Source organism: Crassostrea angulata, chromosome 5 (genome assembly GCF_025612915.1).
Source record: "Crassostrea angulata isolate pt1a10 chromosome 5, ASM2561291v2, whole genome shotgun sequence".
Lineage (NCBI taxonomy): Eukaryota > Metazoa > Mollusca > Bivalvia > Ostreida > Ostreidae > Magallana > Magallana angulata.
In genome coordinates this window covers 27,735,269-27,789,038 of record NC_069115.1, presented here as the reverse complement: position 1 = coordinate 27,789,038, position 53,770 = coordinate 27,735,269, and the positions used below count along the sequence as shown (strand labels likewise).

The following is a 53,770-nucleotide window of genomic DNA, read 5'->3' as shown; positions in this document are numbered from 1 at the left end:
CCGCACGCAGGTGAAATACCTGTAGATCTAATATTTTGATAACATTTTTATATTTGTTTGCTTTTGATTGTTTGTGTCAAATGAGGAGTCAATTTACAAGAGGCTATATCTTGATGTAGTAAAGTTATTCGGATTTGATTACGTTGTTTCTTTATCCATTGTACAAAGTTTCAGTTCGCTTCGTTAAGACGAACACAATTAATGTTTATATATTATAAGAGAGACAGATTTTTAAATCTTTAAAAAAAAAAATGAAAGAACGAATGTTTCATGAAGAAGAATTTTAAAGGGGGGAAAAATCAAAAATGTAAAAACCTTCGTAATCTTTAGAAGAGATGAAAGCCACATCGCTTTGATCCGAACATATTCATATGGTATTTTAACAGAGATTTTTTTTTACAAGTGTTAGCGTGGAATGCATGTGTGATTATTTTTTTTTTTAGGTGTCATACTTACTGTACGGTATGCATGTATTATACCAACCTTCCGAGCACTGCGGAATAAATTATCGTAAAGTGCCGCGTCCAATTTCTGATTTTACACGGCAAGGATTACAGTGTATCCAGACGATAGAAATCGACACCTTCGGAGTCTGGCGACAAGAGACTAGCATTGAAATTTCAGTGAAAAGTGAAGAACTCTGAGAAATACACGTGTATATATATATATTTAGTACTTTAAACCAGACATCCAGCATCTTCAAAATTGTCATGCATTCAAGGTGAGTTTTTTTTTTTAATTTGGTTTTTGTCGCATTTTCTCACAATTTTTGTTTTAATCCATGAGTATGCTCACTCGCGTTTTACAAATGCATACAGATATTTCGGATCAAAATATGCTTTCCTTAATGTTTAGCATCTTACAATTAATCCACAATTAATTTGATAAAAAAAGATTATAAAAACTCGAGGAAGCTTAAACAGGAAAACATAAAATCGATGTTGATGTACTTTTAAGATATCATTTATCTAATATTCATAAGCATAAATGCCCTATTTGATTTTTCAAATTTAATTGATCGGTTTACATATCAACCGTGAAAGTCATTCAACCACGACTCAGATGATGAATGAAATAAGGGGACAAACGCAGCTTGTGTATAAACGGTTTTGTTTTAAGAGAGACCAAATTCTAAAAGCATTATTAATGGTGTTTTTAAGTTATAAAAGAAAATCCCACTCGACCATAGAGAAGTATAAGTCGGCAGTCTTATAGTAAATCGGTGCATGCTAGCCAATTCTCAAGTGATTTCCGACAATCAAATTATAATCTTATTTTATTTTTGCATTTGTATACCTAATGAATTAATTGGTTTATGGACAATGCTTTGTGGTCAAGCTCGGGTATCGTCAGGTATCGAATTCTCTCTCTCTCTCTCTCTCTCTCTCTGTATTCACTCATCTTTTTTTATATTATTAATAGTTTAACAAGGAAATGCAAATTCTAATGTCTTCTACGCTGCATTGAAATTCAGGAATGTACACGTGACTGAAAATAGAACAACAGATATTTAATCACTGACGTTGCGTTGTAAAGTTGAATCTGTCTTTAGAAAAAAAGGGACTGTTTGATTCTTAAAGTAAAACCTTCAATGTGAAGGCTTTTATTCATTTTTTTCTTGGGTTGGTCAACGAATGGAAACAAAATTAACAAGTTCTCCTACTGACGATAATAGTTGTTGTATGTAAAAACTCGTTTCCTTGGGACGGTGTGGCCTCACCCCTCATCTAAATGTCATTCCCATTTTTGGTGTTTTTAACGATAGAGAAATTTAACACTTTTCGTCCTCTAAATCGCGGTGTGAAGTTTTTTTTATTATTAACAGTTTCACATTACGGTTAAATTTCACATATTATGCAACATACTTATCAGCCTATCAGTTAGAACCTAGCCTATTAGCATGATATGAAAACCACGGAGAGAAAATTAAGCGAGGCCGGAGAAAAAAAAAGGATTGAGGAAAGAAATAAAATGACTTCATGCACATATAACAGTGACTAACTATATAATCATTCCATTTTTTTTTTTGGTTAAATCTCTAGTATTTGCCATTTTTCCACATAGTGTCACCTGACCATGCAAATTAAATTCAAATTTGCGACCAAAAATACCAAAATTTCGTGCTTATTAACTTTTAATAGAATCGTTGGTTTGACATCACAACGATTTGTCAAATAAAAGGGCTTTTAGTACAGATCTGAAGTGTTTTTATGCAAAAATTCTTACTATATAGTTTCAGTTCAAAGAAGATAAGAACTGCATGAAAAATCCCATTTACTGTAAGTTACAATTGTTAAAATGCAGGTAACCTTGTTTATTAAAACACTATCATAATAGTAATTAATTAAGAAATTTCTATAGAATGTATATTCTATTTCTCTACTTAACGCAATATATATTCTTCATTTAGAAAATGAGTCAGTCTGGAACAAGCTTAAAACTTAAATCAAATTGAATTTTCGTTAAAAAATTTTTTTTCATTTCAAAACCAATTTGATTCCATGGCAATACCTTAAAAAAATAAAGATAAAATCACAAACATGAGATTACGATGCAAATAATCTTTGAGTGCGTGACCTCAAATATTCCGTCCATTTAATTAGCCCACGAGTGCTTATGATCAAGCATTTCATGGCTGATAATTGTGGCTGTTACTAACACCCAAGCTCTGCCATTAATAGGCGCGTTTTTGTTCTTCCTCGGCGAACATTTTCAGGTTACCTATGATCAGGGTCGGTCCTTGGTTTCGCACGGCCGCGCGTTGGTGGCGATTTTTTATTCTCTTCACATCATATTTCACATTAAGGAAGACTTTATTGGTCCACCGTTTTCGTCTTTACGCCGTAAATAAGGTCTCTTCCAGGCAGAGATGACATTGGGGCAATGTTATAGTTCAGGGGAGTTTCAAGGAAAAAACTTTTGAAAAAAAAAACAGAACTCGTGTCCTCTTCTAATTTGGACGTCTGTATGTCTGTATCTTTTTATCCACAAATTTCATTGAAACATTGGCCTTACAATGACCAGGTGTTTCTCCAAGTCACGAATAATCCCCCCCCCCCCATTTACGGTAACCAGCCATTAATCTGATTAAGTTTCGTGTCGTCTGCTACGTAACAGAACTTCATGTAATTTGTATTCTAGAGGTTTTCAGTTTTTCTGTTCCATGGACACACTGTTACAACCTGTGCAAGAAGTTGTCTCTTTGTCAAGATATGAATGGGTTTTTCGTAAAACATGAATTACAAATGAAAATTGAAAAAATGGAAAAAGAGTGTTTTCATATTGTGGAATTTTTGGGAAACTTGACAGTTTAAACGTGTTGCAAGACCCGTATATAAGTGTACATCTGAAGTTTTGTAAAAGTATACATGAAACACTTTACTGTAAATTGAATGTATATCAGGGTATATATTATGGTTGTTGGCATAATGCAGAATGTTATTAAGATTGAAAAAAAACCCACCCATGACTTAAGTTTGATAAAACCCCACAGAATTACATCTTTGTATTACCAAAAGCTGTATATATAGTTGAGTATATTAATTAGTATGCAAAACCAAAAGGGAAGCAATATCTTGCGCATGTGTTATGCAAAGATATCGAAGGTTATGCAAAATTACATCGTTATGGTGTAAGTTTTGGTTTGACAGCCACCCATATTGATTTGGTAAAATTCACAAGCAAATATTGAAACATAGGCAGAGAATAAAAAAAAATAATTATATAGGTATATACATAAATTCATACCAATCTTTAATATATGATATTCATCTCATTCTTATCCACACTTTGTACTCTCTCTTGATATTTGAAATATATTTCAACTAACATCATTTCTCGGTTGTTTCATATACAGTACACATAATTACATAGACTAAGAGAGATAACATTCGTGCTCCTTAAAATTAACTTTTTTTTTTTTTGCTCCGCTGGTTGTAAGCGTTTAATGATATACATATAAAACAACTACGATAGCTTTTTAGTTATTGCTGAAATTAAAGCTTGCGTTCTAAAACAGAAAGAATGTTTAACATGATTGTACATCATTTAACATTGATTGTACAAGAAAAACCTTGGATTGAACTTTAGACAAAAACTGCAATGTTTTGCAATTAATTTATCAAAGAGTACAATTTTTAAAACGAGTATACGAATTTTCGTCTTTTTTTAAATCTTATAAATTCGTCGTCTCACTAGCCCAATCCATTATTTTGTAAAGCATAGTTTTCGAAACATACTATATATTGTATTAAAAAGCCGAACACCATTTTGTTGAACCATGCAGTAAAAAGACCCCAAATCCCACCCGGTATCAAGTTCTGTTGTGTATTGTTTGACATCAGTCTTTATTTAAGAAAATCATGACAGGGTTCAACCGTGTCATATACAGTGACAAAGTTCTGGAATTTCGGGTTTTTCTATGAAATGTATTATTTAGAGCATACGTAAAAACGAATATAGAAACCATGTATCATGATTGTCGTAAAAGTAGAAAAGATAAGTTCAACGAATGGAATGATTCTCTGCTCTTATTTTTTTTAATTTGATTTGATTTGCACTGGTATATATGGTGTATATATATGGATGCGAATAAAGCTATTTCTAAAAATCAAGATTTTCATTCTCTATGTACACGTGCCAGAACGATGCCTTGAGGGTGAATATTTTTTTGGACAGGTAACCACTTTAAGATTTTTATCATCTATCACATTTTGAAAATTCTACTGTATCTACTTGAAACAATCACCTTTCAAATATAATTTCGATCAAAGAAATTGTTCGCCCCCGCAGGTTTTAAAATTTTTTTGGTGGGGTGGGGGGTGGGTGGGTTGTGCTTTTCAATAACTATATGCATATGTGACCGCTTTCGATGTTACGTGTTCGGAGTACACACTTTACACAGGTACATAAACACGGGCTGTCCATCAATAAGACTGTCAATACCGCCATATTAACCTGTCAATTAGGTCACATGATGACGCCAAATCGAGTGTCCGAATTTTTTTCTCGTTTGCTTTGCTGAGGTCCCCGCGTTTTGATGCAATTTGTGGAATGCGGTATTGAGGCAGAATTGTAAGTCTCTTAATTTCTCTCTTTTCTTCACGTTTTTGAAAAATTGGAAACTTTTTTGATTTTACTAAGACATTCTGAAAAATTTGGCTTTAAAATTGAAAACAAATATGACAACTTCTCAGCTTCTATAAGGCCCTTCTTATAATTTGACCATTTTTGTTTGATCTCAGCGGGTATCTGCATGTAATTATTATGACAAATTATTTTAGGAGACTTTTTAAATAATTGTTTATAAGTTTACATGAATGACATTTTACCACTATTCGGTGATCTAAGAAAATCTTTGAACATCAAAACAATTGATGGTAAATATGATAATGTAATGAACAAAAAAATTCTGTTTGATTGAACATCATTTCTAAATCATAAATTATTCTTCAAAATGTTGGGGTTCATTCCAGTTTATTTTCCATTTGTATATTCATTCTCATAGCGAACGTTTTTTTTAATTGAAAGAAAAAATTAGTATTCAAAATCAGATCAAAAGAAATATGAATTAATTAATGCTCATTAGAATACGGCATCGTAAATAAATAGAGATATCGCTTAAAAAGACCTCAAAAGTAAAAAAAAAAAAAGGTATATTCTTCAATGAGTTGTCACTGTTAAAAAAGACATATGATTGCCATTTTTTTCTTTTCTCTCCCTCTTTCTGAATGTTCAGGTGAACTTTAATTTTGATTTATGAAGTATAGTTTTCGATTTGCATAATAAATCTAACCACAGCGGACCTCTCTCATTCTTGAAGGGAAAACTATTTCTGAACGTCATTCTGGCACTTGTCTCTTCTGTGGGTTGCCTCGGTATTCGGCGGCAAGGCCCCGGGATCTTTATATAAATCTACTTGCACATTGTGGTGCGGATTGTGGGACGTAATTTTTTTCAGGTGTGTATTTCTTGGGTGGGATGGACAGTTTTACATGACATTATTGGTGTTCCGCAGGTGAAAATAGCGTCATATTTCTTGTAGAACATGACTGAATACAAAATGTGACAATTTTTACGACCCGTGAAGTCATATTGCACCATTCTTGATGGGGTTCATAGTGTATTGTTGGCTCCAAGAGGAATATCGTTATCATCCTCGGAAAATAATTGCAGCCTTAAAATAAAATACTGATTCCATTTGGTACCGGTATACGCTCTGTGCGCATGCGAGTTGTTTTCCTTTTATGGTCAATTGCAAACTTTAAATTGGCTGCAACAAGGATGTCCATTGTCTCCTCTTCTTTTGATTGTGATATTGAACTGTTATATTTTTCAGTGGATTTCCTATTTTGGACAAATATTCCGATGTCGTTTTGCTGAAGGACAATTTCTGGCAACTTCATAATGGGAAATGGTAAGATCAATAGACTTATTTCTGTGTAAAATTATTTCATGACTGGTCAGTACTCAATTTTTTTTCCAAACCATTTGATTTTTTTTATCAGAGTAAAACACATTTTAAATCACATTTTTTAATTATATGAAAAAAAAACCTCATTGAATTTAATTAAAGTATAAAATCAAAATTTTTATGAAACAACAACAGGAATGCAATGATATAAAGGTAAAAATTATATTTTAATTACGTTAAAAAACGAAAAACAAAAACATGTTTTGCATCTGTGATGTCAAATTCTTTATTCAGATAAATATACACACACAATGCTCTGGAATGCGAAAACAGTGGTCCTATTTGGGGCGAAATGACATTAAAAAATTCTGTGTTTAAAAATTAAGACGAATGCACATGAATATGAAATAGACACTACAGACGGATAAGACTAATAGACAGGTGAGCTGCCAAACAATGACACAAGACAGTAGCATTGCTATTTAGGTCAACGTGACCGCAATACCGCAAAGTTATCTTGCACGTGTGACATATAGTGCATCAATTGACTATTGTCTGTTGTGTACCGGTATATGGGTTATTTTATGAGAAAAAGAAACCAGAAAATATATCATATATGATAATTTACTTCTTATGGTGTATTTTTGTAGATAATGTGTTTTTTTCCCCACATATTTGTCGTTTTTTTGTTGGTATGTTTAATGAGTAATGTTGGTGTGTGTGTGTGTGTGTGTGTGTGTGTGTGTGTGAGAGAGAGAGAGAGAGAGAGAGAGAGAGAGAGAGAGAAGTACATTACAGCAGCTGGGTGGGTAATTTGTACTTTGTTTTCAAAAATAACACAGGAGGTCAATACAAAAAAAATGACGAATTCCGACGTGTGGACTTTTTCTTGGTCACTACGTAGTTAATTTGTCCACATCAGGTACTTTCTATTAAACGATCGACTGAAACCAATGACGGTAATCTCGCCAAACTGACCATAATGTCACACAGGTAGAGGCTCCCCCTACCTGCCCCCAGGCTCCCAATGATGGAAGATAAACAGACGTGATAACATTTGATGGATTAATCCTGGAATGCCGATATATGTGTGTAATATATAGCAGGTGAACCAAGCTCCCCAATAAAACTCGCGTGTTTATTTTTCTTCTTTATTCAATATTTTGACCAGATGTGTATCATTTCTGAAACTTAATACTTTATCTGCCCTTCCTTGTAAAAAAGTATTATTACCTTGATTCAGGGAATGTGGTTTTTTTCTTCTCCGAAACAAACATTTTTGAATAGTTGATAAGATATATTATACACCAGAAAGGAAGTCTCTTTTTTACTCTTAAATCATTTAGGTTCTGTAATTAAAAAATGCAGATGTTAATTAACGCAAATCAAAAGTACTGTAGCTATACAGTCGACAGATCGAACCACCAGGCAATACCTGATTAGGATGTCGAGTTGATTAAATAAATGATCCAAAAAAAAAGAAGAATCAACCCCCGGACCATCTGTGGATCAGCCGAATCAATTGCTTTCCAGCGACCCTGTTTTATTCCTCAGTCTAACCGCTAAACAGCGCAACACGGTGGAAATAAGATCCCCCATTAACCCCGTGTCGAAGAATGCAAATGTACTTCATTTTGTATGTAAATTGAAACCCCGGGCCCACAGCTAAACGTAGGTATTCGAGAGTGACACGACACAATAAAAGTAACAAAAGCGCACCGAAAAATCTACTCTATTCTTCTGTTTATCTCTCCTATGTTACAACAACCCGAAGCCCTACCCGTGGCTGGGTTAGGATACTTTCAATGTTTTTAAGATGAGGAACGATATGTATGCTGTAACAATATTCATTTAAGGATTTTTTTCTTTCTGTTATCTATACAGAAACTTCGTCGCCTGAGAGGACCAAGAAGAACGCTGTTTTTGAGAGCCCTGTGATTATTCCCCACCCCGACAAGGAACTGGATGACGGGGGCGTGTATAAAGGGGATCACAGTGACCGCATTCTCAAAGGTACGTAACGACCTTTACCCTGTACGAAAAAAAAATTCATTGCCAAAGAGTTATTGCATTTTTTCTCATCTGTTATGAAAAGATAAAAAATTGGTTGAAGTTCTTTTAAGAAATTATTTTAAATGTTTTGAAGATTTATTTTTAAATAAAAGTCTCATAAATCAAAGTTATTGAATAATATATCCATAAAAGAATGTTATAATATTTGTAAAGTTTAAATTCCGAGCCACTCAAACATGTCATAACCTTCAAGTTTTATGAGCATAAAATTACATGCATTAGTTTCACTTTTGTATAGAACTATTTGCAAAACTGAAGCCCTTGTGCAATGCTAGAAGTAATTTTTTTTCCATTTTACGGAAATCTGTTCATTAAAACCACCCGCATCATATGATCTAGCATGCTTAAAGAGAAAATTTTTAAAAGCATTACCCATGTGTCACAATGTGCATTAGAAATTACATGATATTTCTCATTATTTAATCTATACAGTTTCGGAAATACTGCGGAGAAGTCTTGAGATGGACATAACAGAAAATGACGAATCTAGCGGTGACGTAATTTTACGGAATGTGACGGAAAATGACGGAGAAGTCTCCGAGGAACCCCAATCCCCGACATTCCGAAGTTCGGTCACAATTCATTTAACTCCATGTATAAAAACACTCGAACCAACTGACCACGAAAGTACATCTAAAGAAAACACAGAAAGCATAAAAACAAGTGGCCAACCATCTCCGAGCGTAGACCGACCGGTCGGTGAAAATGATCAAGTGATCGAGGAAAATATTGACAACACTATCAGTAATGTGTGTATGAGTCGCGCGGCGGCGGAGCCCTCTTTATGTAACGGCGACACATCAGGTATGTCGGAGAATTCATCAACGGGTGTTACATCGGAGCTAGAGGAGGATGAGATCGTTGCTGTGACGAGAGTTCCTTACCACAGGGGAAACAGCAACATCGACGACTACATTGAAAGGGCGAAAAAATTGGCCCTCAAATCTAACGGATGTCCGGCAGGTGCCCCGGATAGTGAAGATAATGTAGTTCCTTGCAATGGAAGTGATAATGTTGACAATGGAGTTATAGATGTGATTGAAAGCAATGAAGTTATAAATAATCACTCTGAACCAGTGTTAGATATTGAAGTTATTCAGAAAGGTATTAATGGAGAATTACTAGAGGAAAATTCAAAAGTGACCACTGAGGAACAGGTCCAAGAGGTTTTGCCAGAAAAGCAGCTTGATATTACTATAGATAAAGAGAGAGAACCCGATAATTTAGAGACCAAAGTTCTCAGTGAAATCATCCAAAAGGAGGAGATTCAACGGCAAACCTCATCAGAGGAACACAGGGAAAAATCTAAGAAGAAACAATCACCGCTATCAAAGATCGGATCAAAGTTTAACGATGCGCTAAAGACAATCAAAACAAAACGGAGGGAAAGCATGGAGAAATCGAAGCACCGAGCCTCCGGGGCCTACGCGGCGGAACACGATTTTACCGTGAAACATGCGTCCCCAACGCAGGAGAAATCTGCAATCCAATGGGACGATGCCGAAAGGAACAAACTGAATGCCCTTCACCCCAATGGAATTTCATATGAGGGAGCAACACAGAAAGCCTATGCTATATGCAGTGAGTACGCATGCGTTGTTCGTAAGCCCGGTTCCTCCGGCATGATTGAGTTATCTCCCGAGATAGTTGAGCACAAGGAATCCGAGTCTGAGTATGATACTGATTCTGAAATCGACACCGACCTGATCATGAAAGCCTCGGCCCCTCAGACGGAAGCCGAGAGACAGGGGCCGTTGTATGTGGGACTTATAGTGAGGGATGTCAAAGAGGACGAGAAAGCTAAACTATGTGAGGAAAATATTGAAGTATGCGTACAGAATGCGCCTAATGAGTCATTTGACGAAAACGTTATAAATTTGGTAAACGGTGAGAACAAAGATACCTTAAGTCAAAACGAGACCAAACCGGATATAGAGTCTGAAGATACAACTGTAATTCAGGATACAGAATCTGAAGATAAACCAGTTAATCGGGATGTAGAGTCTGTGAAAACAACAGATATTGCGAATGAAGAATCTGTAAAAGCAACAGTTATTGCAAATGAAGAATCTGTAAAAACAACAGCTATTCCGAATGAAGAATCTAAAAATGCAGCAGCTATTCTGAATGAAGAAACTGAGAATTCAGCAGTTATTTCGAATAAAGAATCTGAAGATGCAACAGTTATTCCGAACAAAGAATCTGAAGATGCAACAGTTATTCCGAACAAAGAATCTGAAGATGCAACAGTTATTCCGAATAGAGAATCTGAAGATGCAACAGCTATTCCGAATGAAGAATCTGAAAATGCAGCATTTATTCCGAAAGAAGAATCCGTTACTTCAACAGTCATTCCGAATGTTGAAACCGAAATTACAACAGTTATTCAAACGCAAAAGGATGTCATTGCTGAGGAAGAAACTATCAAGAGACTTGAAACAGAGACAATGACAGAAGAGAAAACTACAGAGGCCACCCAGAATACTCCTTCACCAACAAAGGTCAAGAAGAAGAATAGTATACTTAAATACCTCCTTCACAGAGAAAGTCCCAAAAAGGGCAAGAAAAAGGATAAGTCGGCAAAGACACCAACGAGTGAAACTAAGGCATCTTCAGGTCAAAAGGAGAAACCAGAGCCAGAATCTGCAGACAAACAGGAAGTGGAAGCAGGTGAGCCTACCCTGATGTACGTTGAATGCCGGGAGAAAGAAATAGTTGCTGCTCAGGCGGAAATACTGGACAGTGAACCAAAACAACGGAGTGAATCTCAGGGTTCAGAATTTGAAGAGATTGATTTAGCTTCGACTTCAGAGCAGCAACCAGAAGAATCGTTACCTACGGAGGATGTGGAATCTTCTATTGTTCCCGTCAAATCAGAAAGAGAAGTGAACATTCGCTTACCAGAAGACGATGTTGCAAATGACAGCATGGACCTGAATATGACAGGAAGTAGTGACCATAACGAAATTCACACTGACGAAAATACCGATTCGGCTAAATCTGATTTTAATGACTCTGGTATTTCTGATTACCACGGGACTGAGTTACAAATAATAAAGCAAGAAGAATCTCAAAGACCTGTCGAGGAGAAGACAGAGGTAGATGACGTCAACAACGAAAGTTCTGAGAAGTTCGATTTCGATCAGAACCAGGCTGTTGTTATTGACGTCACGTGCGCAGATGACATCATCAGTGAAAGCGAAATGGTCAACGATGTTCATGGTAGACAAGAGAAGCGAAAACTTCCTGATGAAGAAAACGATTTCCCTGAATTACCGAGTCCTTCCGAAAGTCCTGCAGGTGGTGCTCCAGCATCAGTGAGCGCCAAGTCCTCACCAACTCGTAAAAAGAAGAAGAAGAGAGTGAACAGTCTTAGTGCCAAGATTTCCGATTTTTTCGGTGTAGCGGAGTTTAGGCGACGAATATCAACTTCTTCCAATAGATCTGACAAGAGTCCACAAGAAGACAGAAACGTGTGGTCCTCGGAAGAAAAAAAGTCGGAACGAAAACAAAGTGGCTCCTCTATTCACGAAGATATTATGGAATCCAGAATTCAAGAAAACGAGGGTACATGTTCAGAAATTGAAGAAGAAATTACTCCAAAACGCTCGTTAGAAGCCAAAAGCATGCCGATGCTCAACGTTGAGCAGTCCAGTGAAAAACACGAGGGACTGAAAACAGGCAGCCAAACAATGCACGTAAAGTCCCGAGGGAAACCGAAAAGCAAAAGTTCAACGAAGTCTTCTTTTCTTGAGAGCTTTGGATTATACACGAGTAAACCCAAGAAGAGGCCAGTCATCAGTAGCCCCATCAAACAGCAAAACAGAAAAAGTAAGATTTTATTTTGGAAAGGTGTTTATATTTTATACATATTAGCTGGAATTATTTTCAAAAAATAATATTTGTTATAATAGTTAGCTAAACAAAAAAATCACTTAAAACGTAGAATCTTGTTCTCTGGGACCACACACACCGGTAATAGTATCTGTGAGACAGTCGCTGTCATGGTAATTAAACAAAACAAGACACTTAAGTAAACTGCCACAGATGGATGTAGATAAATTGTTCTTTATTCTTAGAACGCCTTGAACATTCTTTCTTCCGTATATTCTTACTATATATTGTTTAAAAACATTCACTCGCTTTGTAGATTTTAAACTTACTAAAGTATAATTTTGAATTTTAAGCTATATATCAATGACCAATGAAATTTATATGATTCTATCATTTATCTAACAATTGAACTATCGGAAGAACATCTGTTCTGTGACAATGGTTATTTCATTTTTATGCACAAGAAACAGCTAATTTTTAACATACTAGGCAAAGTCTATTTTAAAGTAATATCAGAGTCAATTTGTGTTGATACGGTGGTACTTGTTTATCTAGGATCAGAGAGACATCTTTGACAATGATTACCTAATTTTCATTTACATTAAATACGAAATCTCTTTATTCCTAATTTGCCTAATAGGCTTCAATTTAGAATCAAACTGAAATAAAACACACCACATTTTAAGATCAGCTATCTAAAAAATCCACCGAAATGGTAAAGTAAACGATTGACAAGTTTAAGTGACGGGATTTACATTTTAATTGACAAAGATTTACATTCGATTTTAAGTATCGTATATATAACCTCAAGATAAAAAGGTCTCCTGAATTCTAAAACATCGTGGTTTCATTAAGTTTTACCTACTTCAAAGGATGAAAAGTTAACCATTAAGTTGCCATAAGCGTTATTTCAGCTTTTGATTTAATTGAAGAAAATTTTCTTTTCTGGTGTGGTTATTCGTTCTGAATAAGTCGTGATAATTGATATTCATTTCGACACACAACAATGTGACCAAATAACGTTACTTCAAAAGTTCATATTTGATATAAACTTATTTTGGCCTTACTGTTGGTTACATTGGACTAGCGTATTTTTTTTTATTATCAAGATACATCATGTTGGTTTTTTGTGTAATCATCTTTATCCTCTGGGCAACTTGTTTTCCGAATATCAAACATTCTTCGACCTTTTCGCACATTGAACGTCATGTATGCATTCTCTTTAACGCAATAAGATTAATGATGAGTAATTAGTATTCATATCTGGTGATTGGCAACAGGTGTCCAGTTACGTGAAGATACTCGCATATACAGATGTTTAAATTGATTAATTAACTGTACAACTTTACCTCAGGTCATTAAATAACTCATAATCCAGCTTTACACATGACTGTACGCTTTTTTGACAAGACAAAACGCCATCTTATTTTCCAGTTATATTTTTCAAGTTCAAGTTTTTAATTTTTTACTTTATCAACATCAGTTTAAACATATGGTACATGATAATAATAATAGAATATTATTACAATATCTTAATGCACATGTTAATTAGGTATAAGAGATAATACAGTTGTAGAATGAAAACAGAAAAGTTATACGTGTAGGATGTAAACATCACGGAGACAGACTAGTTCATAGAGCAGTAAACCACATCTCAAACAGCTACTTAAAATGTTAATAATATTATATCAAATTTTAGAATATTTTAAAAATTAATAATTAGGATCAGGACTATTGAAATGAGATTTGCATACAAAGGGTTAATATGGTTAATGGTCAAATAATGTTGGAGTTGTACACCTGCCGAAGGCGAAACATTAATTCAACGCATACAGGCAGTAACGTGGTATAAGATTTCTCTATTTAGAGGAAGAACTGATTATGGACGATAAGAAACCAGAATTGCTCTTTAATACCATAATCTCTCTTTTAAAAATATTCAAATTCTTATACTGTTGAAAATAATTAGATTTAACAAGTTTCATTTTTTTTTTTAATTTTTAGGTCTATTTGACGAGGACATCAATATAGACGTGGATCAAGATTTGCATATTATATCGCTATCAGGTAACGTTGCAATTTCTGAAGTTTCTTTAACAGGGATCGATGGTCGTGGCCAATTAAAGACTGTATTGTTCTCCTTTTAAAGAAGAGCTATGAAAAAATATAGGAAAATACCAAATTTAAAAGTTCAACAAATCGATGCTTTTTACTAAATAATTAGTTTATACTTTAGCAAACCATACATATCTTAAAAATATTGGTAGATCTGATGGTTAATTTGTTAACCATCCAGCCTCCTTGAATCTTAATTTATCAGTAAGTCAGTAACATTTGAATTAGTACGTAACTAATTCATAAATTTGTTTTCAACATATGCATGAAGGTCAGTAGTTTCCCGGTACAAAAAAAATAAAGTCAAAATCTTAATTGATTTTACTAGATGACGAGGATGACAAGGATCGAACATCGAAATCAAAGGAGGTCAAGGTCATTTCCAAGGAAACATATGATGATGTCATCGCAAATGGATTAAAAAACGATGTCAAGGAAGAGAGTGGCAATTCCAGCAGAAATGAAAAAGAATCGGAAGTAGGGAATGTTGCAGATAAACAGACTGTTTTAGACGCTGGAGTAACTCATGCAAACGTCGAAACTTCACGGGAAGATGAAAAGTTTGTAGCCTCTGAAATTTCTGTTGATGAAAATAACGTTATAAATGGAGTTTCACAAGCAGATAGCAAGTTAAGCCCGGGTGAATACGTGTCTCTTAAAAATGGTCAAGAAAATCAGGTGATTGCAGAGGAGATGACCGATTATTTGAAATTTGAACAAGACTGCGTTGTGTCATCACCAAATGTGGAATCTACAGAAAAAGGTTTAAACGTCGACCAAACTAAGAGCCAGATTGACAATGATGAGGAAAATTTGTCCGCTTGTGAAAAATTTGTAGCCGATGTACTAAAGGGAACCAATTCTGTGGAAAATGCAGTTGATGATATTCGATGTGAAGAAGATAAGATCTTGGATAAAACAGAGAAAAAAGAGGAATTGAAAGTAGAAAACGAAAGTAAAAACGTTTTGACCGTCAACAATGATGCTGCAAATGAATCGGTATCTAGCAACGATGGAAATGAGACTCGGGAAAAGATTTCACAGGAAGATGTTGATTCTGGCAAAGGTGACATCAGTGAAAGTTCTGAAAAGAAAACCGATAAAAATGAACATATAGTTCCTACGCAAAACAATGGACTTGAGACTGAGGCTGGTAATGAAGCGCCAGGATGTGATTCGGTTGGAGGGAGTGAACCTTGTCCAAGCGAACCCTCTAATCGTGTAACTGTTGTGGCGACCATCGAGACTCTTCCAGTGTCAAAGGATACTGATTTACGTGACTCCGTGTCACCTGAAATGTGTCAAGACACCGACGGCGATTCCTTGCGCAATAATGCAGAATACGACAGTATTAACATGGGAGAAGAAAGGACCGTGGCCATAGAGAACCCCAATTATTGTAGCACCTGTCAAGTGAAAAACAAATCGCCGTCGGATACAGTTGATGATCTTCATTCACAAGCTCAAATTGACGTCAGCGGAGAAAGTACGGACGGTTCAAAGACTATAATAACTGCGGAGTCGAGTGAGGTGAGAAAATCGTCCAGCGCAGCTGCCCGCTCAGCAAGCATGGAGGAACTTACGGTGCATTCTAGTCACATCTATGAAGAAATCGAGAAAAAGAAACCGGTTATCTATCGAAGGTTTTCAGATAAATCGGAAAATAGGAAAGTTATTTGTACGAGTCCGGATCCCGATGGGAAGAAGCTGAAGAAGAAAAAGTCCAGGAGTAGTTCTTTTTCGGAATTCTTCAGGAACCCTACTAAATATAAAATGCCAGCGTGGAGAAATAAAAAATCCAAAGGTGCGTTTTACATAACTGCATAATTTCCCCATTAAGTAAATTGATTACATTTATGAATATTCATAAGGTTTTACAAATGATTTTTTGTAAAGATTTGTGAATGTGTAAACGTGTACTTTTATTTTGCATTCATAGAGGTTATATAATCTATTCGGTGTTCAAAAAGGTAAGAGTTTGAATAAGGAATGCACAATTTGGCTTACATTCTCTCTCTTTCATTCATATTGCATAACAGCACCACATGTGGATGTTTACATCCAGAATTCTCCTCACTCCTCAATGCCTTGCTTTTTACGGATTTACACTCGTATCCACCTTTTTGTATACTTTAACGTATCTTATACAAATATGACGTCATAACCACTGATTTTCTTTGGTCCCCTAATGGCACGTCTGGACTAAGAATATTTAATCTGATATTTAACCACTTTGATGTAACAAATACTTATATTGGAATATAACAAGTTCGAATTTTCAGAGCTATATTTATATTTCATGATGTAACATTTTTTATCCTTTTTTTTTACCTTTGATGTAACACAATGTAACAGATATTTGTTGTGATTTAATTACTTTGATTTATTTTATCACGATTCTTTAATCTTAACAACTCTATTCAAGACAAAATAGATAACCCAACGACTTTTAACGTTTCTGTGTATCTTAAGTAGATTAAGTATCTATCAACTGGTATGTTAGTCATTAACTCCAAGGACGACTAAAACAAACACAACCTGTATTTATATACACATATTCCTAAGTCACCATTCATAGATAAATGAAAAAAAGTCTAATTTAGATTCGAAGGAAAGATTGGCAAATGTAGATCAGAAACTAAGGTATTGAGTGTGTTTCAATCATGTCTCATTAAATTTAAAATGTGTAGCAGACATTCAACTTTAAAATCTTTTGTCAGCTAACGAGGAATCTGAGAATTCGATCTGGGCAAAATCACCGCGGACAATATCTACTGGGATTTACTGATTTATATGGCGGCGGGGGCAAGGTAGCCCTCCCATTGTGACATTTCTGGGTCAATTGTGGTTTTCTAGAGAAGGGGAGATTGCATCTTATTTGTATTCCATGAGCTGTCTCTGCAAAACATCTGTAAAAAGTCCATCTAGACTATTTCCTAATCCTCCAAAATGTACAAATGAGCTTCCCAGTTTAAAAAACAGCACAATTTTTACGAGTTGATGTATATCAACTCAGTATAGTCACTGCAAAGGGGTTTCCCATGAATGGGTTAAATCACATTTTCGTATTGATGGTCAAACTAATACATTAATTATCAAAATGCAATGATATGAATCATGAAAGAATGACTTCTTTTATCGGAGGTAAAATTTCTTTTCAACGTATTTTAATCAACAGAAAATCATGATTTTGTTTTTGTTAATTGATATCAATCCGCACAAGAATATAGGTTCAAGGAAAATCTTCTGACACATTTCATATACTAAGGATACATTATTGTTGCCATCAATAAACTGTATAAAACATATCATGTATGTTTCTTCATAACTAAAAACATTTTAATTGACTGATAAAAATGTCGCTATAATTAAATTTGACGTATGTGCATGTACATGAAACTACAGTGATACCCGCGCTGTAATCGCTTTTATGCAGATGAGCTCAGCTCAGTGGTGGACGTTTAACGTTTTCCTACACAAGAGTTGAAATTCAAAAACATGAATGCGTTTCATTACTTACACTTTATCAAACGTGAAATGATTTTAGTGTGACAAAACAAAGAGTTGAAGCACAAGAGTTGAAAATAATCAAGAGCTGGGGTGTCTATGTGGTTTGATCTTTCGTCGAGTTGAAGGTCAGTGTGGCCCTGCAACATGCACATCGGGAACTGCGCGCCTGTTTATATACGTCATAGATTATAAATAGATTAGCGTGGTAGTTACTGTGTGCGATATACTGAGTATCCCGCGATATAGTTTTGAGCAGCGTTGATTAAGAAATAGTATCCAACACATGATGTTTTTTTACAAATCGGTTTGATAAACAGAGGCAAACTATTTTACCCAGTCTATAGAATGGCAGTTTGTAGTTAATGGTGTGCAATATGGACATGAGTAGAATTTTGTCTTCTTTTTTTTTTTTTTTTTTTTTTTTTTTTTTTTTTTTTTTTTTTGCTTTTTGGTGTAATTATTTGAATTTTATATTACTAATATAGTTATATGGTAATGTAGAATAACTTTAAATGCTATATACTAAAAACAACAAGACTGAAATCTACAATTTAAGCCCCGTTTATCGATTGGTCAAATTATGCAGCAACCTAAGATAAATCACGGACTGCACGGAATATAATCATGGAGACGATTTTGGTGTTTCTTTTAGCTAATGTACTGATGTACATTAACAGTAATTTTGTGAATTTTACTTACTTTTTACAGTCAATTTATTAATTTGTTAAGAAGATGTAAATAAAAACAATAAAATGCTTCTTTGATGATTCATGTGGGATATGAAGGTAGCGATCATTGGAGAAAAAATTTACATAACCCGTAACGCGGATAATGTATTATTTTCTGCTATGTCGCCACCTCCATATCCCACATGAATCACAAAAGAAAGCATTTTATTGTTTGGATATAACACAGGTACCTGAAGTTTTTAAAAAGTTTTTCTCTAAATGAAAGGAAGAATTCTAAAGAGAAAAGTTTAAAACGTAACGTGCATGTGATTTATAAAACCCTTTAAAATCTTGTGTCCATGTAGTTTTGTAAAAATGGTTTGAAATGTAATCTTAAAATGGAACAAGGTTCTGAGAAGAAGTATAATAAGTTGAGGAATGACAGAAAAAGAGACCATCATTTGATCATATTGACGGTTTGCTTTCATTGAAAATAGATACGATAAATCACAGGCACAGACATTATATTTTTTCATAATACAAAATATATAGTTACGTACCCTCTACCTTATAATAAGGTACCGGTATAGAAAAGGTAACTATATAAATTTAATTATGAGAAAGATATATATAACATTAGTTAAATGTGGCCGATTGAATGAACTTAACATTATTTGTGTTGATCGTCATAACAATACAAACCACCTGTTTAAAGCTGCATGTTCTAATTATTATCCATACAAACCGATTATCTTATTTTTGTTTTGCCACAACTCACATTAACACTCGATGTCAAAGTCGTAATACAATCATCCCCGCCTCGACTTTAGGGGCAAATTTTAATATGAGGCGAAATAACGCGATAACCTTTTTATGACGTTTGTTTTGTTAAAAAAAAACTATATTTTTTTTTCATTGAAATATGGCTTAATTGACCGGGAACCGCAATGTCTGTTATTATACTTATACTTAGCGTAACCATCGTTTAAAAGCGTACACAAAATTTGATATAAAGTCGGATAATGTAGCTTTAAAAAAAGGTGTTGTACTGTTTTCCTGTTTTTGTATGCGTAATAAGTAAAACTCATATTTATTGCCTTTTTATGTTATGACAACTGTTTTAGTCAGTTTTGGGCAAAAACAAACCAGTTCAACATATGTTTACATTTTGACCCTCAAATGTAAAAGATGGCAAGATCGGTCTATATAATAATAATATTATTATCAACAGAAGACAGCGACATTTGACGGAAATTCATATACCAACAAAACACATATGTAAACAAGAACAAATCTCGGGTTTTGTTTACAAAACAAAGAAATAAAAACTCTTTATCGTGCTTCTAACTCAATATATGACTTAAATTTTGGCAAGACATTAAAAATACCCCAAATAACCATTCTGAACATTAAAAAAAGGAAAAATGAAATTTAAAATGTTCAGTGGAAGTCAATTTAAAGAATATTTAGATGTGCTCCTCTATATAATTACTTATTTAAATCAAAGTACTGAAGTACTGACGGGAGTTGATTTTATCGATTATTATTTATAATAAATCAACGATATGTTATTTTGCATGGCAAGTTGTTCACTATATGTATTTGTAATTGCATGGCGTGTTGTTCACTATATGTATTTGAATTACGCACATTTTTTAATATGAATTCTCACACAGGAATTGCGTGAAAACCCAATATGAATCATGTTGTGTAATATTCAAAGAATTATTCTATCAAACTATGTATCAGTAATCGAAATAGTTATGAGAAATTGTATGGACCCAAGCAAAATTCAACCAGACTCTCAGCTGTCTCCGTCAATCTCCGACAAGCAAGAGAGACTCTCTGCTTGTCGGAGATTTACGGAGACAGCCGAGCGTCTGGCTATATTGAACTCTAGCGTAGGAAAACATAAAATGTACGACTTCAAAAAATATCTAAATTATCCGTACCATTTAAATCTGACTTTTTACAAGGAATCTATAAATGAGTTTCCTTGAAAAACAATGCTTAATAACTCATTACATCGAATTTATCGATTAGAACTATATGTTGTCAGCGGTGTATTGATTTGTGCTTAGGTCCAAACACTGTTTCACTTTCGGTTTGACCGAGAAACTGTATAGGAGAGTTGATTAAATCAACTCCCAAAAATGATCTTTCACGATTCAGGATTTTTTATCTTGATATGTTGTGGCCTAGTATGATAAGATACCTATATACTTTATTTATCATTTATGTCAAGTTCTTCTTATTGAGAGTAGAAAAGGGGCAATAAATGTCTGATTTCTGAAGCATCAACTCGTGTCAGTACTTTCAGTACTTTGATTAGTTTATGGAACCTTTTAATGCTATGGAACACGCTCGCAATTGACATTTTTAAGGGGGGGGGGGGTTTAGTTTTATGTTTGCTTTTTTGGTTTGATTGTTCGTTTGATTGTTTTAATTGTTTTTAATTACCATCAGAACCATGGAAACAGGCATTGTTCAAAAGAAGCTAGCACGTGCACAGTCATATAAATCAATTGGGCTTGTCATCTAGATAACACTTTTCAAAAGAAATTTTTGGATCATATGAATTTGAATACTAGTATTTAATAAACGCGAGAGCCTTAAGTTTGTTAGAGAGTACGAACAATGCAGTACATGTATTTGATAATTTTTTCAGATCAACCAAAGAAAAAGGAAGAGGAGATGATCCTGCAGGCTGGTACCTCTACATCAATCCTATACATGTAGTATGCATGGAGTTAAACCGTGTCCTCAGGATGTGTGAGTGAATCCAGATATTACGTAATGCTATCCAGTTATCCATGGATGTATATGGAGTAGAACTTGGTGAATGCCTCAGTGGACGCCAAACAGAAAATTGTTCAACTGTTTTGACTTTCGATTTGTTGAACGATTGCTGGATCCAGGAAATACACACCACTTCCGGTTGTTCAGATGGTCTTTTGGTTGAATACGCCATGTATTGATATAGTTCCAAGAACTGCATGGGAAAAACGGGTACTAAATCACTGCGCAGTCAAGGGGAAAATGTTGATGTTTTTGAATGTTTATGCATTATAATTGTACATTTAATACCGGTATGTCTAGCCAAGAACATATGAACAGTATGCGAAATGTAATACATGTATATTATTAACTTTAAATGGTCAATGCTGTATTGCAAAAATTTCAAGTGATATCCTATACATGTAACTCTATTTTGCATTATTTGTTATATGGATGACCACTTACTCCTCAATTATTGTCCAATTACTTATACACTGTAAGCCAATTTGAGTAACTTTACATTTATTTAACTTATACAATTATTATTTCGATGCAAGTTGTTTTTATCTACCTTAATACACACAGAAAATGTCCATTGATATCGCACTCAGATACTTAAATTTTATACTTTAACTGTACAAAGTATATACTGTTTACTCGGTGTGCATTCCAAACTCGATAAGCAGTGCAGTGTACGGACTATTATAATAGTTTATTGAGTTCATGTTGATATAGTGCTATATTTATGTCAATATCGTAGTTATTATTATTTACAACAAACCAAAAATCAAATTAATGTATGTAAATAGTATTCATCCATTAAATTTGTATATAGATTTAGAATCCTGTTGTGTGTTGAACTCATACGTTTTACTTGCTACCATGTGAAGTGCAAAAAAAACCCCTCGGCGTTAATTATTTTTATTCAAATATTTTCATTACATGCCCATAAGTTGACATAACACAAGTTTTGTATCTAGAAATTTCAATAGAACAGAACTATATGTTAAGAGGACCGCAGGGGTCATTACCTGACCCCATCCTGTTTTATATCTATATCTTCTTTTTCTTTACAGATAAATGTTAATTAACTTTAGTAGTGGCACATTGTAAATTCCCAAACTTCTGCTCATTCTCGTTAGAGCAAAGTGCTCAGGTGAGCAATGTGGCTCATGCGCTTCTAGGGTTTAATCAGAAATCGTTCATATACTGAGACACTTACAGTTTATTTTAAATAATTGAATTGAGTAAATTTAAAGATATTGTGTATACAGTTCAAATAGAATACAAAGTGGTGCATGACACCGTTCGCGGCGAGGTTAGAATAGCATTAGCTAATAGATAAATGTCTTGCCACTCCTTTTACATAACTTGATCAAGTAACCTAAACAATCGCAACCTCTGCAGGCGCCATTATAATACAGTAGTATATAGTAGATGAATGAACTCTTATAATATACTCGCATGCAGGTGGGGATTATATGCGCCAGATCCAGAAAATTTTTCAAGGGGGGGGGGGGTCCGAGAGATAATTTTGTTTTTCGGGGGTGGGGGGTTCTGAGACCCATTTCTTGTATTTTACTACATTAATAAATAATATTAAATTTGAATTTTCCAGGGGGGGGGGGGGGGGGGCTTGACACCAAACCTCTTCTGGATCCGCGCATGGATTATACCGTCAGGACTATGGCAACTGAACTACTATACAAATAAGCATAAAACCGATTTCACCAAGATGTGGATAAAAGTCGCAGTCTGCCTTAATAATTTCTATTTCCTTCAGACTTTGGTTTGTTTAATTGGGTGTATACTGGTTAGAGAGGCACCGTTCACAACCTGTAAACCAACACAATCTGTTCAGAAAGTTTAAAATACTTATTAAAACGAACAAAGAATGGATCAAAATGTCAATGACATTTAATATTAACCATAACCTCACCATAGAAAAATTTCTACAAAAGGGCCATATACATATTTACATGCGAAACGTGACAAAATGTTTGCATAGCTCATGTACATAGAAAAATATTATTTTGGGAGGAAGTGGCTAAACATTACATTTGAACTTGAGTTCTTTGTAGAACCAGTGCAAAAAAACGAGACCATTCACCTAAAAAAAATAATCCCTTCAAATCTCACGCGATCGCTAAATGAATTAAAACCTTAATGTACATTTTGGTCTTTGGTCTTGAGCTGGCGTTACAATTACGTTTATATTAAAATACCCGACTTTAAAACTGGCATGTTTAAACAGTAAGCTTGCTCAGACATATTACTGAAGAATAAAAATCAGTGATCCAGTTCTGAGGAGCTTTCAGCTATTTATACCCAGGGTATTTACAAATGACAGGCGATCAATCGGCGCTCATTTGCTAGCTATAACTTGTGCTGGAACTCGATAGAAACAAGCAAGAAACCAATATGAAAGGTTCCTAGTCTTGCGTTACCCGGGATATCCTGTACACTGGTTTCTAATACTGGACGTGTTTTTGGAATTATCTTTTGTGTGTGTTTTCTGCGGATTACAGGTGTTTCTGTTCTGTGAATATTGCAACACGTTCTGTTGAATGACGTGACAACCTTACTGGAAAGAGAGATATGGGATCCAAACCCAGTATCCCCGTGGTAAAACTACCCCGGGATACGGTAGTCATAGTTACTGGAGCAAGCTCAGGTGAGGGGGTTTCACCCTTTTTTTTAACCCTCATTTTCATCCTCCTTTCACCTGTTTCGAAAAAACCTTCTAGTCACTTCATTCAAACAAATTCAAACTATTTTGTAGGCATTGAAGACATCATTATGAAAACATGTATTTATAACACTTGTAATATGTATACTTTTATTGAATAGGGAATTCTAAATTGTTTATTCAAATTGCAGTGCCAATAAAATACATTTGAAATGCCATTAAAATTGAAGCTTCTGAATTAAAAAAAGGGACATTTAATGTCTCTGTCATGACTTGAATTTTTTTTTTGTTTTTTAAATATCTAAAATTACTTTATCAAATTACTTATATATTCAAGCCAAACGTGAAAATCGTTTTTAAATTGAATAGATGAAATATATACACAATCGAAAATTACCATGCCTTAGAGCCTTTCTGAGTATGAGGCTCTGATAAAAAATGCATGAAAGATTGATCGTTGACAAACAATAAATGAATTCTTAAATTTCAAAAAAAAAAAAATCCCTGATCATATTCTTACAAATTACTGCAGTTCTGAGTAAAAAAAAAATATTGATTTTATCGATATACCGTGCAACAACGGCTCAGAAACCCTGGATCTATCATTTTGTCATTGTGTTGCTCTAAGGCTATGGCCAGAACAATGAACACTTGAAGACTGAAGAAACTAAACTCAATTGATTTCATCAAGACTTAGTCAGGAAAATTGCGTATTATTGGGAAAACATTGATTTGAAGAGAGAGAGAGAGAGAGAGAGAGAGAGAGAGAGAGAGAGAGAGAGAGAGAGAGAGAGAGAGAGAGAGAGAGAGAGAGCGAGAGAGAGAGAGAGAGAGAGCGCTACATTTTTGTGTAAGTAGTATGCACTTTAATGGAGACATGTGTGTTTCCTTAATTCTTTTGTCAAGTTCATGACAAATTAACGAATTATACTAATGCTAACGGAGAAACGCTATTGTGCAAAGTCCTTAAAGGTTTCTGATCTCTAAAATAAAATACGGATTAAACGATTTAAACTGTGGTTTATATCGTATCATGAAGGTTAAAAAGTTTCTAAGCAAGAAGATGCATATTTATTTCATCATGAAATACAACATTGTGCAATTTTTTTAAACTATGCTATGTGTTAAACCCTATATTTGAATTAAAACTTAACGAATTATTTTGACATCCCAATTAGCATAGGGAAGAAAATCGTTTTTGCCGGGGTTATGATATTACCTACATATGTACAATGAAAAACACAAATACCAGCACAATACCAATTGTTCCCAAGTTTTTACAAAATAAAGGTTTAAATCCCACCTATGTAACAGACAACGCGCATTCAATACCGGAGCTCCCGTCGTAATGTCGATATATACAGAGGCTGTCCGAGTAACGACCGAGTTAAATGTATCTATCTATCCATATACTAATTGATATGTCTGCGTGATAGCATGGGACAGGGAGAACTACATTGACATCTATTTCAATGAAAGGTCAAGGACGATTTCAATACGTCTGACTTAGTATGAATAGACGACAAAATAAGAATTTCCTGTATTCATAACTAAGCAATATCTATAATCATTGATAACTAAAGTGGAATAACACACCTGGAAAAAGTATCTCAAATTGACAGTAAATTATTTGATTATGAAAGATATAATGATTATTAAACTGTACGTATGTCAAATAAGCAAAAAAAAAAAAAAAACAAAAAAAAAAAAAAACAACCAAAACATATGCAGCTTGGAGATAAAAAATTAATATCTCCAGAAATTAATTCAGTAAGTAACAGAAAAAGCCCATGCGGGATTCGAACTTGGGATGTACGGATTACATGCGGCAATCGGAAGGCAGTTTGCATTGCTATCACAAGCCCGAATCGGATACCTTTTTTTTAAAACAAGCCCGATACTTTACCCAATCGGCTATGGAGTAAGTTGCAATTTGCTGTCGATAAAATCATTTTTAAAATACATGTAAAACGAAACGTCGTTTAGATCAGAGGTCAGCCATTTTGCGACGATGTGTTATTCCACCTTAAGGAAACCTGGCCAGAGATTTTTTGTCTCTAAAACAAAAATCGAATCTGCATATCAAGAACGTGGGTTAACTGTATACGTTTGATTAATCAATATTTTTTGTCAACAAAGACATAAGATTATTTACATGTACCTGCAGAACCCACTCTATGTTACGGTAAATTTTAATAACAGCTTTTTAAAAACGTGAGGTTAAACTAATTTTCGGTAATATGTTATTACCAATAAAAATACTTATTTGTTCAAGAAAATCAATTGCCTCTAGCTCCTATATTGTCGATATCAATTGTTCTGTCAAATCGTCTGTTTTATAAATTTCTTGGAAGACAGGGGATGAACCCGTTAAATTTACCTTAATATTTTAATCAGCATATTTTTTAGCCACAGACAATATTTTTAACCCATATTTATAATCAGTGTATGTTTTCCCTAATGCTTGCATAGGATATCTGTGACGTTTAACACATGTGAAACCTGATCACGGCGTATGAGCACAAGTAAACGTCATCACGCGTTTTGAATAGGTATGTTATTGTCAGATTTAATAAAACGTGCAAACTTCCTTAACTAATTTAATGTATAAATTAAAAAAAGTGTTCATTAAATTATTCTAACTTTTCTCAGAAAAGGAGTTTTCACCGCAAAGTTTTGAACACTATATTTTTATTCGCAAAGGCACACTAAATGGTATTTTTAGGCCTGTTCCATCACGGGCAAGAGCGGATAAAGTAGCGTTTTAATGGCTTTAAAACAATGATACATACGATATATCGAATAAAGTTAAAATTAAAGTAAATATAAATATGAGCTAATGCGCGGTTCAATTTGTCTGCACAGCCTGGTATGTTACAGGATCGACTTTGTCAAAATATAGGCATTCAATTTATTCTGAATAGAATTCTTCATTTCCTGGAGGTTATAATAGTTTTGTCTTCCGCTCTTTTTTAAACCGAGAAATTCAATACATTAGCTTTATGGATATACTTTAAACAATATCTCGCTCTGCATCTTTAGAACCATTTTAACAAGAGCTTGGACTTTGGGTAGTTGGTGTCAAACAGCATTGTGACGTAAGCCTATCTATTTCATTACTGGCCACTCAGCTATGGCTCTTTGACATCAACAAGATCTGTCTGGCTTTTGATCTTTGGCTACGCAATTGGTGTATATTTCGCTTGAATCTAGTGTCATTTTTAACTTTTTTTGACGCAAGAAATAGATTGTTACGTCCTAATGAAATTCCAAGGCCTTATTAAAATGGTTCTATATAACAGTGAATGGAAAATGTAAAACTTCCTTCAATAAATCTCATTTTACGACACGTGTTCTTTATTAATAAGTTCTATAGTAATCAATTAAAATTCGGTGGTTGTATTTGCAGGAATTGGTTATGAGACGGCGAAGTATATAGCGATGATGGGAGCCAAGGTTATCCTAGCCTGTAGAGACCAACAGAAAGCGAACGAGGTATGAGATTTTTGACTCAAAAATTATTTAATTGATTAATGATTGACAAATTAAATATTTTTTGTGACGTCTTTTTCGAAAAAAAAAATTGTTAAAAAAAGTAAAATCAGACAGTTTTAAACACACGAATCTTTGGTTAACTTTTTTGTATTAAACTTTATATCTTGCATTTAAATGTAAAATCCCAACAAGTTCTGAAAAGAAAAGTAGTCTCAAAATCAGTATAATCATCAACATTTGAACGGAATAATACTGTAACACTGAGCTATAATCATTCCAAACCTAGACAATTTTTTCGCATCCCGCTTTGATGAATCAATATATCAATAAGATATAGGGTAGATAGAATAAGAAAGAGATCGAACTTCAGTCAATTCAAGCATATCGATATCTCTGTAAACACTGCGCACACTTTGCATGTTCGTCAGAACTAACCGTTATTTTCTTTCAATTAGTTAGTCTATTGTTTGCAAGTAATCATATTTACCACCAAGTGGTTCATTAGCACAACAATACAACGACCTTTATGAATTAAATCCACTGCATTTATGCATTTATTTATTCGAGTATTTGATCTGAGTCGTGTCATTTGCTTCTTTTTAAAATATTTGAGGCGACTTCACGTGCATGTTTGTTTTTAAAAAACGGACCCGAAAAAGATAGTTTTCAGCAATGAAATTTGATGTTGTAAATTCATTCAAAAACCCTTACAAAACATACGTTTTGCATATAATACATTAATGACGGTATTTAAGGCGTTGAATCCAATTTAGCTAATTTGTGGCATAAATGGTGGTTGTTTCTTCTATAGATGTACGAGGGTTGCATACAGATTAGTTAGCTTTACTCAAAACTCAAACAAACATAATCTTTATCTTTTATTTTATTCAACCTTGAAAAAAAGTACAAAAGTATTAATGTCTATAGCATTGCTAACTTCTAAACCACAAAAAGCCCGTAACATGAACATTAAACCTGGACGTCCACCATTCTTAAACATCTTTTTAGTTCAAACAAAGACGTCACAGTTTAGACATTTATCCAAGGACGTTTTAAACTCTGTCAAAATACAAAAATACAATGTACAAACCATATGTCTATGTCTTTTGTAAACACCTGCACCCCTTTTCAGTTCCTTAAAAAAGGTTTAGACTTGTCACTCATAATATCAAACCTACAGAAATCTATTCAGTTGTCAGTAATATTTATCTACATTTCCCGAGTCTTCCCGTAGTATATTATTAACTAGGACGGGCTGTGGTCATTTACTTACGTCACTGAACCGACCTCAAAATGATGTCACGTGACTTGATCTTGCGCACTTTATATTTTTAGTGAATTTCGTTAATTAGAGTATGAGAATGTTTGTGGAATCCCAACTTATGACAACAAATCGTAAATTAATTACTTGAAACACGAATATGGTTGGGACATGGAACTTTTTTTAAAAGGATAATACATCTCGTATATACATGTATGTGCAATGTATGAACAATACGTGTACATCCTCAATCGTAATAATCGTAGATCATAGTAAAAATTACTTTAGCTATATCCATATATTTTTTTCGATTGCATCCGCTAAAGAAGCAACTGAAATATACTCTTACCGACATGACAACAGACAAACAAAATAAAACAAGATCATATTATTTTTATTATTAAGGCAATGAGGCGGATGGATGCAGAATTCCAAGAGGAGAAGAGACAGAATTCAACGAACATCATCAGAGACGATCACCTGACGGTGGAATTCATGCAGTTAGACTTGGCATCGCTGGACTCCACCATGAAGTTCATAGAGACCTTTAAGGCGAAATACGACAGGCTAAACCTGCTGATATGTAACGCTGGTACATACTCTAAGAATAAAGGTGGGTAGAGGAGAGAGAGAGAGAGAGAGAGAGAGAGAGAGAGAGAGAGAGAGAGAGAGAGAGAGAGAGAGAGAGAGAGAGATTGTTCAGATCTAAAATCAATCTAGCTACATAGCAAATAAGCATCTAGTCTTCACCTTGAGATAAAACGTAATAGAGACAAGATAATGAGAATTTCGTCTTTCTACAACTATTTTTTCTGAGCTGTAGCAAAGTACCAAGGAGCAAATTAATGAAATGATTGATGCCAATGTATGACCCCGCACACATTATTCACAATGCAAAGAAGGGGGAAATAGAAAATTACATGCATTTTATTTGTTAACCTAACCAAGCTAGCGTAATCTCATTCAAAACATTTATGGTGAGTATGATAAATATATAACGCATGTACTGTTGTATAAATTAGATGCTCTCTTTTTGCGTTTTTGGTAAACAAAATTAAAAAAACACTCTGAAAAGAAGTAGTTAGTCTCCTTTGTGGTACAATTTGTAAAGAAATTATTTTCTAACTGGTGAACAAATGAAGACATCGATTGCAAATCATTTATCATTTCGTACAAACAATACTGGACAGAGAAACAAAAAACACACTCAGGTTCATGTAATTTAAAAAGTACATAAAAAAGAAACAGGTTGTATGTGTATATAAATATATATATCCATATATGCCACTGATCTCATTGAATTATCGGCTGCTCAACTAGGACAAATTTTCAGTTTGACCCCAGCCAAACTTTCCTGTAATATTTTTGATGTCATATCTATTTTTAGTAAAAATAAAATTAAATCATGCAGTGTTGTATTTTACTAGTATTGCGTGGTAAAACCGAACGCGTATCTTTATACATGTATGTACTTGGCAATTTAAAAAAAAGTTTCAGTTTGACCCCCGCCAAACTTTCCTATGATAGGTTTGATGTCATATCTATTTTTAGTAAAAATTAAATTAAATCATGCAGTGTTGTATTTTACTAGCATTGCGTGGTAAAATCCAACGTTTCTTTATGTGTACTTCGCAATTAAAAAAATAAAGTTGTAGTGCTCTTACTACATAAAACAGACACACTTAAGAGTTGCATATATATACAACTTGAATATTGTTGTTTTTCAGTAATGACAGAGGATAACTTTGAGCTGACATATCAGGTACAGATTTACTTTCAAAGTTTACCTTTATCAAATAGCCATCACCCTAAACGGGTGAACCACTAATTCTTTGTTTTTGGATACTCGATCCCACAACAGTTGATTGCAGTGACTTGCTTAAGACTTTTAAAAAATGACGACATATTCCATATCTTTCTACAGTGCAATGTTTTTAACAAAACTTCAACATTAACTTTCACATGTGAATTCAACTTATTTTTTGAATGTAACTTATCCAATTTTAATGATGACGCAGTCAGTTTTTGAGTACATACATCTTGATTACCTTTAGACTTCGTTTGCATTGCCTTTCAATACGTCATCGCACCTTTAATCTTTGTTTGTAATTTCTTTCCATACATCGTACCTAAATACAAACTGTTATAATATCTATGATTCACTATTTCTGGTATACAGGTGAACTACCTGAGCCATTTCCTGATTGTTGCTCACTTGATCCCGATCTTGATGAAGTCCGGCAAAGACTGTCGCATCGTGTTCGTCTGTAGTGAGGCCCACCAGAAGGCCAAGTTTGACGTGGTGCTGGCAGAGCAAGGCAAATCCACGCCATACGACGCCACGTCCATCTACAACAACACAAAGCTATTCCAGGTGGGAACCGTAGCAATTTATGGCAGGCTTCGTATAGTTGCATACAATACTACTTATTAGGGTTTGCTACTAGCTGTCTACGGAAAGACAAACTGGATATAGAAATGTAGAAGGCAATCAAGTGACTCGTTTTATCCAATAACTTTTGGTCAATTTTATATGATTTATGCGTGAAAATCGGATCGCACATTTACAAAAACTATTGCTCATTCGCATTACTTTAAAAATTTGCTGTTAATTCATAAATTAAATTCAGTAAGTACACATGTATATATGGGTATATTTGGGTTGGGGCTTAACTATTTTACTTCAGAGTGTGAAAACATGACGGAATTTACATAATGACAATTGCTGTTGTAGATTATGCAGATGTACTGCGTCGATAAGATTCTGCTTCACTCGGATGTGGAAGTGTGTTGTGTTAACCCCGGAGTTGTAGATACAGATTTGTACCGGAATCATTTACCGGAAGGAGAGCCCGGAGTTCGTCAATTTTGCATGAACTGTTGCGGTATGAAAATATACAGTATTTCTTTAAAAGTAATTTTCAAACAATACATTTTGAATTTACTGAGAACTTCATGTTAGTTTAAATTTAAGAAAAAATACATGTATACTAGTATTCTAAATGATAGAAAGGTGTGAACAGACTATAATTATACGAATTTCAGGACTTATAAAGACCCCGCACACGGGATGTGCGACCACGGTGTACGCGGCTGTAAACCCGGAACTTATAGGAATTAGTCGTGGATATTACAAACATTCACGAGCAGCTCCGAGCTGGCCAAGTAAAGCCGGCAGGTGAGACATCATCCTTCCAGTCTCCAGAATAAGCAAACTACAGCTGCATGATATTTTTTTTTTTGGGGGGGGGGGGGGATTATGTATCCGTAAGACAATGCAAGATTGCAACTGAGTATTTTACTGAGTTTTTTTGGTCATTAAAAATATCCCATAATCTTTTTTATCTGATGATCTATTTTCATTGGACAAAAGATTTAAAAATACATATACATTTGTTTACATTAACGTACATACATTATACTTAATATATCTATTTAATTTTTTCAGGGACCCCGAATACCAAAACTTTCTCTGGAACTGTACACGAGAACTTTTAAAGAAGTATATACCATCAGACATAGACAAACTACTGGATGTTAAAGTGGAAACGAACAATAAGCACTAGACATGACGGAAGTACAGTGTTCATAGTGACGTCATACCGTTCGGTGAAACAACGCGCTGCTGGCCAAAACCAAAACCAATTTCATTTAACAACACGACTGTTTTTGTTTTAAATGGGAAATTCTATTTATTCATTAAGCTTCCTTTGGATATACATGTACAGGTTTAAAATAATGAACTATAATTCCCCAACTTTTAAGTTTGGATGTGTATAACGATATATTATCATTTTAATTCAATTAATACTAATTAAATATTTCAAAACAAACATATTCATTTATTTATGACATATTTGATTCTTATTTTTTTTAAAAACCTGATGCATAGATTATCCTATTAAACTTCAGTATATTAATAAAATAATTAAGAGGCTTTAATGTGTTTTTTTTACCTCGTACTGTATTTCATGTACAATATCATTTTGTAAAAGCCTCAAGTGTAGTATTACGTTATGTGGTGTTTGTGTGCGTAAAGAGAGAGAGAGAGAGAGAGAGAGAGAGAGAGAGAGAGAGACAGAGAGAGAGAGAGAGAGAGAGAGAGAGAATTAATTATTTTATTATAATTATGATACTTACTGGAATTTTGCACAATATCTTCAAGCACGATACTTAGTTTTAATAACTCTTAATCCGTCCTCCTTTGGAAATTATAAGTCATGTCTAAATCTAGCTCAGTAATGATATTTATTTGTAAATGATGGTGTGCGATCGGACTGTGATCATTTTTTGTTGTCATTTATTATTAAATTTTATCGTCATAACCTTGGATTTTAGAATTGTTTATTTACATTTAAGGGTTTTGACTTTCAGTTATTCATTGTTGAAGACTTCGCTGCCCATTTATGCATTCAATTAATTTAATCAGGAATGCACATGTGAATAGGGCTTGGTACCTAGAAAATTCTACTTAAAATTTAGTAATTTTTATTAAGTATATAAATGATTATTTTAAAAAAAATGTAATATTGATATCAAATAATTAAAACAGCAATGAAAATCAAGCAAATTCAAAATTATAATGCAAATATAAATTTATAAAATTTGTTGGTATTAATTAGAATATCCAAACATCAATCGTCCCCTTTTAATTACAATTTTCTTAAGCTTCTTTGATCTGTAGAAAGCGTTAACCAAGATGAAGTAAGTTTTATTATTTTGTCTGAGAGAATGAAAATAGAACACTCAGAAATTTGTTGGTAATAGATAAATAGTCAATTCTTTGATGCATTTTTAAATACGTATATTGCTACAAACTATGCCTTACATTGTATATATATTATGATTGTATTCTTTGTATCTGATGAGCCATTTGGCTTAAGGTTGAATAACACATCGTCACAAAATGGCTGACCTCTAATCGAAACGACATTTCATTTTTTATTAAAAAGATTTTATCGAAAGCAATATATAACTTACTGCATAGCCGAGTGGATAACGTGTCGGGCTTGCGATCCGTACATCCCTATTTCGAATTCCGCAGAGGCTTTTGCTATTACTTATTGTATTGAATTTTTTAGATATTAATTTTTTATTCCAAAACTGCAAATTTTTCGCTTATTTTACATTTGTACAGTTTGTTTATTATCATATCTTTCATGATAAAATAATTTACTGTTAATTTGAGTGATTTTTCCAGGTGTGTTATTCCACCTTAAAGGGACTTGGACACGATTTGACTTAAAATTTTCAAATTTGCTTTTTCCTCTTTCAATGTTTATACTGATAAATATAGAAGTTTTTAATACTATGTCAAAATTTGAAACTCAAATATTAAGTTATAAGCAAGATACAGAGTTCATAATTCTTTATTTTGTAAACAAAGCTCGAATATAGTCATTTTTACATATGTGTTGTATTGGTGTAAGTTTCAATCAAATGTATCTTTCTTTTGTTGATAATAGTATTTATGAAGATATTGAATTATTTAAATTGTTTTTACATGTCATTTTGTCTAAGAAATGGTAAAATTTTACATTACATTTTTTGTAAACAACTATAAGACTCGAGCTTTGTTTACATAACTATCAATTCTTACCTCTGTATCTCGCTTGTAACTTGACTTTAACATTTAATATTTTGGTCAATCATTTAAAATGCTCCAGTAAACCATTTTATATATAAAAAATAAAAATAAAATTTTTGATCTCAAATCGTGTCCAAGTCCCTTTAAGAACTAAGAATAAGATAAGAGAGATAACTCCAATTTCCTTGTTTACTCCGTTCCGTTTAATCGCAATGATAGTGTGTTTGAAATTGTCTTGTGTAATATAGTTCAGGATACTTTAAAAAATTTACAAATATTATAACACTGTTCTGTATGAACATTTCTTCAACTAAATCTCTTTTGGAAAATTTTCACTGTCACGTGCAACTATCTTTATATAAATTCAAGTCGGCTATAACAATTGCCTCGTATTTTTAGCGAAAGGCAGCCATATGATAAACTTCTTACCCATTTTCTTAACTCCTAATTGACATTTTTCATGCACAGTCATTTTTTTTATTCTTTAGCTGATCAGTAGCATATATCATATTTTTTATAGGAGAGAATAAACGAGAAAAGGCCGGATTGAGCAATTCAAACCTCTTAGGGCACGACGCGATTCCGATTAGTTATAGATTTACATAATGAGCTACCGAATTCTTGAAAATCACGATGACATAAATTACACAGCAATAAGAAACATACACAACTTCAGGATATTGATTACAAGAGTCAGCCAGCTGCTAGTTTTTGCAACTTACGCGAAAATCTACATATGGTTCCTGCAGGGTGTCGTCTGGAGCCTGCTTGTTGGTTGCTCTTGTCTATTCTCCGTCATAAGTTTGACATCCCATTAATTGTTTGAAATAAACATTCGAAGAGCTAGTTACATTGGGTGGAAATGAATGGTATTCGATATGGCACGCGGCGCTACCCAATTATTATTTTCATTTATTTTAGGTAATTGTAAATTTCCGAAAGTCATTTGCAGTTAAAAATGTGTTTATGATTGAAAGCAAGCATCTGCTTAACATTCTCTCATGACTTCTATTATGTAAAAATACTAGTATTATCACAAATTACATCCTACAGCTAAAACGTCGAAGATCTTGTTATATCATCGTTATCAAAAATCTGGAATTGAGAGAATGACCAACTGAGGCGTTCGTCAAGAGTGCAAGCCTTTTGTAAAGAGTGCATGGCTGTTAGTGAACTAACTGAATGTTCATGAGCCAATATATTAGAGGGTTTATTAACATTTACTCGTTCTGTAAAAAAACCAAACATGACCTACAACTCATCTGGAAAGATTTGATTTGATATCATAGATGTAGAACTATTAACGCCAGCTGATGAAACTTCATGTAATACGTGTCTGACACTATATTACTAATTTTTCTTTCTCATTTATTAGAATTTCTTTTCTCTTCAGATAACACAACGATTTCACTGTTAACAGTGATCAATTGCTATTATACTTTTTTTAACTACTTTTTGGGAAAGAGCCCCTCCCCTTTCGCTTATTCTAACCCTGCATTCAGTTAGTAGAAAAAAAAATTTGGGAAAATTTTGCAATAATTGACCATTGTCCAATTAAGCCGCCAACCCCACCCACGCATGGTCATATTTTCATAATTTGGGGCAAAGTCATCTTATCAACGTTAGCTCATTTTAATAATCTAAATCAGTCTACTGCTACTTGCATAATGCCCCTGTAATATAAAAGGAAACTTTTAAAGGACTAATAAATGCATATTCACTTTTTGCATATGACCAATTGAGCCATACCTCCTTATAGAAAAATGTAATTACCCAAAACCAGAATCTCGATTCAGAGGTCCTGAGCTTAACGATTTTAGTAGAGACATCCTTGTTTCTTCTTAACTATTCCCTTAGTTTATCTGCTACATGTTCATAAGTAGAGGAAACGGTTTTGAAATAGCTATAAGATACTAGAGCCCAAACCATTTGTTTCCATTCCCGCTGTGTCGACCATGCCCACTAGTTTGGTACTAATGATATTGCAGTTCCAAAAAAGTAGTTGGAATGTTCAAATGTAAACGCACGCTGCACGACGTGCGAGGGACGACGCCAGACAAAACAGATTGTAAAAAAGTTTTTAAGTACCGTAAACTGACGATCAAGAGGCCCAGGGGCCACATCGCTAGCTCGAACAACAAAAACCATTATGATAACTTTGATAAAAAAAAAGCTTTTAAAAGGTTTTATTTACAAAATATATAAACAACTAAGAAGAGTAGACCTTGTTTGACAGTTTAATATTATTGTCACAAGTTATCCTCTTCATATTCATATGTTTACCATTGAGCTTCTTTTGTTGTTGTCCAGTGTTTGGAAAGATCTTTTTATCGCAAATCTTACACGGGTGTATTCGCTGCGAGTGATAAACTGATGCGTTGAGTGACGACACTATCGGGATTGCGAGTTCCAGTTATATAAACAAGCATTTTCATTGGCCGTTTTAGTACCCGCCCACCCATACCTGCTGACGTGGTATTTGTGTCGCTTCTGCAATAATTGACTAAGAGTTCTCACAATAATCGCATCTTCTTTTTTTGTGTAAACAATTGTTAAAAACACGCTGTTAAGACAGGTTCAATCCCCAATTCATTTTTAAATATAATACATACTTCATCGAAAAATTAAATCCTTTTAGCTGTTAAACGCATCAATTTAAGATGAGGCTATATTTATTTTGTTGTAGCTTATTCCAAAGAATTCACAACAGATACTGACAATTAATATTACATAGCCTATATTGCATTTTGTTGAACTTTGACTGATTAATATGACACACTTAGAACTACAAGTGTGCATGTGTTTTCAAACATACCAAAAAATTGAATTTTACGGCATGTAAACGTGTTCAATTTTGGACTGATCTGTGATCAACGTTATTTTGTAACTCACTTAGTCTGTATAAACATTCATTTTATTATATGTTCTTCGATATTAATCACACAATATTTACTTCTGATGTTGACACTGACACGCTAATTGACCTCGGATTGTATAATTCACGTGCAGATCGAGTCGCCATTTTACAGTTTTCAATGAATATAAACAAACCACACTTCTTCATTTTGCGGAGCTGTTGACGATGTTTCAAAGATTTCAATACATATTTATTGTAAATAAAACAGTGAAGACATATGCTGTAAAACGTCTGATGGATTTCACGGCGTGTCAACCCGAATTTTCCCGTGGATCTACATTTTGCAACAAGTTTTTTATGAGGAAAAACAGTTAAACTCATGCGATTTTCAATATATACAGTATATGGTACATTATTAACGGTTTGTTATCAAATAACTCTGTACGTAAATTTTAACTTGCTAGTACAACTTTATGAGATGTTTTCTTTCTCCGACATATCTTTCCACGTGTTAGCATCATGTTCTCAACATGCATTTGATAAATGGGCGGGTCTATATAAATGCACCATTCAGAATCTTTATTTCAAATCACAATTGAAATACACACCGATTAGAAAGTGTCATCACTCAACGCAATGCTACATCGGTCGTAGCGAATACTTTCATGCAAGATTTGCGATAAAAGATTTTTCTTTATTTCTTCTTTTTTCTTTATTTCTTCTTATGTTAATCCCCCTCTCCCCATTGTGGCCCCATGATTTGAGTAAACTTGAATCTACACTATTCGAGGATGACTCCACATATTTCAGCCTTTCTGGCCAAATTGTTTTAATTTCTTCTATTTATTCAATGTATAAATTCAAACCCTTCCCCCAATTGCGCCACAACGATAATGATTTAAACATTCTTTCATTAATCTATAATACCTGAGGATTTTCAGCTTTCTTGCCGAATAATTTTTGAGAATTTTTTTTGGTGAAAATCGACAATTTTTCAAAAATTCTAAAATATCTGCTTTGCATCAAAAAATTTATTTCTTTTTCTAGGTCATTCATTGCAGGTGCTCAAATAAATGTCAAAATAAAAATGAACTTTAAAAATTTAGCAGGTGTAGTAAAGTTTTAATTAGACATTTATGTAATGGCAATAAATATGTGGCAATATGATTATAGACCCAAGAACTTTAAATACCATCAACAGCCATTTGTCTTGTTATCATTAATTAATAACAAAGAATAATTAGAAAACTTGTACTTATTCTTAAATAAAATTAGTGAATATTGTAAAGAGAACAATAGCGAGTAATTGCGTAACCATTTACCTCAACCCCCATCTTCCTCCCCATAAATAGGCCAATATTATTTATACTTATTGACTGTCTACGGAATTTTGTCGGGTTGTTAACGTTCATAGAAAGCAAGACGAATGTGGTGGCCCCTAAATGGCATTTCCTCGAATATTTTCAATGCCACGCAGGTGTAAGACAAGGAGAAATCTTTCAATTTTTTTATTTTCTTTGTACATATACGACCTAGAAAACTTTCTGTTGGAAAATACAGTTTTGGTTTGAAAAGCATAAGTAATTGAAATTGAAAACGAGTTAACACTACATTTAAAACATGTTTTATTTTTCGCCGACGATACCGTCATAATGGCGGAATCTGTGAAAGACCTACAAATACCCTCAACGAATTTTATACATATTGTACTCGGTGGAAACTTAATGTTAATGTCAATAAAACAAAAATTATGGTTTTTTCTCAAAAGGTTCAACATCGAAAAATATTTTTTTTATAAAGGAGAAGTTATTGAAAATGTTAAAGAATTCAAATATCTAGGTATCATATTATACAGTGTACAGGTACTATACAGTGTACTGGTAAACATGCTGATGTGTTTTATCTGGTTTTGATTTATATACGGTAAGTTTGTTCAACCTGAATTAAAAAATCATTTTAAAGGCAGTCAAATATAAAATCGATCTTTTCAGACCGAAGTCAGTCGCATTAAAAAATTAATTTTGCACCATTACAGAGATCCTGTGGAATTGTAGCTCTCTCCAGTAAACATCAGATATAAAAAATCGGAGAGGGCTACATTATTGCAGCTATATGTCTACCTATGACGGTCTCTCTCTCTCTCTCTCTCTCTCTCTCTCTCTCTCTCTCTCTCTCTCTCTCTCTCTCTCTCTCTCTTTTGTACCACTTTTTTATTTTGAGCGAATAAACTGAACTGAACTAATTTGCAATACACCATTACAACTAATAGTTGTTGCTCACGCCATCTGAGATACGTGAGAAAATGTCGTCTGATTCCCTGATATCTAACAATGGCCACTTATCAATGGATGCTGAATCATGACAATTTTATCAATGCATGTTGACGGCGCGAAACCAATTCCCTTCAGCGTCATTGCTCTCCGACATCGTTGATTGGCGGTGTGTTCGTCAATCTCTGTCATTATCTATAGAAGCATTCATTGGCCTTGTGATAAAGTTTACCTCGACAACAGGTGTCGCTTTACATTTATAGCTTTTAATATTTTAGCAATAATACGATACATGCATTTAAAGGTCACACGTGTTATAGGTAATTTTACCACTTTTTAAGTTTTTTGGTAGACAGCTTTTTTTTCATACATAAGCATACCATGAAAAAAAAAATGAAATTTAACGTTTACATTCAGAAATATGGGGACTTTTCTGTATAGCATTAAAATTAATGCCAATTACTTTATTGTATCTAAGTACTGATGCCTCAATTGTGTTTGACACTTTTAATAATTAAAAGTTTTCTCATCATAAATTGACCAATCACAAAGAGGTGGAGGGGGGGGGGGGGGGTTGATCTGTTTGAGGACAAAACATTTCACCTCTATAGAACATTGTTCTGTTTTACGACAAATTTAAATCGTATTTACCTGCACGAAAATATCACTGATTTAGAACTCTTCAATGCGAGGTGTGAAGAGCGTCCTTAATATCATAAATTTTAAGTGTTGAAATTATCGTTTAAATTAAAATGGTATGCCGTTCTTTGGCTCCTGGCTGAACTTAAACATATCACCCACATATCTTTACGATAATAGATTTTGCGGTCATCCATGTGATAATTTGAACCATTTTCATTTCCGATCTCATTTATCTCCGGTAAACACGTGCATGATGCAGACGTTCCGACGTCGTCACGAAAATGTTTTGCGGATGGAAAAAAAAACCCCAAAACAGATTACTCGATACACCGTGTGTCATTATATTAATAGATTCCATAGTCTGAATTCCGTTGTATTTTCAGTAACAGTTCGGAATCTGCAGAACATTATTATGGTTTATATCCAATAAATCAGCAATATGTTGATATAAGTTCCTTGACTTTAATGATTAGATATAAAAAAAGACCCATTAATGTATGCCAAAAAAACCCCTGTTTAAACAGGAATATGAGACTAATTCCAAGAAGAAAGTAAAAGATAAATCCCAGATTTATGTTCGTTATGACAAATGATGTAAAATATCTTGCGAACTTGCTTAAAAAAAGATCTATTTGAACATTAAATCAGTGTATGCTGAATTTGGTTTTGTATTTTGCTATGCTTGTTGTCTTCATTTTTTTAATAATTAATTTGTATACAAATTTTACAATTACTTGTTTTAAAGAAGAATGGTCAGGATTTTTTGTTAAACGTCGTTGAAAGGTGTCAATTTAAAAACGATATAATTTTTAATAATAAAGTGATTCTGTTAATTTTCCAAGTCGTAATATTCCAAATTCACATTAAACTTGTTATATCATACATGTGCTTATGTTCCCTTGAAATACGAAAACCTTTAATTTTTAGCGAAACATACATAAACGTAAAAATGTGATGCGTTTTAATGTATAATAATTTTTTATTAAACTTTTTTATTTGTTCTTGCTGTCTAAAAAATAAAACTTTGACTGTCCGATATTGATGAATTCTCCTACAATTGTATCAACAATCAACAGTCAAAATGCACCAATTTCAATGAAATTGAAGGCAAGCTTTGAAGTACGACACACCGGTATGCCTCATACATATTTTGGCTCCAGTGCATGAGCCTCAAAGAAAACCAGTAACGTAACCCTTACGTGTGTACTAGTATTTACCAAAATGCCATTACTTGGTTTAACTTGAACGACACCATTTTAATTACAACGTGTATTAGCAAAATCTTCATGGCGCGAGAGTTCAGCACGCTCTGATTCAGTTAAATGTTTTAAATTCTTATTCACGATTCAAATGGGAGAAAGTTTCCATATGATTGGGCAATTTTAAAATGATTCCAATGATATTGGCTAAAATACGTCCACTTACTCTTTGATTGTGTAATTTCTTCACTAGGGTATACATGTAGTATAGAAGCAGGTTTACAAAATTCTCGTCAAAAGTTCGTTTACTTTGTAAGAAGCCTTAAAATTTATTTAGAATTTAGGACTCTATGAGACAATCCTTATGGCATAAAATTATGTATATTCACAATTGGATTACTCAACACTTATGACAAAAACTTTAAAATTCAATCCTCGCTAAATTTTTTATGGTATATCCTGATTGTTTAAGTAAAAAATTGAAATCAACAGAGATATTGTCACGTCGTTCTCAAATCGTTTGACTTAACTCAAATGCTATCACACTAGACCTCTCGCCCTACATCAAAGAAAGGGCACAATGTACTATAGTGTTAGAGTAATCATAAGCACATTATGTTTATCTACATTACAGCAAACTGTTCTGTCATACTTACATTGTACGTCCAAAGGAATTAGATGTATATTTGTACTATACTAACAACGTGTTACAGCTAGGTCAATTCATTCATTGATATTGGCACCAGTTCTACTAGTACCAACGAAAATAAGCCCAAGCTCTCTCTCTCTCTCTCTCTTTGGTGTATGCTGTATTTGAGACTCCGATGATACTGTTTTCATCATTAATACAGTAACTATACATAAATATCATTATGGGTCATACTGCGGAGTATGACGTGTACTCTTAATGTATCATTCATGAGAAAATAAGACTCATTCAGATGAATTGAGGAGGATCTTAATGTACATGTACTGTAGTAAATATATGTAGCATAAACCTATCGTGGTTTTTTTGGTTTGTAGGAAAAGAATAATATTCGAGAGAGTTCCGCAAATATATACCTCAAGAAATTTTGAGTTTTAGACACGTACATGTTTGTATAAAATTAATACTAAAGCTTCAAATATATCTTTCAATTGCGTTTTATATTATGTTTTTCTGATGTGCTTTTAAAAGACTAAAAAAGCAATGATTGTATAAATTTTACTGTAATAACAATTATACGGTAACAAATTGACGAGTCAATGGATACAAACAATTCGATAGCATTTCAATTCATCTAAAAAGGTGCATTTACAAGCATACTCTTTACGTCCGCCATTTTGTCATAAAGAATATATATGTATCACAGACGTTGCTTTATCATTGAACAATGGCCAGCATCAACCTATGTCTGCTTTTTGAGCAAATGCAGTTTGTTAACATTATCTCCCCCCTCTCTTTTATCGATTTCAGACGTGAAAACGATGTCAGCTGACGGTAAATATCGCCTTCCGTCGTCTGTTCAAGGTCGCCGTCGTATCCATCGTCTCTTCCGGTTTCTCTTCGTTTATAAAAGCCGGTAGCGACAACTGTTTGCAAAGCTGTTGACGACATTTGCGCGGTTTCCGGCACATAAGATAAATGTCCTCGAATATTTTAAAAACGGAGTCAATATTTTCCCTGACGGATATTTCATAGAACGATAAACAGCTAAGTTCCAGAGATCGTTGGAAGCCCTCTTCCTGCGTCACCATCCGGTCGTGAATGCGGTCCACTTGATTGGCTACAAGAACCACAGGCGTTGACGTCATAGCGGAGTCGGGCGATGACACACTCTTGCGTTGTTTTTTACTATAGGAATTGATGAGGAATTTTAGTCTGCTTACTTCACCAAAACTGCACCTATCTGTCACTGAATACATCAGAATGAACGCCTCCGCCCACTTTATGTGATCCTCCAAGCGACTCTTCTCCTCCTGTTAGTAAGGGGAAAATATAGATGTGTTTACTACACAATAAAAGTCGCGGAAAAATGAAGATATAAGAATAACAGACTCTTGTCTTAAGTTTAATTTCTCATCTCTTTACTGCTTTGTTTGTGGTTACACACTATCAATTTGGAAAAACAAGATGCCCATGGGGCCACATCGCTCACCTGAGCAACAATGGGCGTTCAAAAGATAGTGGGCCATATGGCCCTCGGTAGAATAACAAAAAAATAAATATTGTAAAGTATTCGAATTTTACACTTATTTTTGCATACACGTAATCTTTGACATTGTACCTTCATGAAATACTGTTTTTACACAGAATAAGAAAATCCTACGCAAGATATAGAACTAAATATTTGGTAGGGATACACTGTTATATAACTTCTAATTCCCTGTATTTTCGTTCTGCCCCCCCCCCCCCTCCCCCACTTAATAAAGCGATCAAAATATATGAGAGCATATAGGTACATTTTCTTCCTCAACTACTTACTGGTTATTGTATTTTATCAAAAAAATTCTACTTGTATATATGTGAAGAAGAAAATTGCACCTCAATGCGCTCAATTTCTCAAATTAAATATATTCAACAATTTAATTTGTCTTCTCCATTATAATTAAATGACTGTTGTTTACCTCGCGTAAACTCGTGACTTTTATAACTTTACTCACACTTGATTGATGAATACACTGGAATGAAAAATGTTGTCACGTGACATGTTAAGGAGCTCTAAAAATCAATGTTACCGTATTGACAGGCACATCACTCTAATTTACTATGGCCCACCCATTATTTTCATTTTTATTCAAAAATAACAAATGGCTACAAACCAGGATAATTTTCCGCTGTAATATTTTCTTATGAATAGCGATAATTCTTTTATCCCCGCAACAGTAATGTGTCAGAATTATGGAAACTGTTTTAACGATGTCGTTTTTATTTACTCACATTTCACATTATTCATTGTATAAAGAGGGGGCCCCAGAGTGTAGTTATATACAGCATATCATTCTTTAATTTTTTTGTGTACAAGTATTTAACATACTCTAATTCATAAAAAATTTCTAATGATCAACCAAAATTTCAGCGTCAATCGTAGAATTATAAGCAAGATGAGCTCAAAATTTTGCTAGGTTTGAGTCATATTTTGTTCACATGAGTGTATTACATTCATGCAGCTTAAGATTTTTAACTTGATATTTCCTATTCGGTATTTAAAATGGAAAAAAATGAATGGCCTCAGATCTGTGTACAAACATAGAATTGTGAGCAAATCTCTGTATCTTGCTTACAATTCGAAGCTTAACACTCAAATATGGTAAGTAAATAGAAATTGTAAACAATTAAACACAAGAAACATGCACTATAACAAATAAAGAACTTATTTTTCAAAATGAATCATATACATGTATATACCTACATATTTCCGTCAGCGATATTAAACTCTATTTAAACTGAATAAACTCGAGAAAATGCCGAGCATCTCAACAAAACATATTGCATTATTCTACCATTACGCAAAAGATGATACCGAATTACCGATAGCCTGAATGAATTGCATTTTTAGTTCTTTCTTAATACATCAGATCTTGCTTAATTTGCGCAGGTAAACAGTAAACTGTTTGATTTACCAAAGTCTCTGTTTAATTTGATATGTAAATATCAGGAAATACAAACGATAGTTCCCAGGTTAACGCAAAGCATAAATGAAAACGAAACGAAAATCACAAGCATTGAAATATTTAGCCTCAATTTACTTCACAAAATCGGCACCAATGTATTTTGCATGTTTCAAAGATTCCCTTCGTACACGAACTGTTGCACAACAAACAAATTCATCATTGTCAGATCGACCCGTTTGTCATATAGTGTCATGGCTGCTTTAAACAAAGAACCTCGTCTTAGAATTATGGAATACGAGTCTTGGTAAAGTGGGTATGCAAACCCAGGCCGTGGCAAAATAAAAGCCGGGGCAGATCGGCAATCGTCAATTCCAAATACGCATTATTTTGCTGCAATATTTACAGCGAATACAAATATACTGGTCCATCAAATGTCCTGAAATTTTAATGAGATTGGCAGATTAATAACTGCCAATCTTTTGTTTTGCCCAGACCAAGTCTTGCCTACCCATTTTACCGGATGCCGAACCCGAAGCTATTAAACTGATTGAAACACACCTTTCCTTTATTATTATTTTCGTAATAACTCATATTTGAAACAGAATTAGCACTTAATTTTTGCAATTTATATTTTCCTACCCATAAGGATTATTCATGCTAAATTACGTTGAATTTGCCTCAGTAGATCTTGAGAAGAAGATTTTTTAAAATGCACCCCCCTTTTTTTTTTTTTTTTTTTTTTTTTAGTTTTGAGGTTTTCTCCGCTTTCAATGAAAATTTTTCTTTCATTTCTGCAATTTATATTCATCTTTCCATAAGAATGCTTTGAGCCAAATTTGGTTGAATTTGGTTCAGTGGTTTTAGAGAAGAAGTTCAAAATGTAAAAAGTTTACAGACGGACAGACAGACAGACAGACGGACGACGGACAAAATGTGATCAGAATAGCTCACTTGAGCTAAAAAATGCAAATTGGCACCTGTTCTTGCATTGATTATATACACCAATTAATTTTAGTTTTGCTCTGGTCGTCCAATGTATGCATGCATGCATATGCATGCAAGTCGATTTGTTCTTTGAATCATTTAAATTAGATAAGTTTTTGTTTCCACATTGCATCAGTGAGTCATATTCGGCGAAAAGCTCTCAAAAAGTATTAAAAGTTAAGCATGGTGATGAACAAATGCTGTGGTATCAAGACCTCTGGTCCGTTGCGTCATTAGAACAGTGCCCTTGCCTAGTTTTTACCGACAGGTCTGCTAGCAGAAAGTGTTCATTACAAACCGGACGTGTCGCGCACATTAAAGCATGATTGCATGACACCAATATACATCCTTTTATCAAATCAGCGCGCGTGAGATCCGGACCGATAGAAATAACAAGAGCACACGGCCAAAGACCTTCGGTTTGTTAATCTTTTATAGTACAGTGACATTCCCTTAAGATTATTATTGATCATTTTACTTTTCTTTACCTTGGATTTAATTATAAAACAAACTATTTCCACAATTAGAACAATCAGATTAAAAAAGGACAATAATCGGTTTATGGAGATTTATATATATATACAAAAAGATTAACACACCTACATTTTGGCAATCACTCCAAGAGATATATTTTGATATACGTGATATGCTAGGTCAAGCGGGGAAGAAAAATCAGGTGAACATTTAACATGGAACTACTTTACCTGAGCGGCAGTATCCAGTAGTTCAAGGGTCACCGATTCTCCGTCTATACATCTTGAGCAGGCGTATACTTTTTCTACAAAGATAAAATAACAAACCTGCATGTCACTGTAAAACCAGACGACCCTATTTTGTTTAATTTTCTAAAATGATACTTAAAATTGTTGTTTTATCAAATGAAAATATTTCGTTCATGTTTCATTTTTTCCCCTATAGGACATAAGAGGATTACATCTCGCAAAGACGCTAGTTTGAATTTTGTCCCATTTTGCTTTTAATCTGCAAAGACCGGACGCCGAGCAGATTTTATAAGCCTCTGTCATACAATGCATCTTTGTAAAGTAGCGGGTCGCCAGCACTGGTCGATCTGGTTGAAGTTGGTGAAATATTTACACAGTCATGCCAAATGTTGAACTAATATTCAGTCATTTAAGGGCTAATAACTTGAATGCATTTTCTCTAATCGAGACACCTGGTCTGACCTTAACAATGGACGCTTACACAAAATATAAAAAAAATCAAATACTGAACTCCGTTTGACATTAGGCTATGGGTTTTTTTTTTTTTTTAGAAAATCAAACATGCATTGATTCTAGGTAAAGATTTAGTTCAGTGAAAAAAAATCTCAAGTATTTCACATATCAGCTCCAAATAAAAAACGGATATATAAGATTTACACGTGTCACATAGTTTTATTACCGAATATTTCAGATAAATATTTGAAACTTCACTAAACTACCTTGACCAATGACCTTCCCCCCAAACTTACCCAGATCTGGGTCGTAGTCCCCTATGAACCGCCGTGTGATGAAGCGTACAGTCAGAGCTGCAAAAGAAAGATAACGGTAAATCAAGCATTGATGCCACAAAATATAACCTCGATTTTTATATGTTTTCATAACGGCAACTTGTTTATATCAGACCAAACTGTACCGTTTAACCATATGTCGATATAAAATGGGGTTGGTGTTTCTACGACTTCAATATACTAACGCGTTGAAAATATAGCTAAGAAGTTGTATGTACCAGAAAATACGGTTCTTTTTTGGAAAACTTAATTTTCGAATTCATTTTGAACAGAACTAACTTTAAATGTACTCCCAGTCCCGCCCCTTCAATTGCATTTCAAGTTTATAAGTTTATTGTGATAAAAAAGTTTCTTTCAAACACACAATACTGAACCAAATGGAAATAGTGCAGAAATTATATCTAGTTTACACCTGTATCTGCAAAGCTTAAAATAAAATACAATTCTTAAAAAAAAAAAAATTCTTCGTCTTGATTTCTAGAATATTTATAACGCAAAGATAACACGAAGATTTCCTCTGTATGAAAATATTTACTGATTACGAAGATTATGATGTAATGTCTTTCATGGTTTGCTCAACGAGCACGAGTTAATCCTATTTTAAAGTATAACGATAAAGTACAATCAGAATAGTTAACAAGTAAAGTACTTTCAACCAGAATGTATATTAGGCGCTCTCTAGGATAGAAGATAAGATAAAGGGTTCCTGAATTTAGTTTATCGAAATGCAATACTGTTGAAAACTTTCCCTTCCAATAACAGTCTTATCGAGAGCCGCTGCCATTTTTCTTATCTATAGTATAATGTAATTTATTTATTCTTTCAGGATTTACGAGAATCAATCTCGCATCTTGGGGAACCCAGACAACGCTTATGGATAACTCTCTCCATAGTGCCGGGGAATGAGGCTGCATGCTGTTTTCATTGTATTCATAGAACATTTTGGCTCTATGTTGCGTGTGTGGGCTGTCATTATTTCTTACATATCCCACTTTTTGTAGAAAAGTTCTTACCGTTAAATTTGCATGTACCTTTACTAAACAATTTGAAAATAAAGACTCTTTAATGAGGGTATTGACAAAAGCATGTAGCAAATCGATTGAAATTTTTGTATTTAACATTGTATCGTTTGGGGCTCCGTTGTCAAACTATTATAATTAGATATGTAAACACTTCTTTTAATTTAGTTTTTTTTTATACGAAGTATTTATGTGTATTGAACCTGTCGTGTAAATAACCCGGAGGTTCCTTACTGTAATGGACAGAATAACCCATTTTGCATTCAGTCGTAAAAAGTTTAGATCTATTAACACCGTAAGAATGAGACGGCCCTTGAATTCAACATGCTTTTTAGAGTACACGTGGGAATTGCTGAGGAAGATAAAAAAAATCCTTTAAGTATGAAGCCAAAGGCAGTTTATTAACTGGTTATCTAGCCAACTGAAGACTAGTATGTACTTTTACAATATAATGCATTGCTATCGTCTCAACAATAAAAAATGATAGTATATACATGTAATTGCTAAATTGAAATTGATCTGCTCTTATTTTCAATTTGTTTTATTTACTATTTAAATTTCATTTCAATCGATATTTTCCCCTCGAAATAAAAAAAATCTTATGCGCTTAACATTATGTCACTTTAATGCCAACCCCCCCCCCCCCCCCATACACACACACAAAACAGCAAACCACCATATTGCTGCAGATTAAACGAGAAAACAAAATTGCCGGCCCCCTTTTAATCATACGTGTAATTTGTTGATTACAGCAGAAAATCTTGTACCCTAGAACGCTTGGCACGAGTTAGGTGGGGATTAGCCCGATTAGACGGTATCGGGGTCCCATCTGTGCCTCCTCGACTCCCGAACCCGATTAATAAGATTACCATCAGTGTATACATACAAAGTTTCAAACCGAGCGCAACAGTTGCAACATCGTTCTTAAGAAACCAATGACTCTGGTTCAACAGTCTTTTAAAACCCCTTTCTGTTATTTTGCAAAGTAAATAATGAATTTTGAATTCCCACCCAGCTGTTTAAATCATTTCGATGAGAAATTTAAAATAAATACTATAATTCTTTAATTGAATGAGGTAGGTGGGTTGTTACACAAGGTTTATATTAAGGAACGGTCTGTTACGGGGGCATTTTTGTTTGAAGGGTCTCGAAATTCAAAATAGGTTATGGTGTAAGCCGTTTGACGACAATATGAATTAAATATTACCGTAAAATGGCTTTGTTTAATAGGAAAATTGCCGGGTTTTCTGAGTAAATAGTTCCATTTTAGGCTACTGTTACATGTGAACAATTCACCAGTTCTTTGAAAATTTCCCCTCAACAAGTGGCCGATGACAAAGTTCTATTGTTAACTTTTCCAATGTACGTTCACTTCAATGTCAGGTGGTTTGTTTCATCATAAAACTTGTGACACAAAACATCGCTTAACAGGCAAAACATGTTTATTCATCAAGAAGTTTATTAAAACATTGGTTGTAGGTTTCACCACCTTGAAAAGACAACTCAAAAATGAAGAAGAAGAAGAAGAAGAAGAAAAACACAACGTTTTTCGACAGGTCATACAAGAACAGCATGGTATTCCTCTGTAGCAAGCAATATTGAATCTGAAATTACTGAGTTCTGCACAATGAGGGATGAGTTTCGGGGGTGGGGGATGGGGCGGGGAAGGGGGGTTGAAATATCCTAATTGAAGTATGTTATTTGTTGCATTAATTAGAAATGTTTAATTCTCGTGTTAGCCATGGGGAAGGAAACATACCTTATCAGATCTACAATTTATAAACTGTTTTTAAATAAGCAATTGATTATAAATGCACCCAAATTCAAAATGACAAAGAATTGTGGAGCGTATATGTCGTTGTGAATAAGTATTTTTATACTGTCCTTTTCCTATCCTTTTAATCATAGTAAATTAAAATTCTGATATTGTAAAACTAATTGTCGCTATAGAAAAGACACTCAATGCTTGTAATTAGTGCAACCAATATCATTACGTCGCTACCACACACAATCGACTCTTTGTCGAATAAAAAACGAATTACTAAAACACAGAAGAAAACTAATTTTACCGCAATTTCATTTCAAAAAGGAATTTTAAAATTTTCGCGTGGGATGATAATATAATATTAACATGCTGGAATGAATTATAGACGGGCTCAAAACGGTATCGAAACAATCAGCGAGAGGAATGCGAAACAGTTTGTGCTGATGAAAACAAATCCCGTTCGTTCGTTCTGAGACTATGCAGGTAAAAGATTATTACGACAACCACAAAACTGTTATATCCGCTAATCACATGATCTTGTTGATGTCAATTCATCTGATACTTGCGATCGCTGATTTTATCCCCTCTATTGATGTGTTTACGGGTTATAACAGCCCAAGACACGATCATTTGACACCAAAAATATACTTCGATTCGATAACAAAACTTAATAAGAATCAAACAAAAACTGTAATCTTGTTAATCTTTAAAAGGCAGCCTTTTGAAGGTTTTGTTTCAACAGTATCTTTTATGATATGTTTACAATTCTACCATCCAAAACAAAATCACACGATGATAGATATACCAGATCTGTGCAACGAATCCATGTCAAATACTGTTGCTCCAAAAGCAAAGAGCTAATTGATTTAACATTACTGAATCGACTTGATAAAATAGACCATACTGCTTCATTGCTTAATACGTATGTTTTCAATCAATTTGCACTCGGAGAACTATCAGTTTTCTAAATTCTTTTTTCATTTTTTTTTTTACTATTTAAATTTTCTCACAAAGAAGACCTCATGCACGCAGCAACTTTTTCTTCTTTAATTATTTAATTTCGATAACGTATATACATCAGATTAAAATAAATTTATTATGCAATAAAAGATTTTGAAAATCGCGTCCAAAAATATTCATTTTTGTTTAACCTACCTGATTTTCCTACCCCGTTCTGTCCTAGAATGGCAATACGCAAAGGTTTCTGTTTCGAAGACATGGAAATTTTTCGCCGCGGGGTCGACATGGTTCGCATATTTTATCACTTTTTTTTAATAAAATAAAATAAAATAAAAATCACTGAATATTTTCTTCACTGAGGACTGAAGTCAAACACATATATCCCGAGTGCTGAAGCAGCCACTGCTATTTAATACCCGGCAAAGTTGTTCACACATTTGTAGGGGGTTTCTCCATTGATGGAAGCTTAATGAGAACTGGAATTGCTGTGTTACATGGTATATACGTATATATATATATATATCTTCACCACTGTATACCAGTTCTGATTCACGTGTACTTCGCTTTCTCTCCGCAGCTCGGCGGGGTCAGGTTGAAATTAAAAGTCGATGCCCCAACAAAATTAATTTTTATGACCACGGACTTTTGCATAAGAGAACGGGAGTTAGTCAACAAAGCCCGCGGTAAGGTCACTTTGAAGCACCTTCTGGAGTGAAGAGTAAACAGAAATTTGCGCCCCCCTAATTCCTCTCCGTGTTAAACACTATCCGAGCGCTCTTAGCGAACTATTTGCGCTGAGTTCCCGACGTCGTATTAATAGAGACTGACAAGCAATCCGTCCTTCTCTAACTGCGTCAAAATCATACTCCCGTGAAAAACGCGCGTATCAAACAAAATTGGATGAGTTTAATGTGAAATTGTCTGTTATCAAGAAATTTCATTGAGTATCGCTTAAAGCATAATCTTGCCCGGAGATTAGAGCCCAAGTGACGATTAAAAAGTATGAACGAAACCATTGACTTATTTACAGTGCTCGCTCACAATTCGTGCAATCCTCTTATAACGATTCTGAGCCTCCGCAGGATTTTTGTTTTCGTCGTATATATTGTATACATGGGTTTCAAAATAAATATAACGTGAAAGCTTCGTATACATACATGTAGGTGTATAATCTTTAGTACGCGTTTAGTGTACTAGTGCAATGGTTCATTTATTACCAAAACAGGTGCACATCGGTCCTTAACTTATAAAGACGATAATAAAAGCGCTTTCACTTTCTTTCAAGTTTTGTCCCTCCCCTTCTGTCTTCAATGATACACAAGCAGAGTCTAATTTGCGTTCCCTTTTCACGTTTGTGCGATAATGCCAGTAAAATGTCGAGTAAATTACAAAAATTTATTCGCAATTGCCAGACGCTGTCTTGTATGTACACAGTAAAAAAAGGGTAATGTGCTAATGTAACTGCGAGGTACTTATCATCATTACCATTAGGAACAATTTACTGACTTTCATGTATTGTGCAGTCTACCGACATAGCTATATATATTTTAAACACTAACCGAATTTCACACCCTTCAATCAACCCGGGGGGGGGGGGGGGGTTGTTAATGGAAACAGTTCGACCTACTAACATAATTAAACTATAACTCATATTAACTGAAAGTAAGACAGGATTGTGGCAGTACCTTTGCCTTTTTATGCCAAAAACAATGGAAATCATTTTAAGAATCTCGAAATTCTGAATTTTTTTTATTCTTGACTTCGATTGAAACTTTTTGGCAAAATTCGGATCGTCATGATTCATAAATGCTTTTACGTATACATATTCAATTAATTGCAATTGAATTTGCCCATAATTTAGATTCCTATAAAACCTGTGAAATATCTTATTAATAACAATTAAAAAAAACCCGACAAAATCACTTTCGATATTCGATATATAACGAAACTTTTTAAATTCCCGAAAACTTCTCACATTCTCACAACAACCACATTGAGTGATATAGCAGGGTCTCTGCAGCCACTTTTACTGCTTATATTTAACACAGTTTGTTAATTTTAAAGTATTTCGAGACAAGTTATAAAATAAAAACACCCATAATTAAAATGCTGAATAAAGAGTTACATTTATTTATACCAAATATTTCAACAGGCTATGTTACATAGAAAAATATGGGGAAAAAATCTAAAAATATTTTTAAAACTTTTATATATGATATTTTCCATTCTTAACATGAAACATGATTTTCAAGGCTACATGTAGATCAATTTCATCAAGCTGTCGTCAAGGTTTTCGTTAAGTACGTCGAAATTTGCTGGAAAATGATTTGTTTCGACAAATGAGAAATGCATATCAAACACTAATAAATAAAACAAGAGATAAAACAGATGAAACTGACGGGAACTTAAAAAGCACACGGTAAAATGTAAACAAAAGCACGTGTGTATAAGGATATAAGGGTAAACATAGCTCAGATGTTGCGAGCGCTAGATCAAAGAAAGAGTTAACCGGCTGTTACATGGAAATTAAATAATTCATAGGCAAGAA

At 34.0% G+C, this 53,770-nt stretch overlaps 3 protein-coding genes across 5 annotated transcripts; 2 read left to right on the top strand and 1 right to left on the bottom strand.

The window, feature by feature from the left end:
- The first annotated feature begins 410 nt into the window (after positions 1 to 410).
- LOC128184291 (uncharacterized) lies at positions 411 to 21,683 on the top strand. Of its 3 annotated transcripts, XM_052853727.1 has the most exons (8): positions 411 to 721; positions 6,338 to 6,415; positions 8,297 to 8,425; positions 8,918 to 12,316; positions 14,324 to 14,386; positions 14,763 to 16,238; positions 16,374 to 16,404; positions 21,281 to 21,683. In XM_052853727.1, exons 2-7 carry the CDS (start codon positions 6,406 to 6,408, stop codon positions 16,382 to 16,384), a joined length of 5,088 nt encoding a protein of 1,695 aa, XP_052709687.1. In that variant the 5' UTR covers positions 411 to 721; positions 6,338 to 6,405; the 3' UTR covers positions 16,385 to 16,404; positions 21,281 to 21,683. The 3 variants fall into 3 exon arrangements, with proteins under 3 accessions (XP_052709687.1, XP_052709685.1, XP_052709686.1); XM_052853725.1 differs by lacking the exon at positions 16,374 to 16,404 and having other exon boundaries at positions 420 to 721; XM_052853726.1 differs by lacking the exons at positions 411 to 721; positions 16,374 to 16,404 and adding an exon at positions 5,871 to 5,959.
- Positions 21,684 to 23,706: 2,023 nt separating this feature from the next.
- On the top strand, positions 23,707 to 33,153 carry LOC128184872 (WW domain-containing oxidoreductase-like). The gene is made up of 8 exons (XM_052854506.1): positions 23,707 to 24,064; positions 27,489 to 27,574; positions 29,241 to 29,448; positions 30,563 to 30,597; positions 31,015 to 31,209; positions 31,570 to 31,720; positions 31,881 to 32,013; positions 32,284 to 33,153. The coding sequence occupies exons 1-8, from the start codon at positions 23,989 to 23,991 to the stop codon at positions 32,399 to 32,401; spliced, it is 1,002 nt and encodes a 333-aa protein (XP_052710466.1). The 5' UTR covers positions 23,707 to 23,988; the 3' UTR covers positions 32,402 to 33,153.
- Positions 33,154 to 42,615: 9,462 nt separating this feature from the next.
- LOC128184871 (ras-related and estrogen-regulated growth inhibitor-like) lies at positions 42,616 to 52,231 on the bottom strand. Its single transcript, XM_052854505.1, has 4 exons — positions 51,418 to 52,231; positions 47,440 to 47,496; positions 46,673 to 46,746; positions 42,616 to 43,349 (listed from the first exon to the last, which is right to left on the bottom strand). The coding sequence occupies exons 1-4, from the start codon at positions 51,515 to 51,517 to the stop codon at positions 42,861 to 42,863; spliced, it is 720 nt and encodes a 239-aa protein (XP_052710465.1). The 5' UTR covers positions 51,518 to 52,231; the 3' UTR covers positions 42,616 to 42,860.
- Between the last annotated feature and the right edge of the window lie 1,539 nt (positions 52,232 to 53,770).

What these genes read in the sequence shown, in the direction of transcription:
- LOC128184291 (XM_052853725.1), top strand. An exon ending in CAGTGACCGCATTCTCAAAG is followed by an intron (nt 8,426 to 8,917) that starts GTACGTAACGAC and finishes TAATCTATACAG; the next exon opens with TTTCGGAAATACTGCGGAGA. An exon ending in CAAACAGCAAAACAGAAAAA is followed by an intron (nt 12,317 to 14,323) that starts GTAAGATTTTAT and finishes TTTAATTTTTAG; the next exon opens with GTCTATTTGACGAGGACATC.
- LOC128184872 (XM_052854506.1), top strand. Translation starts at nt 23,989, where the DNA reads ATGGGATCCAAACCCAGTATCCCCGTGGTAAAACTACCCCGGGATACG. An exon ending in AGTTACTGGAGCAAGCTCAG is followed by an intron (nt 24,065 to 27,488) that starts GTGAGGGGGTTT and finishes TTGTATTTGCAG; the next exon opens with GAATTGGTTATGAGACGGCG. An exon ending in TGGCCAAGTAAAGCCGGCAG is followed by an intron (nt 32,014 to 32,283) that starts GTGAGACATCAT and finishes TAATTTTTTCAG; the next exon opens with GGACCCCGAATACCAAAACT.
- LOC128184871 (XM_052854505.1), bottom strand. Translation starts at nt 51,517, where the DNA reads ATGCGAACCATGTCGACCCCGCGGCGAAAAATTTCCATGTCTTCGAAA. An exon ending in GGACTACGACCCAGATCTGG is followed by an intron (nt 46,747 to 47,439) that starts GTAAGTTTGGGG and finishes TTATCTTTGTAG; the next exon opens with AAAAAGTATACGCCTGCTCA. An exon ending in TACTGGATACTGCCGCTCAG is followed by an intron (nt 43,350 to 46,672) that starts GTAAAGTAGTTC and finishes CCTTACTAACAG; the next exon opens with GAGGAGAAGAGTCGCTTGGA.